The sequence below is a fragment of the Impatiens glandulifera genome, chromosome 1 (genome assembly GCF_907164915.1).
Source record: "Impatiens glandulifera chromosome 1, dImpGla2.1, whole genome shotgun sequence".
NCBI classification, from domain to species: domain Eukaryota; kingdom Viridiplantae; phylum Streptophyta; class Magnoliopsida; order Ericales; family Balsaminaceae; genus Impatiens; species Impatiens glandulifera.
This window is the reverse complement of record NC_061862.1, coordinates 15,876,070-15,948,158: the sequence shown is the minus strand read 5'-3', so window position 1 is coordinate 15,948,158 and position 72,089 is coordinate 15,876,070. Positions and strand designations below refer to the sequence as shown.

Sequence of the window (72,089 nt, the reverse complement as noted above, 5' to 3'; positions counted from 1 at the left end):
CTTTCAGTGACGGTAAAAGATATTGAATGCGTACAAGAGTATGCTTATGAACAGGGAGCCCCCATCTCCGGCCACTTCATTGTTGGTGGAACATATTGGACTGGTGAACATCACAGTATAGATTTCATTGTAAGTCTTTTTTATTTATAATTATCTATTTGGATCTCTTCCTTTCGAACAAAATGTTGGTATAACTTATAAGTTACATTCATAATTGGGAGATCAAAGCTCGATTTCGCAAATGAATGTAATTATCCTCCAAATTTGTGAGAAACAACATAATTTAACATTTATGGACTATTATTATTTATCTTGATGTTCGTCATTTTCATCTTGACAAGCTACTTGAATGTCATCATCTCTTCTAACCTAGAAGCAATAAGTGGTGAATATCCCTAAGCCTCCATGAGATTCTGGTTCAAGATTGATTATTATTTCATCTCTAAACTTTCGTAGAAATGACTGAATTCAATCAAATACAATCATCTATCTGTTTATCGAGACTATTCTAAAATTGGATTTTTGATATAGGTTATACTCACAATCTCTCATTACAATATCATCACATTTATAATTGAAGAATTTATTTGGTTCATTTGGTATAAGTTCTTTTATTTCTTTTTTCTTTTATCATAATCTAGATTGTATATAGTATTAGTTTTTATTTTATATTCTTTGAAAAATAATTTGTTGGATTATGATTAATGTCATATCTATTGAATTTTCTCTTACACTATGTCCCTTAATCGAATTTAAAATGTCACAAATGCTAATATGATAATCATTTACAGGTTACTTCTCCTTCAGGCAACGTCGTTCACTCAATCAAGGATTCTTTTGGAGAGAAGTTCGAGTTAGTGGCATCGACATCTGGAATGTACAAATTTTGTTTTAAGAATACTTATCACAAACATGAAACCGTTGCATTCTCAATAGATATTGGTCACATTCTCATTACCAAAGAACACAACAAGACTACAAATGGTTTGTTTATTTGTACCTACTTTTCTTTTCTTTTTTTATGATGTCCTAACATCTCTTCTTTAATTTTATATAGAACACATGGGTCCTATTTTTGGCAAAATTTATGACCTTGAGAAAGCACTAGATTCTGTTAAAGGAGATCATAAGTTTCTAAGAGATCGTGAAAATTCTCATAGATGGAGTAAGCACTTTTATTTTATTTTGAATTGATCATATAAAATTATGAGGTATTAATTTTATGATTCATCATATTCCACAGCTAATGAGATCACTCGAGAGCTTATTATAGGATATACAGTGGTAGCATACGTCTTATTGGTTATTATAAGTGCGGCCCAAGTATTTTACATACGACATTTGTTCAAAAATAAGTGAGTTCTTCGCTGTAACAAATAACAACAAAGAGAAGAGAAAAAAGGTTGTGTTGTTTTATTATTTTTCTAATGGACTTGTTTCTTAACTTATAGACATTTTGAATTTTGAACTTATAAATAGCATCAAAGTTTTGTATTTTGTAATATCATTGGGCTTCTTTATCTTTATTTGTTTATTTATTTTAGGAAATTAGTTAATATATCTTTATTTATTTGTTTATTTATTTATTTTAGGAAAGTTAATATGAGCTATAATTATTGTCATTTTTTTCATTTATGACGTAATGAGTGAGAATAGAAATAATTTTTTTGACATTTTAAATAAGATTTATTTATTTGAACTATTGGTAATATTATGTATTTTAAATAAATTTTAGTTTATCTAAAAACAATATTTAGTAGCGTTGATTTTGATAAGTATTTTTTTATAAAGAATTTAAAGTGTATTAATATATATAATAATAAAATGTATATTTTTAAACGAATGAAGTAATTAGTGAGAGATTCAAATTATATTGATTATCAAACTACACTATAAGAATATGGTATATGATAATAGGTAACACAAATTCAATATTATAATTTCAAAATAAAATTGTTGGAATCAGTGATTAAAATCAGTGATTAAAAAGATAAAAAAAAAATACAAGTTCATTTCATTTCATGTATAACGTAATTAAATTTAAAATATTTTATTTACAATATTAAAACATATCATAAAATTAATATTGGATCCAAATAAATCAATATTGTTGTTTGTATTAAGTAAATGCAATATGTGGAAAAAAACAATGTGTATCCCGAAAATAATTTGAAATCATTTTCCAACTTCTTGGGATTATTTGAAAATGGATTGGGGTTCTAAAATTATAAAATTAATTTTGGATTTTGAAAAGTAGAACTAAACATGACTTAGGACCGGAGTCCTAAGTATTGGTTTTGTTTTTATCGGTTAGGGACCGGAGAGACTCGGTCTAGACCGATGGAGCTCTTTATCAGGGCTTGGGATACTCGGTCCTCAAAGTTCCTAGGTTAGGGTGCCAAGGACTCTCGGTCATTGGCTGAAATTACTGGTCTAGGTGTAAAAGTCTATCGTTCCTAGACTAGCCTAGGGCTAGGTTTCTCGGTCGAGGTGTAGAAATATCTCGGTCCGGGGCTAGCTTTGGGCCGAGATCCTCGGTCTTAAGACCTAAGAGTCTCGGTCCCAAGTCAGATTTCTCGGTCCTAGATAAAAACCCTCAGTCGGATTTCTCGGTCTTAGCTCAAAAACACTAGTCCTAAGACTCGGTCCTAACTCAAGAATATCGGTCCTTGATCTCGGTCCTATGTTGATTTTCTCGGTCCTTGGTCTCGGTTAAGATCAAGGATTCTCGGTCCTCGATCCTACAAGACTCGGTCCAAAAATACTGAATTTGGTATGAAAATTGCAAGTTTGCAATTTTTGATACATCGGTTGGATGTAGGGTCACATCCCATAATCCTAAAACCAATCAATCGACCCTTAAGACTATCGATTTCCTAATATGACTTCTAGGGTAAAATTTGGAAACTTTTGAATTAGGCCATCTCATTGCCTAATTATTGTTCTAACAGCTTCTAAATGATGTTTATAATCAAGTATGACCAAAACAAGAACATCAATCAAGCTCTATAACAGATTTTAAAACTGAAATTCAAAGTTTTATTTTGAAAATTTTCAGTTCGATGAAACATGATCGGGATGTATGTTTTATGATTGGAAATTCATCATAACATGTTTACAAACATGTTAGGCAACTATTTGAATCCAAGCTAAAAAGCTCAAGAACACGAAATTCAAAATTTCCAGATTTTCAAATCAAATTTGGGTTTTTTTGATTGGGGTTGAATTGATAAAATCTCTTTCGATAGAAGCTTGGAAATCATCTTAGAATCGATTTCAACTATAGAAAGTACAAAATTGAACCATAAACATGTTCAACCCGATCGAAACTGAAAAAAATTAATTTAGAATCTCAATATGAAATACAAATGGTCTAGAAGCTTACTTGTGATTGGAAAACACTCCTATGATCTTAAGGAAGCTTTCTAAAGCTCTAGATCGAAGCTTGGAACTCCATAACAATTCCTTCAAAAATAGTTGTCATAGCTCCTTTGAAGATCTTCGAATAGGCTGTCATAGTTGGATTTTGTTCAATGAATTGAAAGAAGAACACCTATGGAGTATTTATACCCAATAGGTCGGTTTCGAAGTCGAATTCGTATTCAATTTTGCTTATGAATTTCATCTTCTTCGTTTATGTTTTGTCTCCGCACGCCTAGTTCTAGAGTAGGTTTTGAATTCAAATCTTAGGGAAATGATGGCGACGTAGAGATGTGCACATGAGCTAAATCTAGAAGGATAAGGACAAAGAACGACAAAAATAGGATTTCTAGAAGATCGTTGGCGTCGAGCGTGACTCTCGACGTTCGCCCTGTCTCAACGGAAAAGACAATCAAAATAATGTCATTTCATTAAAATGAAATGCGCAGTTGTGATCCACTAGCGGTCCGTCAGGCGTTCGGGCTAACGGAGTTGACGTCCCATTAGTTGATCATGTGTGGACTCGGGTGCGCGTTGCTCTAGTTACAACTGGCTACGCTGAGTATTCCTGGGCGTTAAATGAAAATCCAACGCTGATTCAATGGATGAAATCCTACTGCAATCGATTTCTTTAATTTCGGCCATTGGATCATCAGTTTTTATTTTTAATAAAAGTGTTATTTGAAATCGAAATTTTAACCATTTTTTTCATTTTTCTTGAACAAATTAATACACGGAAATATTTTTGACAACATAATAAAAGTTATGTTCATTTATTTTATTTTTGGGTATTTTGGGGTATTTATTTAATTATTTAGGCTATAAATTCATATAATTTAGGTCTAAATTTATAATTAAATTATTTTAACCCCTTTTGGTTTAATTTGGGTAAAATAAATACAATATTTTAATTTCAAATTATTTTTGGCTTTTAATTAATTTTCCTAATTATGGTTTAATCATCACAATAATTAATTATATTATTTTATATTAACCTCTCAATTTGATTATTTTGAACTAAAAATTTCAAAATATTATTATAAATTATTAGTATCATTATAAATTGGAGTATGTCAATTTTTCATGTTTACAATCTTTAGAATATACGTCATCTTCATTGCCTTCAATATGGACATCAATGATGTTCCTTCATCTTCTTCTTCGGTATTTAGTTCATCCAAAAAACGGAGAGAGAGTAACTAAGAGAGTGATAAGTGAAAAAGAAAATAAATAATTTTTTTTTAAAATAGAATAAACTCGTTGGGTTAACTTAGGTTCCGGGTTAAACTAGATTAAATGCATTTCCAATTTTTTCATCAATAACCGGGCTTGTCAGTCCACAGCCGGAGTTTCAAAACTATGTATATAATATGCTCAAATAATAATTTGGATGAGTTTCTCATTGTTGTATGTAGTTAATAATGACGATTATTATTCTTGTCCACACTATTTTGTAGACATTGCTTGATTGTTTTTGTTCTGACTTATGGGTTGTTGTTTTAATTTTATAAAAAATTAGTTTGTATTATATATTTAATATTTTATGTAATTCCTTATTCAAATAAGTAAATGATAATTAATTTTGTACGTAGAAAATAATATATATATATATATATATATATATATATATATATATATATATTAAAGATGTGAAAACAAATATTTAATAAAAAATAATTGAAATTATATTTAAAAATAAAAATATTTGAATAATTCGTTATTAATAAATTAAATAAAAATTATAATGGAATTATAATATTATTTATAAGATACAAGGTCAATTCATTGATAAAGTAATAATATTTCCAATTTCCAATTTTTTTTTATTTACAGTATTACAACAACATAGCATAAAATTAAAATTGGATTCATTTCTAATACAATCAATTAAAAACATTCAAAATATAACCTTAACAACCAAAAATAAACCAATATAAAAATAAAAAATAGAGTTCGATTGAAAAAATAAACAGTTTTGGACTAACATTGATTAATTGCTTAAATATTTCAGCAAAAAAAGAGAAAAAAAAAATAATTGTTTAAACAATAGAATCTATCAACAGATTTGGTGAACTTACTTTTTTCTCTCAAAGTTTATATTATGATAATCCATAGAAGATTACATATACTTTTTACTGGATAGCTATCGTTTGTTTTCCTTTTTCTTTAAAAATTTGTATGGATTTTCAATTAAAGTAGTATATTTGAGACAATTTTATCAAATAAAGTTGATAATTTTCAATAAAATATAGTATTAAAATAGTGTGAAGATAATAATAATAATAATGATCCTCCTGAGTTGGTAAATATATTAACAAAATATAGAAACATTTAATTTTATTTTCATATAATTCATTGGGAGTGTTTTTTTTACATTTTATTAATCAGCAACTGCCTCAAGAACAAATTTCTTAATTAAAGAGTTTGTTCATATTTAGTTCATCGAATCGAGAAGAAAAATGCAATCGCAAGTGATTTTGTTTGTAGGATTAATCCTGAGTTTGATCGGTGAGATATCATCGCTTACGGTGACGGTGATAGATGTTGAATGCGTACAAGAGTATGCTTATGAACCGGGAGCCCCGATCTTCGGCCACTTCTATGTTGGTGGAAGATACTGGGATAGCGAACATCACGGCATAGATTTCATTGTAAGTCTTTGTTATTTGTAATTATCTATTTGGATCTTCTTCTTTTCGAACAAGAAGATGTTATATCTTATAAGTTATCTTCGTAATTGGGAGATCAAAGCTTGGTTTCCTAAATGAATGTATTAGATTTGAATGTCTTAATGTTTTTTCTTTAGATTTGTGACAATTTCTCAATAATTCTATCACATTTGTGTGATTAAAATTCATTTCTGAATTTGAGTGGTATTGTTAAGAAATATATTCAAAATTGATTATCATTTCGTCTTTAAACTTATGTAGAAACGAGTGAACTTAATCAAATACAATCATCAATCTGTTTATCGAGAGTATTCCAAAATTGGATTTTTGATATAGCTTATAGTTAGGATCTCATTACAAGATCATCACAGTTAAAGTTGAAGAATTAATTTTTGTTTATTTGGTATAAGTTCTTTTCTTTCTTATATTGCATTATCTCTTTTCTTTTGTCATATTCTAGACTGTAAATAATATTACTTTTTATTTTATATTCTCTGGAAAATAATTTAAATTATTTGTTGAATTTTGAATTGAATAAATATTAGTTTTTGGATTATGAATAATGTTATTTATAAATTAACGATTATCAACTTTATACCACATCTATTGAATTTTCTCATACACTATGTCTCATTAATCGAATTAAAAATATCACAGATGTTAACATAATCATTATTTACAGGTTACTTCTCCTTCTGGCTACGTCGTCCACTCAATCAAGGATTCGATTGGAGAGAAGTTCGAGTTAGTGGCATCGACAACTGGAATGTACAAATTTTGTTTTAAGAATACTTATCACAAACATGAGACCGTTGCATTCTCAATAGATATTGGACACATTCTCATTACCGAAGAACACAACAAGACTAAAGATGGTTTGTTTATTTGTACATACTTTTCTTTCACTTTTTTATGATGTTCTAACGTCTCTTCTTTAATTTTATATAGAACACATGGGTCCTATTTTTGGCAAAATTTATGACCTTGAGAAGGCACTAGATTCTGTTAAAGGAGATCATAAGTTTCTAAGAGATCGTGAAAATTCTCATAGATGGAGTAAGCACTTTTATTTTATTTTGAATTGATCATATAAAATTATGAGGTATTAATTTTATGATTCGTCATATTCCACAGCTAATGAGATCACTCGAGAGCTTATTATAGGATATACAGTGGTAGCATACATCTTGTTGGTTGTTATAAGTGCGGCCCAAGTATTTTACATTCGACATTTATTCAAAAATAAGTGAGTTCTTTACTGCAACAAATACCAATAAAGAGAATGAGAAAAAAGTTCGAGTTGTTTTATTATTTTTCTAATGGACATTTTTCTTAACTTATAGATATTTTGAATTTTGAACTTATAAATAGCAACTAAGTTTATATTTTGTAATATCATTTGGCTTCTTTATCTTTATTTATTTATTTAAGAAAATTAATATGAGTTATAATTATTGTCATTTTTTCAATTTATGACGTTGTAAGAATGGAAGATAATAATTTTGACATTTTATATAATATTTTTATTTATTTATTTGAACTATCGGTAATAGTATGTATTTTAAATAATTTTTAATTTATTTAAAAAATGTTTAGTGGTGATGATTTTGATAGGTATTTTTTTTATAAATGATTTAAAATGTATTAATATATAAGTAATAAAATATATATTTTTATATAACATTTTAATTAATGAATGGAGTGATCAGATGATTAATGAAATTATATTTGATTACAAAGTACAACATAAGAATGTCTTGTATGATAATAGATAACACAAATTAATATTATAATTTCAAAATAAAATTGTTGGAATCAGTGATTAAAAAGATAAAAAAAAAACGTTAATTTCATGTATAACATAATTATAATTCAAACTTTTTGTTACAATATTAAAACATATCATAAATTAAAATTGGACCCAAATAAAACAATATTGTTGATTGTATTAAGTAAATGCAATATATGAAAGTAAAAAAACAGTTTTGGGAACTCATTTATATTTAATAAATCCAAATTAATCTACATGACATAACAATGTTGATCCAATATACTTTAGTGATATTTTTTATTTTCAAAAGTTAGATTATGATAATATATCAAGAATACATAAATCTCTTATTGAATTGTTACCTTCTATTTACTTATTTTTATTTTTCCAAATTTGTACTATTTCACAAATTAAACACTTAAATTCCAAATATGATTTAAAACGTATAACATAATTAATTACATATTATTCGACATATTACTATTATTTTGTATTAACATTAAAAAATATTTTTTTCCATTTAAAGTAATAGTAAAATAGTAATTTAATTAATAAGATAATAATGTAATAAATATAATAATAAATTAATAATGATAATCCTACTAAAGTTGGTAAATAGATTAATGAAAAGATTTATATGAGTAATTAAATGATATATATTATTATAAATGGATGGATGAGAGAGAATCATATAATCAAAAATCAATTTTCTATTTATTTACTTTCTCTTTAATTCGTTTAAAGTTAGTTTTTATTTTTTATTTTTTAGTTTTAAAATTTTACTTTACAGAGATTGATTTATCATAAGGATCTAATCGGAGAAGAAAGATGCAGTCGCCGGCGATTTTGTTTGCAAGACTAATCTTTCTGATCAGTTTGATCGGTGAGATAACGGCCCTCTCCGTTAGGGTTATTGACATTGAATGCATTTACGAGTATGCTTACGGAGAAGGAGCTCCCATCTCCGGCCACTTCGTCGTCGGCGGTGGTTATTGGCATCCAGATGAACCCGGTATGGATTTCACTGTAAGTTTTCTCTTTTCCAATCTGTTGCTTTGGTGGTCAAAACTTCGAGAATATATATTAACAAATTTAATAACGATATTTCGTAAAAATAAAACTTCATATGTTTAAATAGACATATCTCTCGATTATTTGGTGACAGGGGATCAGGACGGACCCAAGATTTCGAACTTGGGACTTGAAAAAAAATTAGAGTGGACTTAAAATATAACGAGAAATTTTTTAAAAAAACAAGTATAAAAAAAAGTAAAATTTTACCTTTTTTAATAATTAGATAAAAAAAATAATGAATTATATTAATTTTTTTAAGAAATTAAAGGTAATGTCATATTTTTACCGTAATGAAATTTTTTTTTATTCGGAGTGGGCTTCAACCCACCCGAGCCCCTACATAGATTCGTCCCTGAGGGTGGTCAACTAGAAAAAAAAATTAACAACTTAATTATTGATTACATATAATTTTATTTGTTTAGAGAAGTTGGAAATGAGAATATTTTAAATGAGAGATTATGATAATTGTGTAGTGTTAATCATATGTATTTTATAACAAATTGTAGGGGGAGATGAGAGGATCAAAACTTCATTTCAAACGATATTATTTTGCAATTTAATTTTGATATATAAAATTTTATTTAAATATATGAAAATTATTATTTTTTTCTTTCTAAATACAATTATGTATAACTTATGGTTATCCCAAATTTGTGAGATTCATTCATTTATATTTGTTACTTTATTATTGTGAAAATTCAAATTTTGGGTGTTTGTTTTTATTATTTTTTAAAATTATGTGATATAATATAATATTATATCTTAGATTTGTCATGTAATTGAAAATTATGATTATGTGCAGATTACGTCTCCATCTGGTAACGAAATTTATTCACTCAAGGCGTCGCATGGAGATAAGTTCGAGTTAAAAGCACCTAAAGATGGAATGTACACATTTTGTTTTAAGAATAATTATAAAAAACCAGAGATAGTTAACTTCTTAATACATATTGGTTACATGCGTATTACAAAGGAACATAACATTACTACAAATGGTTTGTTTGTTTTGTGCCTATTTTCTAATTCTTTCTTTTTATTTTCTTCTTTTATTTAAGATTTACTAATAATTATTATCTAAATGTAGAAAATCTTCTCCCAATTTTTGTCAAAATTTATGAGTTGAGGAAGGCATTGGAATCTTACGAAGGAGAGCAGAAGTATCTAAGAGATTGTGGATTTGTTCATCGACTAAGTAAGCATTGCTTTTCAATCTTTCGGATTTTGAATTGATACAAATTTACTAGGAATTGATTTTATGATCTATTGTATGCACAGCTAGCGAGAATATCAGGCTTCGTGTTTTAAGGTATACGATTGGAGAATATGTTTTGTTAACGATTATAAGTGCGGCCCAAATCATTTATATAAGGCATTTATTCAAGAATAAGTGAGTAAGAGTGTACAAACAATAGCAAAGAATGAGGAAGTGATCCAACTAATATTAAAATGAAATGATATATGTATCTTGTATGGATATTATATTGATTTTGTTGTTTTTTTAGATAAATTTAAATTTGGTTATAATTGAGATCTTACCGTGAGGCTTCGACCATATATTAGATATATTATATATTGAGTCGGTCTACTAATTTGTTTTGATACCAAACTTCATACGTCTAATAATTTATATTCAATATTTTATAAACAAAACCAAATAAAAGTATGTCCAAAAACACTAACACAATTTCAAACCAACGTTTTCATTAAACAAAAAACGGAAAAATCAAATTAATATTAAAATTATTTGAATAAATCAAATGTTATAAATTAATAGATCGATTTTTATTATATTAAAACTCTATCTTCGATCTTATATATATTCGATCTATCAAATATTTATTGGTTCAGATTGAATGAGTATAAGTTGTATAACAGTTCAAATGAATTTGAATGTTATTATGTGTTTCTATATAATTTAATTTGTTCTCATTTATAAAGATAGATAGCACAGTCAACAAAAATGAATGAATTCACAATTAAATTTAAGACATCCTTATTGTAAATACTTTGAGCACATACTTTTAATATAAATTAAAACATTACAAAAATATGTGTAGAAAAACAAACTTGTAGGAATTCATTTGTATTTAGCAAATACAAAATAATCTAGATGAGTAAACAAAAAAAAACTATTATTGGAATAGTTCAAATCTCGAAAATCATATAAAAATAAAATGATCTTAAATTCAATTATCATTATAAAATATTATGATTTAAATGAAGTAATAACGGTTAAATATCGTGCTAAACATATAAACATATAATTCAAAAAATAGTCATTATAATAATAGTAGTAGCACGGACTAATTCTAAATTATCGATTTAGTGAAATTTATTTTAAAGAAGATTACAGTATAAGATTCTTATTGGATTGTTACTCAAATGTTATTTTATTTTATTTTCAAAATTTTGATTAATTAAACACTTAATTTTTGAACATAGAAAAAAAATAAATACATAAATGATAAAACCATTGAAAAAATGTTTGAATTATTATTAAAGTTCTATTTTAGACATTTTTATTAATATAAAGTTTATAATTTTCAGTAAAATAGTAATAAGATAATATAAAAATTGTATAATAATTAAGATCATTATTTAATATGAAATATTAATGGTTATAATCCTAAGTTGGTAAATAAATATATATATATATATATATATATATATATAAATATATATATATATATATATATAAATATATATATATATATATATATATATATATATATATATATATATATATGGAAATTTGACTAAATGACCCTAAAAATAGGGGTGATGCGCTGGTGACTTGACGATTTTAACCCTTCGCGAGACGCAACCGAAACCTTATAAAATTTAATTTTTTTTCAATTTGTTTCTTTGCATTCTCTCTCTTCTCCGGCCCCCTTCTCTGTTCTAACCTAAGAGGCCTTTCTCTTCTCTTCATCGTCGCCTCTCTCTTCTCTTTCGCCTCCTCTTCGCGAAGAACACAACGGCGAAGACAAGTGCGAATGACGAACGACGAAAGATTAATTGATTTGTGTTTAATTGATGAATGTTTTTGTGTTTAATTGATTTGCCTTGATTGAATGCAGGTGTTGATGGGGTCTCATGTTGATTCGTCTTACGGGGCGATTGTTGATCGCTTGACAATTACGTATCGCAGTTGCGTATCGCGGTTACGTATCGTGGTTGCGTATCGCGGTTGCATCTCGCGAATGACGGTTGCGTCTCGCGGTCGGCACGTGCCCAATGGAAGACGAAGAGTTACACTATATTTAAAGGCGGGTTATAATTTATTTCATATTTCTTCATGTTCATCTCTCTCTAGCCTCTGCTCATCTCACTACTGCCTACCTCGACGACTCTTTCGGCTCGTCTTCTCGTTCATTCATCGTCTTCATTAATTAGGTTAGTGTTAGTTTTTGTTTTAGGATTTATGTTAGAGTTTAGCCAAACTTTGTTGCGTCTCGCGAATGGTTTATATTAGGGTTTAGGCAGACTTGGTTGCGTCTTGTGAATGATTTATGTTAGGGTTTATGTTATGTTAAGGTTTAGGCAAACTTGGTAATGTCTTGCAAATGGTTTATGTTAGGGTTTAGCTGGTTGCGTCTCGCGGTTGCTTCTCGCGATTGACAGTTGCTTTTAGAGATTAACGGTTGCTTCTCGTTTGTTTATATTTGTTGTAAAATGTTTTCACCATTGTTTCCCCTTTTATAGATGGAAGACTCCATCGTTCCTGATTTTCCTGGTATGATTTCTTGAAAATCTGTCCAAACCCTAAAAAGATAGTTGAGAAGTTTGAAAAGATGGATCTTATGGAGAGGGATCCTAATTGCCAATTTCAGTATTTATTCAATGGAGTCCCGGACTTGGTGTTCTCAGGAACAATAGTTCATCAGATGTTGCTTCGGAAGGTTAAGTCCAATTCGAAGAGGATAATTTTCAACGTGAATGGGGAGGAACTAACTTTTGGTATGAAAGAGTATGCCTTCTTGACTTCGACAGATTGCCTAAATTCAAAGATGAATGCCGATGTTGTCCACCCTTACTGATAAAATATTTTAAAAGGAATATGATAATTCAAATCAACGAGATGGAAGTTTGTTTTATGACATGCACTGATAAGGAAGATGAATGGAAGATGGGGTTGTTATGCTTGATTGGTCAGTACCTTTTTCATTTCACCCAAGGCGGATCCTAAATGTCAAAATCCTCCACATGGTGGAAGACGTTGAAGCTTTCCTCCGATTTCTATGGGGAAATCTATCCTTTAGAGTCACCATGAAGGGTCTTAACCAGGACATGAAATACCACAGTTCCATATATATGTCCAAGAAGGGGAGTGAAGTTAGTAATAATTTGGCTTATAACGTTTATGGGTTTGCACTAGCACTACAAGTGTCGACTTATAAGGTTATCCAAACTTTTGTCCCTAGATTCGCCATAAGGAAGGAGGTTGATGGACCTTTACGCCCAAGGATACTAGTATATCAATCCAACTGGAAGAACACCATTCAGGAGCTATAGTCTGCCCTTCATAACACGGTGTTGTTGACTACGATGGAAGAGTCATCCACGGAGAAGAGCTTGTACAGTGGGGAGGACTTTGAACAAATTGACAATTCATTTGATGATTTGTTTGAGGGAGTTAATGAAGGGGGGAGAAAGTGAAAGACTGAAGAGGAAGATGAAAAACCTACTACTATCTAACCTCCCAAGAGGAAGAGAAAGCTTGAATATGATGTAGCTCCCCCAAAGCAGTCGACATGAGTAGGAAACATCCCCTAGTCCCATTAGTCCCTCCACCCCAACTTCAGCACCTGCATCACCACTTACATCTCATGTTGTATGTAAATGTCATGAGCTGGAGAAGGATGTCGAAGAGATGAAAAAGGATGTCGAAGAGATGAAGAGAGACATAAGAGATATCAAAGAGAATCAACAAAATAACTTTATTCTATTTAAAAGATGGTTCTCAGTATAAGCAACTATGTGACCAACCAGACGACCATAGTAACAACCAAACTAGATAAGAAGACCTATCAGGTAAGTCGTGCAATGCATCTTCAATGTTATATGAAAAATTTTATGGTTGCGTCTCGCGATTGACTGTTGTGTCTCGCGATTGCGTCTCGCGAATGACAGTTGTGTCTCGCGACTGACCTAAATATTTTTCCATTTTATAGGAGAAGGAGAAGGAGAATGATAAGGATGATGATAAGGTATGTTATGAGGTTGATGAGATAAATTTAAATATTGGAGCTATTTTGCAGGACATTGCTGTAGAGAATGAAGAAGAGGAGAAGAAGGAGCCGATGAAGAAGAATGAAGAAGAGGAGAAGAAGAAGTCGATGTAGAAGAATCAAGAAGATGTGAAGAAGGAGCCGATGGAGAAGAATGAAAAGGAGGAGAAGAAGGAGGAAAGTAATAATGTGCTCATGAAATTCTTGAAGAAGAAGAAGGAGGAAAAGAAGGAGTATAAGATGAAGAAGGTAGTGAAGAAAAAACAGGTAAAGAAGGAGGAAAAGAATGAGGAGAAGGTGAAGAAGGTAGTGAAGAAAAAGGAGGAAAAGAAGGAGGACGATGATCTGAAAGAATTCAATACTCCTCCTAAAATCATATTTGTGTGAAGGACAAGGAAGCCGAAGAAGGATGTCTGGTTCACCAACCCAGACAGAAAATTACCCAAGTTAAATGATCATTTAACAGTCAATCCCCTTCTCAAATGTGATGATCAAATGCTCACTCAATTGAAAACATGGCTGAAAGATCCAACTACCGACGAAGCGAAAATTGATCTCATTAGTTCGGAAGCTGAAAAGACATTATTTCACATAATGCTGAAAAGGTTTGCCTGGCTGCAAGATGAGGTAAGTCATGCAATGCATCTTGAATGTTGTATGAAAAATGTTATGGTTGCGTCTCGCAAATGACGACTGCGTTTTGTAATTGCGTCTCGCGAATGACGAATGCGTTACGTGATTGCTTCTCGCGACCTTAATTGCGATTGTATTTTGAATGTTTTTCTATCACGCAGGAAATCGATGCATGTTGTTTACTTTTAAGAAGAAGATTTTCCTTATATCCAAAGACATATCGGAATAATTTCGCAACTGTAGATTGTTGGTTCGGCGTTAAGTTAACTTCTGAGTACAAAAATTTTCTTCCAAATAGGCGGTAATCCTTTGATCTTTAACCCTGATCTCAAAAAACTGATGAAAGTTGAGGACTGTGTGCGCACGAGAATCAAATCAAACTCACAGCTATCAGTTTTAAATTTGACCATAATATTTATTTTTATGTGATATGTGCACGCACCGTGGTCTGCTTCTAGAAAAATAGCACACAAGACATTGGTGATGCTTGGGTGTCTATCAGATACGAAGACGAGATCATCAACTAATCCAATTGCATCTCTTAGTTTTTGCATGAAATAAGTCTAGAAGTTATTATTCTCTAAATCAACAACGTCGAATGCAACAGGATATAGTTGTTCATTCGCATCCAATGCTATAGCCACCAATAGTTGACCTCTCACCTTGTGCTTAAGAAAATTGGCATCAATGCATAATACAGGAAGGCAAGAGGCTTTGAAACCCCTAATTGAGAGGCCTAGGGACATGAGTATATACCTGAAGTGACTAAGCTCGTCTGTCAAGATGTCAGTTATGGTACCCGAATTATTCTTCTCCAACATGTAATGGTATGATGGCAATTTCCATAGGAATCCTCTACCGTTTCTCGCACCGCCATTAAAGATTTTTCCCTTGACCTCCAAGCCTTATTATAACTCAAATGTATTACATAAGTTGTCTGCATATGTTCAATTATTTTATTAGGCAAGTGGTTATGGTGATGGTCCATGTACTTACTCTTCATTCACTCCCCAATAACACATGCTGGTGTTTGCATTATTTTCTCTGGCCTCGACAAAACTGAGCATGAGTGTTGGTGGTCGAATTTCCGAATCTCAAACATCTTAGATAATTTACCTTTCACAGAACGCAATCTCCACTTGCATGTCTCATCAAAACATTTCACATACCAAAGATGTTTTTTTACTTCTCCACTTTGAATTCAAAATGATTAGTCATCGCATATTTATATAACCTCAGTTGAAGTTCTTTTTTATTGTCAAACAACGCACTGACTTTCAATACGATTTCACTACTTAATGCCATCCCAAATGATTCTTGTGGTGTAGGTATTGATGATAGGTTTGTCGATGGAAATGATGATAAATAAGGTGGTGTAGGTATTGATGGTCGGTGAGGCGTGTGTGCAATTTCTGACGCGACACTAGTAGTAGCTTGTAAGTCACTAACCCGCTCATAATTAACCCGTTCATAATGAGGCACGATTTCTTCTCCTCCTCATTCATTTTCACTTTCATAGACAACCTGCTGAAACATTTTAGGAACAACTCCAAGTATAGTTTTTTTAATAAGTAGTGGTAGTACACTATCTTGACTTGGGTATGTAAGTTGTGACTTCTTTACTATAGAGACACACAATGGTGACGAAGTGCGACCCGAAATCAACCGTGATAAATAGGTGCCCAAATCGTCATCTTCATCAATAACAACTGGGGGAAGATTTGGCGGAACATCATACATGACTTCAATCACTAAATCATACGTAGACTTTTGCACGTTAATCTTCTAGTAGATGATATCAACTAATTCGTCAAATGTAGTATTTTGGGATATATCCAAAGTTTTGCATGATTTTGCACAGAAAGACCTAGCACCATCAGCTGCAATTTTTCACTCTCCATTATACACAACAAATACTTCAGCTGCAATTGAAAAGAATAATACTATCAGTCGCGAGACGCAACCGTACCATTGAAATGCAATTACTCATTATAAATGATCTAGTCGTGAGACGCAACCGACATTCGCACCGCATTCGCGATACGCAACCGCATTCGCGAGACGCAACCGCAGTTCACCGCAACAGAGACATTTATACTAGTATACCAATCAATCCCTAAACCATAAACCTAATTATGCGTTCAAAGAAAAAATAAACAACAAGAGAAGGAGAAGGAAGTATACCAGTACCGGACATCATGGTTTCTTGCCTTCGCTGGGATTTCGTCGTCGGGGTTCCGTCTTCGGTTGTTTATGTTTTTAGAGAGAATGAGGAGAAGACCGTGAAGAGAGAGAGAGAACAGGGAAGAAAGAAAAGAAAAGAAAATGGGAGAAAGAGAAAAAATATATTAAATAGGAAGGGCATTGTGAACTTTTCACAATGTATCCGATTGCGTCTCGTAACGGGGACAATTTTGTCAAAAAAAATTAAGTTGTCACCAGTACATTTAATTTTATGCGCTGGTCATCATGTCTTTTAAGGCCATCTTTAAGGTCATTTCGTCAAATTTCCATATATATATATATATATTAATTTATAAAATATTCTTTAACATTTTTTTTTAAAATTAAAGAGTGATTGTTCAAATTATATGAATAGTTATAGAATAAGAAACTGCAGCTGATTTGTTTGGAAACATTCAATTTGGAGTTAAATTTAGGTTTGAAAAAAATACTTTAAATATCTTATTCAAATAATAATTTTAAAAAAATAATATTATAAAATATATTTTAATTATATATATATATATATATATTAACGAATTAAATATCATTTTTCTTTTTCATCTAAATTTTACTATCAACTAGACATTGCTACCCTTGCAAAGGAATAATTAATGTTGTTTAAAAATTTAGAAAAACTATGTAAAGGGAAGAGAAAATGCTTATAATTTTTGTAGAAACATTTTTTTATATACAGTGATAGAATAGTCTTGTTGGTTGTTATAAATACGGTCCAAGTATTTTACCTACTCTACCGTCTAAACAAATAATAACAAAGAGAATAGAAAAAAGTTTGGGTTGTTTTATTATTTTTTTTAATGGACTTGTTTCTTAACTTACAAATATTTTGAGTTTTGAATTTATAAATAGCAACTAAGTTTGTATTTTGTAATATCATTGGACTTTTATTTATTATTTATTTTAGAAAAGATAACATAAGATATAATTATTGTCATTTTTTTAACTTATCGTTATTATCGTTATTAGTGAGAATCGAAAATAATACTTTTAATAATTTTGATAAGAATTTTTTTTTAACTACCGGTAATAGCAGATACTTTAAATAAATTTTAATTTATCTAAAAAAATGTTTAGTGGTAGTGATTTTGATAGATAGTTTTTTTATACAAAGATTTAAAGTGTATTAATATATATAATAATAAAATGTATATTTTTAAGTTTTATATAATATTTTAAATAATGAATTGAGTGATTAAAAATTAAACTAAATTATGTTTATGAAAATTTAACTCATTCTTATATAATAACACGTAATACACAAATTGAGATTATAATTTCATAATAAAATTGTTGGAATCAATGATTAAAAAGATAAAAAAAAAATACAAGTTCTTTCATGTATAAGGTAATTATAATTCCAACTTTTTAATTACAATATTAAAACATATCATAAAATTAAAATTGGACCCAAATAAAACATAATGTTGATTGTATTAAGTAAATATAATATGTAGAAAAAATCACAGTTTTGGGAACTCGTTTATATTTAATAAATCCAAATTAATCTATATGACATAACAATGTTGACCAATATTTTTTCTTTTCAAAAGTTAGATTATGATAATATATGAAGATTACATAAATCTCTTATTGGATTGTTACCTTTTATTTAATTATTTATATTTTTCTAAATTTGTACTATTTCACAAATTAAACACTTAAATACCAAAAATGATTTAAAACGTATAATAGAAATTAATTACATATTCTTCTACATGATACTATTATTTTGTATTATCATTAAAAAAAAAATTAGTTTTCCATAAAATTAATATATATAGAAGTTTTAACATTTAAAGTAATAGTAAAATTAATAAATAAAATAATAATGATAATCTCCTGAGTTGGTAAATAGAATAATGGCAAAGATTCTATGAGTAATTAAATGGGATATATTATTATAAATGGATGGAGGAGGAGAGTCATATAATCAAAAGTCATTTATTTTTTTACTTTCTCTTTAATTCATTGACAGTTAGTTTTTACTTTATTTTATTTTTAATTTTTACTTTAAAGTAACAATTTTCTGAATTAAAGAGATTGATTTATCATAAGGATCAAATAGGAGAAGAAATATGCAGTCCCAGGCGATTTTGTTTGCAAAACTGATATTTCTGATCAGTTTGATCGGTGAGATAAGGGCGCTCTCCGTTAAGGTGATTGACGTTGAATGCATTCACGAGTATGCTTACGAAGACGGAGCTCCCATCTCCGGCCACTTCGTAGTTGGCGGTAATTATTGGTATGATGATAATCCCGGCATGGATTTCACTGTAAGTTTTATTTTTTCCATTCAAAATACTTCCGGTGAAAATAGAATCGTGACATTTTAGTCTCTTAGATAGACTCTTTCTACTTAGCACAATTTCTACTTAGCACAATTGTTTTGAGTATATATTAACAAATTTAATAACATTTTTCTGTTAACACATATGTCTAACCCAACCATTAAAAAAATTAACAGTTTAACGATTACATATGTTTTATTTGTTTAAAGAGGTTGGGGATTGATAATATTTTAAATGAGAGATTTTGATCAATTTTGTAGTGTTAAATATGTATTTTTATAACAGATTGTAGTTGGGGATATGAAATGATTAAAGCTTCATTTCACATAATTAAATTATGTATAACTTTATGGTTATCTCAAAATTGTGAGATTCTTGTATATTTTGTTACTTTATTATTGTGAAAAAATAATTTAAATTTTGGGTGTTTTTATTATTATTTTACTATGTGATATAGATATTATATTTTAGATTTGTCGTGTAAAAGAAAATATGATTATGAACAGATCACATCTCCATCGGGTAGCGTCGTTTACTCACTCAAAGCATCGTATGGAGATAGGTTCGAGTTAAAGGCACCTACACATGGAATGTACAAATTTTGTTTTAAGAATGGTCATCGCAAAGTAGAGACAATTAACTTCTTAATACATATCGGTCACACACTCATGACAAAGGAACACAACATGACTAAAAATGGTTTGTTTGTTTGTGTCTATTCTTATTCTTTTATTTATTTATTTAAGACTTACTAATAATTCTTCTCGTTATAGAACATCTTGCCCCAATTTTTCGCAAAATTTATGAGCTGAAGAAGGCATTGGAAACTTACGATGGAGAGCGGAAATATCTAAGAGATAGTGAAATTGTTCATCGACTAAGTAAGCATTCTTTTTAATCTTTCGAATTTTGTGAATTGATATGAATTTAGTTACAATTAATTAATTTTATGATCTATTATTGTATACACAGCTAACGAGAATATCCGGGGGCGTGTTTTAAAGTATACTATTGGAGAATATGTTTTGTTAATTGTTATAAGTGCAATCCAAATCATTTATATACGACATTTGTTCAAGGACAAATAAGTAATTGTGTACAAACAATAGTAGAGAAATAAGGAAGTGATCCAACTAATATTGAAATGAAATGTTATATGCATATTGAATTTTGTTGTTTTCTTAGATAAATCTTTCTACTTAGATAAATATTTAACTCTATTGAGATTTTACCTTCAACCATATATTAGATGGATTTGATATATCTTATTTTGAGCTGGTTTAATAATTTGTTTTAATATCAAACTTCATACATCTAAAATTTATATTTTATATTTTATAAAAATAAATCCAAAAAAAAAGTAAGTCCAAAAACACTAACATAATTTCAAACCAATTATCTTTATTAAACAAGACACAAAAATCAAATCTATAAAAGTAAATATCCATCTTACATTAGTATATTTCGAATGCTAATTTGATTTTTTTAAATTATTTGAATAACCATATGTTATCTCTTAATAAATCGGTTTTTATTATATTAAAACCCTATCATCGGTCTTATATTAGACAAATCAAATATTATTCGATTCGAATTGAGTGAGTATAAGATTCAAATGTGTTTCTATATAATTTAATTTGGTCTCATTTAAAAGGTTAACTTAATTGACAAAATTAATGAATTCACATTTTCAACTTAAGACATACTTATTAAGAAGGCTTAAAAAACATACTTAAATATAAATTAAAACATTACAAAAGTACTGAAATATGTGTAGCAAAACAAACATTTAGGAATTAGTTTATATTTAGTAAATACAAATTAATCTAAGGTTAGTACAAATCTCAAAAATCTTTTATAAGAGATCAAATTCAATTATCACTGCAAATATTATTATTTAAATGAACTAATAACAATGAAATATTAAACGTATAACTCAACAAATAATAATTATAATAATAATATAATGAACAGATTTGGTGAATTTTATTTTTCAAAGTTAGATTATGATAATCCAAAGAAGATTCAGTATAAAATTATGTAATATAAAATATTAATGGTTATAATCCTGAGTTGGTAAATATAAATATATATATATATATATATATATATATATATATATATATATATTCTTTAACATTTTTTTAAATTAAAGAGAGTGATTGTTCAAATCATATTAATCGAATAAAAAACGTACAGTCGCATGATATTTTCTGCCAAACTGATTTGTTTGGAAATATTAAATTTGGAGTTAAATTTGAATTTGACAAAAATATTTTAAATTATTTATTTTAATTAATATTTTAATTATATATATATATATTAACAAATTAAATAACATTTCTTTCTTTCATTTAAAATGTAGTATAACTACTGTACACTGCATATTCTCGAAGAGTAATAATGTTTTTTAAAAATTTAGAAAAACTATATAAAGGAAGAGAAAATGTTTTATTTTTTACAAACATTTTTTATTAATATTTTATTACAATGTTTAATTAAATGAAATAATATTTTTAAAATATACTTTAATCAAATATGTATTCATAAATTTGTTTATATTTTTATCATTTATACTTAAGTCTATTTATAAAAAAAAAATAGAATTATCACAAGTTAATATTTTATTCTTAAAAACAAATATACACTGAAAATATATACCAAATAAATTTGTGATAAAAATAAACTTTAATTAATAAATAATTAAAATGTATTAATATATAATGATAAAATAAAAAATAATAATTTAAAATAGAAAATATTTTAGTATTTTAATTAATAAATTAAATAATAATAAATAATAATAAATAATAAAAATATAAAATTATATTTTTTTTAGTTTTTATTATTGAAATAACCACAAACCCCACTTAAATTTGTATGTCAATTATACCAAATCTAACATTTTTATAGAGAAACTAAATCGCTCGAAATTTTATTATACATTATTAAATATATATATATATATTTATATTTGTGCTCTAATTTGAGTTCATTTTAAATTTTGGACTTTTTTTTTTAAATCTCATATTTAAAAAAAAAATATATTGTTAAAGTTATAAAAACAAGATTTTATTTCAATAATTTCAAACTTATTATCTAAGTTACATTTATAAAAAATAAATAAATACACAAATTTAAAGAAATTAAATATTCTGACTACTGAATTTTCGAAAATAGTAGTTTAATTTTTTTGATAGTTAAAATAGTGATATAAATATTTTATTTATTTATTTATTTATTTATTTATTTATTTATAAATATCACGCACATAATAAAGTTAAAGGTATTTGAAATCGTTAAAGATAAAATTTCGTTCTTGATAACTTTAACAATACAAAATTTGTCAAAATTGGAACATCGTTTACGAGAAAGTCATTCCACCACTGATTTCATGGTACTTTAATTGTCAATTGTCATTTGCCATTATTTTTTTCCTCATTGTTGTCTTTCATTCAGTTGTTTATTTCTGATTTCTCTTGAACTCATGTATCTCTTTTGCCCTTTTGTGATTTTATTTAGTTGACATTACGTCGTTTTTGTAAAAAAAAAAAAACAATACAAAATTTCAAAATATATGTAAAAAAAAAATCTAAAATCTCTATCTATTTGTCCCCAACAAATAAACTATTTTTAATAATCTAAATTTGCTTAAATAGTAATAAAATAAATAAATATATAATATCATCAATATATTAATTGATTCTATCATTTTTTTTTTTTTTTTTATCTACTACCCATATATCTATATTAATCTTGAATTACCTTACTACATAATATTGTCCATCAAATTGTGTTGATAAATCATATATGTACCAAATAATAAAATATGATGTTTAATTAATTAATTTAATAAAAATAAGCCTTAAAGATATTAGTGCCACGTATGTGTTTGTTCTCTTCAATCATTATTTATTGACAAAAAGAGAAAGAAAATAAGATTCGTCCATTTACTCATAAAACAAACTATTTCAAAAAATCGATCAGTATATATATAGATAGCCTCTCTTATCTCAATATATGATCTCATTTCATTTCTCTCTCTAGATCCCCCGTCGTCGTCTTCTTCTTCCATTCCTGCCATTCTTAATCTCCAATCGAGAAATCGAAAAATGCTTGCAGTGTTCGATGAATCGGTGGCCAAGTGCCCCGAAGCCCTAGCCATCCCCGATTCTTCCGAGTCTTCTTGTGCCTTGAAAGATGGCTTCCTTGCACAACATTTCTCTTCCGTACACCCTGATTCCGTCACCATCAACCTCGGTTCTTCTGGTTTCCTTGCATTCAACAATGTTAAACAGAATCCTCTCCTCCCAAGGTTTGATGTCGATCTTCGTAATTTCTCTCACGATTGTTCTGATTTTGATTCACGTCTTCTGGATTTTCGATATTGATTTATCATACATACGTATATTGTCATGTATTGATTTCTAGGTCATCTATTGAATTCGATTGTAGATCATACCAGATCTTGCAATTCTTTTACGACGTTTATTTCTGATTTATTAATCTTCGGTTACAAGTTTCTTCCGCTTTCTGATTATGTATTATTATTCTTCATAGAATGAATTTCTTGAATATTTGTTAATAAGAGAGAAATCATATGATTCGATGGCCATCGATCCACTATTTGATAATGATTGATGATAATAATTTGACTATTGTTTCAATGTTGTAATTGGCGTTTCACATTTTCTGATGGAGAAGACTCTTTATTCTTTTAGATTGTTTGCTGTTGTGGATGATATGTTCTGCCTATTCGAAGGCCATATAGAGAATCTTGGCCATCTGAAACAGCAATATGGTCTAAGCAAGTGTGTGAATGAAGTGACTATTTCCATAGAAGCTTACAGAACCTTAAGAGATAGAGGCCCTTACCCAGCAGATCAAGTGGTTAGAGATTTTGATGGGAAGTTTGCGTTTATTCTCTATGACAGTTCATCCAAGTCGACATTCATAGCTACTGTGAGAATCTATCTATCATTGAAAGTTTAAACTGTTTTGCGAATCCAATCCAATAATCTTAACTATTGTAATGCAGGATGCTGATGGGAGTGTCCCATTCTTCTGGGGAACTGATGCAAATGGACATCTAGTTCTGTCTGATGATTCGGATATGGTGAAGAAGGCCTGTGGAAAATCGTTTGCACCATTCCCAAAAGGTATTTGAAAACCACTAGTTACATAAAGAAGATACAATTCCAATTGATTTGAATTGAATTGAAATGTATATCCTTAGGGTGTTATTTCACAACCTCTGGAGGATTGAGAAGTGCTGAGCATCCGTTAAATGATCTGAAGGCAGTGCCAAGAGTAGACAGCTCGGGCGAAGTGTGTGGTGCTCTATTCAAAGTGGATTCAGAATCGAGGAAGGAATCTCCGGGCATGCCTAGAGTTGGAAGTGCAGCAAACTGGTCGCAGAACTATTGAACTCTAACAATCATCATGATCATCCCCATTTTTAAGTTATGATCATCTCTATTTTGTCTGTCTGTCTGTCTGTGTATTTTGATCATCCACATAAACATGAATTTTAGAACAATTGGAGGAGGACTGCCATTTATATTGGTGCCTACCTTGGGATATTTCTTATTATATTGTATTAATTAGTAAAGTATTCAATAAATCAAGTTTTTTTTTTAAATCTTATTATTCATGTTGTAATTTTCATGCTCATTCATTATGATTAGTTACACATGTTGCATGCAAACTTGATTTCAAATAAAAAATGTGTTTTCAAAGCTTATTGTTTCAATAAGCCTTATAGTTGTTGTTTTTGATTTTTTATAAATAAAAAAACGGTTTAGTCACTATTTCATTTAAAAGCCCAACATCAATCTATTTTCTTAAATATCTTATTAGGGATATTAATTTAATGAAATAATGTTTCATATATAATAATAAATAATATATAATAATAAATTTAATAATATTTATTAGTTTAAATTCAGTTTCAACCTATCTTTTTAAATGTTTCTATATATTATATCTTTAGTAAAAATTGTTCATGCATTATAGGTTGTGATTAAACTTTATATCTAAAAATTTGTTTGTGATTTATATTTTTAGTTGAAGCGTTTAACTTGTTAGCTATTAAATTTCAGAATTTTGTTAATTTTTTGTCTGTTTTTTTTTATAGAATTGTCAAAATTTTCTTTCTTAAAGGGGTTTACTTGGACAGTACAAAACAAACATTTTTAAGATAGTTAAGCCATCGGTGAGAAAGTGCATTTTAAATAATTATATATAATTTTTGTTTTGCAAAATAAATTATTAATATGATAGAGAACATGGAGAATTGGAAGGTTTTGAGCGCGGATCAGGATTAGGAAGGCCTACTTGAGCCATTGGATTACGGATTTCCGTGGAGCGGAGATATAATTCACTACGGAGAAATGGTTGAGGTGACTTATGCAGGGTCGGCCCTAAGGTAAGGCAACCAATGCAATTGCATAGGACCCTCCATTTTTATAGGGCCCCATTTTTTTATATTTAATAATATTATATTATTAATATTATTTTTTCTTCTTTTTTCTCCTTTAATATTAAATATATATTATAAAAATAACTTTTTTATCTCCTTTTTAGTCTTTTATTATAATATATTAATTATTTATATTTTATTTTATTAATTAAAATTAGTTTTTTTTTACTATTTTAGGAACTCAAAATTTAAATTTGTATAGGGCCCCAAAATCTCAGGGCTTTTCAGGACCGGCCCTGGACTTATGACACGTTCAATAACAAAGTCATCAAAATATGCGGCGGGATTCAGTCTAATAAATATAAAAGATATATAAAAGATAAAATATATATATAAAAGATCAACTAATTTAGGGGTATCAATATATTAAATTGATTATTTTAGGTGTTGAGTTATATAAGCCATAAATATTATGTTTTATTTCTGGATGATTTTTCGTCATTTTTGTGGACTTTCCCTTTGCTCATAAATTCCAAGTGTTTAGTATTTTCTTGCAACATTGTGGGATATGATATTGTGGGGAATGTTTTAAAAGTGGATATCGAAAAATCTCCTTGCTTGAAAATATAGGCAACCGGGGATCATGTCTTTCCTAACGTAGGCTCACAACTTGGAGGTGTATATGCATATGGTGGTCGGAACTCAAGGAAGTAAGGCATCGGAGTTCAAGTTGGTGATCGATAGAGATATTGCTCTAGTGAACAAAGGGTTGGATGGGCTTAAGGAAGAGTATATTGTGCCAACTTCATGGTGGTGCAAGCTAACCAGGGCATGGTTCAACTTCCTAATGGCTCATGTGAGTTAATGGATGTTGGGTATTAACATATTTTTTACAATTTTTTTTATATTTGTTTATTAATTATTCATGAAAATCTTGTTATGCATTTCGATATTTTATTTTATTATATTCTTTGTTCTTATATATAGAGCGGTCAGACGGGCCAACTCATGGCGGGGCAGGCCTACCCACCAAAACTCGTCGTTTGACGGATCAACGGCGAGCCGGCCCACCATCCCGGTGGGCTGAAAATTCCCAACCCAACCCAAGGTGGGTTGCGGGTTAGGCGGGCCAGTCCGCGGGTTGTAGACTTCATCTTTCCATCTTGATCAAAAATCATTTGTCTTACGTCGTGAAATTTCAATTTGTTACAAGTTTTAACCTGACGCCACAATGTAGAAGTCCCATAATGTTTACCCCCACATTTGTACTGTTTTTTGCATCCATTACATTCAGCTTTTTCTATATTATCAGTATCGTTCATTTTTTTTAAAATTTATTCAAATATCAGAATATTCCTTAGACTTTGTAGATGTCATACTTAGCACTTTCAAATTTATCAACATCTAAATTAATACCTTGATTTTGTGAGGAGTCTATTTCGAAAATGAATCTATTATTTAATAAAATATTAAGTTTCAGACTTTCGGTGTGAAACTTCTGGAACTAGAACCAAGTTTGAATCCACGAACCCTTAAAGGCGAGAACGAAGAGAAGAAATGCGGAACAAATAAGTAGTCATCGGCTAATGGGCGAAGTATTGAGTATTGATTGCTGCAGTCTGGAACCAAGTTTGAATTCACGAACTCTTGAAGGCGAGAACGAAGAGAAGAAATGCAGAACAAATAAGTAGTCGGCGACTGATGGCCGAAGTATTGAGTATTTACTATTGCAGTGCTGCCAGTGAGAGAAAAAAAACTAGGGCTATGCGACATATGCCTAAAAGGCTAAAAATCAGATTAATTTTTTTTCCAACCCAAGTCCGACATGCCTAGGCCCGCGACCCGAGCGGGTTGCCCATGTAGACCCACTTCCAAATGGGTTGCTAAAATTTCAACCCAACCCGTCTAAATTGTTTGGCGGGGCAGGCCAACCTAACGGGTCAAACCAAATTGATGTCTATAGTTATATGAGAAATGATTAGGTGAGGGAATTTGGTGAGGGAATAACTTGACATAATCTTATTCGCTGAAAAAATCAAATAATTTCTCTCTTTTCTCTCTTTCCCCCCACTTTTACATTTTACAACCAATGAAGGTGATGCCAAGTCATTCTCTCACCAAATTCCCTCTCTCTATCACTCCTCATAGTTATATAGGGGAAGTATATATTTTATTAATAATTATGTATGGAAACTTGTTATAAAAAATTTTTTATTAATATTTTTTTTTCGTTTATATGATTGTAACTAGTATATGTATCCTAGCACCACACCATTGATCACCACACCATTGATGTTCTTGTTTCCAACTTCACCATTTTTAAGGTTGTACTAAATATGAATACTGATTTACAATACATGAAAGATAAAAAAAAAACACTGCAAACAAAAAAAACAGATACAAAATTAAGCTAACAATTGAAGTATATTTTCTTCAGAAAAAAGAAAATTAAAGCATAAAGATGCAATCATGTGAGGGTTTATACAATAATATTTGTTATGGTCAGTGACTCAGTAATGGGAATTGGGAAAGAGGATGGAAAGGAAACAAAAGTCTCAGTTCCAAGTATAAGGACATTTTGCATGACACACTATACTACAACTTGTTATTTAATTTTATTTTAACTAATAATTGAGTCTCAAGGCACAAGTCGTTGTAGTATAGTGGTGAGTATTCCCACCTGCCACACGGGTAACCCGGGTTCGATCCCCGGCAACGGTGTAATTTTTGATCTATGTTCTTTTAGTTGCAGGGTTAGATGTGAATGTGATGATATATATGTGGAAAATATAATGCTTACTTGTACACCAATATTTTCTTTTTTCAAAACACTATAATTATATGTGTTTTTAGTATCTAATTATGCATGGAAACTTGTTATATAACATTATAATTGGACAACAGTAGAAACCATTAAAATTATTTAAATTGTTCCTTATAGAATATATATGTTGCATAAGGTTGTAATTGGATGAACCCCCATTTGGGATTCGAAGAGCACCATTCCTTAGATTCCACAATATTGGATTAAATAACCACATCATCCATTAGAGCAGTTTCAAAGAACAACATTACTTTGATTTTATTGTCATTACACCTCTTAAGGCCTCTCTATATGGTGCATATAAAAAATATTAATGCACCAGCCGGGAATTGAACCCGGGTCTGTACCGTGGCAGGGTACTATTCTACCACTAGACCACTGGTGCTTTGCAATTAAATTTTATCTTATTTATTTGACTATTCCTGTTTTGGAAAAATCATTTCCCTAAAATGTGAAAAATAATTTTCTTGCCACATATATTCTAAATAATAGATTTTAAGTGTGAAGAATAGCCTATATATTTTCCTTTCTTTATTTATTTAGTTTTAGTTTTAAACAAAGTAGTAATTTCATTAAAATATCTAGATAAAATTTGTGTTTTGCATGGAAAATTTAATTAGCTTCCTAAGCTTGCCTTGTTGGTTTAATTTGAAGTTATTCAAAATAATTTAATTGTTTTAAAATAAACTTAATCAAATCAATTTTAAATACTTTAAAAATTAATTAAGGAATGAATGATTTATCATTCATAATTACTATTTAAGCCAAACATTATAAAAAGAATAAACTAGTTATAATAATTATAGTGACCGATATAATTTTTACCTCATTTCGGGTTTTAGAATGATTTTTACTCATTAGAGTTTATGATAACCTTTTACGTTATATAGGTTTTGAGCTAATTTTACTTATAGGTTTTTTTAAATATATATATTAACGTTGTTACGTTGATTATTTTATTTGTTTATTTTTTTAATTAATATTTTTCACGTTAATTATTTTATTTTATAATTAGTGATATTAACCTCAATTATATATTGACTGTTTTTTACAAGTCACGATTATTTATGAATTCTAACATGAAACCAAGTTAAAATTTTGGATCTTCAGATTGCTCGCTGGCTCTCTAGAATGCTTGCTGTTTTGTTGTTCGTGGTCTTATGGTTCTAGTTATCTCCCCGCTTCTACATCTGAATGGTTAGATCTACCCTAAATTTTTTGTTTGTTTTTAGATTGAATGTTGTTTTTTGCTTGCCTTGATCGTTTATTAGTTGGGATTTGAGATCGTTGCTTATTTTGGATTGTTCTGTTCAAATTGTTTACAATGACTGAAGGTGATGATTTGTTGCAATCTATAATGTATTGGTGTCTGTTTAGATGGAAAAAAATATTTGTATTGGAGTTATGTGATGACTAATTTTTTGAAGGGCAAAGAAATTTGGGAATACGTTTCTAGAATAGCCAAATATCCTATAATTGGTGTTGAAAATTTTGATGAATTATTTCGTACTTGGGAGATAAAAATTCAAAGATTATCACTTGGATCAACAACTCTGTTGAACAAAGAATTGATGTTCAATTGGAAAAATTTGAAACTCCAAAAAAAATTTGAGTTATTTGTCAAGACTATTTATGCAAAATTATTTTCTGTCAAGTATCAACTACAATCTGAAATTCGTCCATTAGTGCAAAATGATTTGAGTATTCCGTATTTTTTCTGTGCAATGACTACTCTCTAAGATCAATTAGCATTGACAGGATCTACTAAATTGCAAGCATGTGATGCTTATATTAAATGTAGAGACGAGGATCGTCTTGTTCAACTACTTATGAGTCTTCATCCATAATTTAAAAATTGTCGCTCAGGCCTTGTGCACCGTAAACCTTTACCATATGTTGAAGATGTAATAAATGAACTCATATCTGAAGAAACTTATTTGAAGACTCTAAAAGGGGTGCAAAATTTTCCAATTCAGTTTTGGCAGCCTCTCTGTCTACACCGATTATAGCAGCCCCTGCACACTAGTATAAAATATTTGTCATATGTAACTGTAATTATTGTAAGAAACCACGACAAGAATCGGGTAGGAAGTTTCCAAGGCACAGACAAGAGTCTCCACAACAATATCAAGCCGGGCAATAAAAATCATATTTTGGGGGACAATCTCATAATCCTTATCCATCTACTCATGCAGCTTTTGTGCCCTCCTTGAATCACTCAGCTTCAACTTTAGAGTCTCCCGTGAATATTGATACTAATTCTATTTCCGACCAATTTCAGAAGTTCCTCGCCTTCTAGCAATTTCAAAAGGACCCTCATAATTATGCTTTTTCTGCTCCTTCCAACTCATCTCCGTCTATTCGATCAGGCATCCCTTCATCTTCCTGGATTTTAGACTCTGGAGTTGGTAATCACATATCTCATTATTCTTCTCCTTTACATATATGTCTTTTAACCCTCCATCTATTTCTTTTATGACTACTTATGGTACAAATGTCATTGAAAAGAATTGGTTTTATCCAAACACCCTCCTTATCTTTACTTGATGTTTATTCCATTCCTAAATTACGTATGAACCTTTTTTTTGTTGGTCAATTATGTGACTCTGGGTATTTTGTTAGTTTTCTTCCAAATTCTTGTTATGTGTAAGATTTAAAATTCAAGGAAATGATTGGGACAGGGCATAGAAAGGGAAATGTCTTTATGTTTTGGATGAACTACATCTTCCCATTCACATATCAACTATGCCTGTTAATTTGTATTATTTTGATTTGACATATTTTCTTCAAAATTGTATTTGTTGCATTTTAGACTCGGTCATTTATCAGGTTTTCGATTACGTTTTATGTATACTTCTGATGTACTTGGTGATTTACCACCTGATGATATTTCTAATTGTATTGCATGTAAACTTGAAAATTTTTCTACTTTTCCCTTTAGTTTAAGTACTTTCACTTCTTCGGCATCTTTTGATTTAGTTCATTATGATGTTTGGGGATCATCACTTATTCCCACTAGGGTGGCTCTAGATATTACGTTTCATTTATTGATGATAACACTCGTTATTGTTGGATTTATTTAATGAAACGTCATTCTAATCTTATTCATATTTATGCGGAGTTTAAGGCCTACGTAAAAACTCAACATTCTGCCACTATCAAGTGTTTTCGAGCTAATTGAGGGGAAAATATATTAGTGGAGATCTTTCTAGTATTTTCAAAGTTGATGGTACAATACATCAATCATCTTGTACTGATATCCCACAATAAAATGGAGTAGCCAGGAGAAATCATAGGCATATTGTTGAGACCGTTGAGTCTATTCTTTTATCCGCTAGTGTCCTAATGAATTTTTGGGAGAAGATATCATTATATCTGTATATCTTATTAATAAGATCCCTACCGCTCATAATTCTGGAATTTCCCCCATATGCTAGATTATTTGGTCACACACCATTATATTCTCATTTAAGAGTTTTTTGCTCTACATGTTTTGGTCTTTGTCCACATGAAGAATGTTCTAAGTTATCATCTCGTGTGGCCATGTGTGTTTTTCTTGGATATGGGATTGTTCAGAAAGGTTATTGTTGTTATGATCCAACTTTTAGAAAATTTTATGTTTCTCATAATGTTTCCTTTATTAAACATATTCCTTTATCTTCACTATCCCATCCCACCTACCTCCCATGACATGTCAAAATCTGACCTTATTCAAGTTGATCATTTTACTACTAATTGTCCATCTGAAAATGTTAACCCTCATGAAACTATATTGGATGTTCTATTTCATCCTTGTAGAATAAATGATGTTGACACTTATCCTCTTTCTACGAGTGCTTCAGAACCTCCTATAATCGTGGATCCAAATTTATCGATATCCTACACGCACTCATCGATCTACTTAGGTATCTGATTTTGATTATTCTTGTTATACACTATCTTTAACTTCCCTTTTAGTTTCCATCAATTCTATTTGTGAGCCCACTTCTTACTTTGTGACATCTCCTGATTCTCTTTGGCAAGAGACTATGAATGAAGAATTGTCTACTTTGGACAAAACTGGTACTTGGGATTTGGTTTCTCCACCGGTTGGTAAAAAAATTATTGGTTCTTGATGGGTATATAAGATTAAAACCAAGTTTGATGGCTCTATCGAGCAATATAAAACTCGTTTAGTTGCAAAAGGCTATACTTAGGAGTATGGTGTGGATTATGAGGAGACTTTTGCATCTGTTACAAAATGTCATTTGTCTGGATTCTTATTTCAGTACCTTATGTTCGTCGTTGGTGTATTTCACAAATGGACGTTAAATTAATTTTTTGAATGGGGATCTTCAAAATAAAATCTACATGGTTCCTCCACCTGGTATTTCTCATCGGCTAAGACAAGTGTGCAGGCTTAAGAAAACCCTATATGGTCTTAAACAAGCCTTAAGAGCTTGGTTCGACAAGTTCTCCTCTGTAGTATTTTCACTTAGTTTCACTTCTAGATTTCATGATTCAACATTATTTGTTAAATCGTCTCTTGTAGGTCATATAATCGTCTCTTGTAGGTCATATTCTGCTCTTGTTGTATGTTGATGATATAATTATTACAAGAGATGATGCTGACAGTATCTAATATATCTAAAATCTACTTTGTCTCATCGTTTTGAGATGAAAAAATTAAGTGATTTACGTTATTTTTTAGGTATTGAGGTAGCTTATTCTGAAAAGGGATATCTTCTCTCTTAATCTAAGTACACTTCAAATATTCTTGAGCGGTCTCGTCTCACATATACTCGTATTGTTGACTCTCCTCTTGAGGTCAATCTTCGTTTCAACCCTACTGATGGGGATCCTCTTACTAATCCAAAATTATATCGATCAATCATGGGTAGTCTAGTGTACCTCACTATTACTCGGCCTGATATTGAATATGGCGTTCATATTATCAGTCAGTTCGTTTGCTCACCTAGATCTGTTCATCGGACTGCAATTATACATATTATGTGTTAACTTTGGGGAACGGTATATCAAAGTCTCTTGTTTCAATCGACCTCATCTTTGAAGCTTTGCGATTTTTTTATGCCGACTGGGCAACTAATCGAATTGATTGAAAATCGACTACTGATTATTGTGTATTTTTAGGTGATTCACTTATTTCATGAAAAAGTAAGAAATGAGATGTTTCTCGCTCTTCACTTGAGGCAGAGTATCGCGGTATGACTTCTACTACATGTGAGATTATATAGTTACACTAATTATTGACTAATATGATTATCTCTCTTATTGGTCCGACACCGATATACTACAATAATAAGAGTGCCATTTATACTGCGCACAACAAAGTCTATCATGAACGTACCAAGCATATTGAGATAAATTGTCACCTTACTCGGCACAATTTCGAGCGAGACACCATATCCTTACATTTTGTCTCATCTTTGATGCATCTTGTAGATTTTCTCACAAAGGCACATACTATCAAGCGTCACCTAGGGGTGAGCATATTTTGGGTTGACCCAAATCCCAACACTAACCGAAACCTAAAATATTAATTTGAGTTGGGTTAAATTCAGATTGGATCTAATTCAAGTTGGATTAAACTTACCCAAATTACCAAATTAAATTAATTTATTTTAATCGTATCATTATTCCTTCTTCTTTACATCCTTTCACTCCCATGTGCCCCTTTTCATTCGGAAGTAGGAGTGTAAATCTCACGGTAAGATCATTGATGAAGGGGCTAAGTAAGTAGAGGCAATATTGAATCCTTCGGAATGTAAACCCTCCATTATGAGTACGTTTCTATCTTTTATCTCTATTTCTTTAGGTGTAAAATGTGAGATTTGATAATCGCTCCTCTAACCCAAAACACAAATAGAGGAAAGAAATCACATAGTTTCATCGTCTTTGTTCCCCAGTATGCCCTCAAAGCTTATAGTAGTGTGTTATTGATTGCTAAATAGTAAATACTATTGCAAATTATTATATATTAATCTTATAATAATTTGGGCAAATGAAATTTATAGGTTTGACATTGATGGTCTAGTTTACTTGACGCATAGGGGTGACAAAAAAGGAGTAGAGAATGGAAGATAGATGGAACTGTTACTTTTGGCATTGTCCAGTATGTGAAATTCACCTGGAGGTAGTTGAGCCACAACTAAACAGACCAAAGCTCCAACTTAATATTATTTTCCAAACTGATGACCAGCCTTAATCTCTCAATTGTGAGTTGTTTTTTTATGTAGTGGTTAATATGGGGGAATTAGATTGTGGTATTTGAATATTGTGTACTTTTTTGTTCTATATTTTAATGATTAAAAAAATTATATTATATTTGGAAATAGTTTAAAAATTCAATTGAGAAAAATCACAGTTTTTCAATAATATATACCATATGTTCTGGTCTTTAAATTAACCTTGACATGTGATATAATTAGGTAGCCTAACAAGAACAAGTAGAGACATATCTTTCTCTTACACATGTTCTTGGATTCCATATATAATTATTATAAGAGATTTATAAGAGAAGTAGATACATGTGAGATTCTAGCAAAACTTAAAGGATGATATTGGTCCATAAAATGAGTTTTATGACATGTCTATTTAAATAAATTTGTTCCAACTTCCAATATAATTAGATAACTTACCTGAATTTTGAATTCCTCAAGTTATATTTCATAGAGAATTATTATTAGGAAATTCAAGTAATGACTCTTTAAACATGTAATTTTTTATGCTAATTTTTTTTTTTATGTTGTGTTAAGCTGAACATCTGTCACCAATAATCTGATTATGTGACTTCCTTAGCATCAATCATATATTTTTTTTAATACATCATTTGATAGAGACAACTTAAATTAAATAATTTTTATTAAATTTTATTTTTATTTATTGGGGGACAGGTTTTAGTTTTTGTTCCACCATTGATATACTGGGTGTTTGGAAGTTTAAAGCATCTTAGAATTGAAATAAAGCATGTTCAAATTCAGATTATGTAGTGAGCTATTATTTGAGATTTTACCACTCTGATAAATAATATATCACAAATAGAAGAGTTAGTTGATGTCATAAAGATGAGTAATAATGCATCTCATTCTACAAGTTCAAGGACGCAAAGAAAAAAAAATGAAACCAAGGTCAAATGTGTGGATGCATTTCGAAAGGTTTGAAAATAATAAGAGAAATTTGATGGCTACATGCATACATTGTAAGAAGGTGTATATTGCACCATCGAGATATGGAACAAACACCTTGAAACGATATTTAAATAGTTGTCAAGCAAATCATTCGAGAGAGAAAGGTTTAGACACAATAAAATAAGTTCTCATCCAACATGTAAATTCGACCAAGATAATGTTCCTAAAAGTTTGGCACGTATGCTCATAACATGTGAGCTTCTTTTTTCCTTTGTGGATGGTAAATGATTTAAGCATTTTATGTCATTTGCTTGTACTAAGTTTAGAATTTCATCTAGATGGACAATGACTAGGGATTGCTATGATTTATATATGAGTGAAAAATTGAAACTCATGACTTATTTTAAGAATAATGATCAAAGGGTTTATGTTACCACAAACACTTGGATTGGTCATTTTGTTGATAATGATTGGACATTGAATAAAATAATATTATACTTCTGTCCGATTTCAAGTCACCCAGGTGAATCAGTTAGAAAAAAGTGGAAAGATGTTGGATAGATTGTGGAATTGATAAGAAATTCGCTATTAGTGTTGATAATGCTAGTTCCAATGACATTGTAGTGGCCTATTTAAAGAAAACTTTTATGAATTGGGGAACTAGCATTTTGAAAGTAAAGTTGTTTCACATGCGATGCATTGCCCGTATTGTGAATTTAATAGTTACTGATGGTTTGAAAGAAGTTAATGATTCTATTAGTCGCATTAGACGAGTAGTTCGTTATGTGCGTCAATCCACATCAAGACTTGCAAAATTTAAGCAATTCGTTGAATTAGAAAAGGTGCAATCAAAGATGTGACTTTGTTTAGATGTCTCAACTCATTGGAATTCTACTTATTTAATGTTGGACACTACTCAAAAATTTGAAAGGGTGTTCGATATATATAAAAGGGAAGATGTTAATCTTTTGTTTGACCTTGATAACGGGGTTGGGATGTCAGAAGTTGATGATTGGGCTTACACCCGTGTGTTTTGTTTCATGTTTGTAAGCACTAAAAATTTACACATCTAATTTATAAAATTAAAATAATTATTTTGATTTATTTTGAATAAATAAAATCAAAATAATTAACCCCGATGCCAATACCTAATTAAAATAATTAATTAGATTAGTTATTGTGATAATTAAAACCTAATTAAATAAGGAAATGGTCAAAGCAAAAAAAAATAAAATTATTTGGAATAAATGGTGTACTCATTTTATACTAAAATAATTTTAGAAAAATCAAGGATTAAAATAAATAATTTTAGTACCTCATTTCATCCCCCAAAAAATATTTATTTAACTTTAAAATATACAAATAAATAAATAAATAAAATAAATTGACAAATTATTTGTCATATTTATTTTAATATTTTTATTTAAAAGATCAAAATTCAAGGTAAAAGGGTGAAAGAAAAATTAGTTTCAAACAAACTCTAAAGGTTTAAAAATAAAAATAAAATCAGTAATCGGGTGTAGCCGAAATTTGGAAATAAAGTTACAGCCACGACCGCGCCCATTGGATCAGCGCTGGATTTTCATCCAACGCTTCAGACACGCCTGCGTGGTCGGTTGTAACCGAAGAAGCGCGCGACCGAGAAACAAACGATCGATTAACGCTTGTTAGCCGAAACGCGATGAAACACCCGAAACGTAACAATGCTTAACGAACCGCTGAAGGAACGCCCCACGGTCGCCAAACGCACTCGAAATGGCGTCGTTTTGGCCATCATCGTCTTCTTTGTCGTGACGCCGAAGGGATAAGGATGAAGTCACATCCTTTGATTTTCCAGAAGTGGAACTTAGTCGTTAGTCCACCATTTCGGTTAATTCAAAAGCTAAAATGATCACCCTAACACGGTGATCATTTCTTTTACATCAATAGGGATGATTCATCCTTATTTTGGAAAGTTGGATGAAGAACAACCAAAATACCATAATTGGATTTTGGCTGATTCAATCCACTTGGTACAAAAATCCAAAGGCAAGAGATTCACTCTCAAGTTTTCAATCTGAAAAACACAGAAATCCGCCATTGAAGCTCAAAGCTTTTAGATTTTCAGAATTTTATCACAAGCCTTAAAGTTTAGATCAGAGTATCCAAAAAGCTTTCTTAGGATGTAAGGAGTGTTCTCTAACATTTAGTAAGCTTCCAATCATCCTTTAATTCATACTTCTAGTTTAAAATTGATATTTTTATATTTCAGTTTTAATAAGCTTGTATATTGTCTGATTCTTGAATTTGATGATTGGAAATCAATTTTATGATAATTTATGAGCTTTACATGAAAGCTAGAACCGATCAATCTGTCTTAAAAGAAAAACCAAAATTCGAATTTGAAAGATTCAAAAATTAGGTTTGTTGTTCTTGGGCTAATCCTCAAGAACAGTCTCTCAAAAATCATCCCAACATGTTTATAATGATGTTGGGCAACTGTTGGGATCATCTTCGATCAAAATCAAAATTTTTAAAAATAATTAAAAATGTTGAGTTATTGAATTGATCTAAATGAACAACAAATATTCTTGTTTTAGTACAAATCAAGTATATGGAGTATAAGGAAGTTATTGGCTAGCTCATTACCCTTCAAAACAACTTTAAAACCAAAAACCCAATTTTTGACAACAAACTATTTTGAACAAATTGATCATCACCCAAGTCGATTGATACCTTGGGGGTGATGTTCTAAATGTTCCTAAGAGTTTTGTGAAGCTATTCAGGCTCTTGAATCAAAAAATTCAAGCCTCCATAAATATTGCAAAAACTGCAACTTGATGTTTTTAAGGACCGAGAGGCCCGACCGAGAAACTTAACATAGGACCAAGAGGTCCGACCGAGGCTTTTTAGCCATGATCGAGATGTCCGACCAGTGTTCTTCATCGAGGACCGAGAGGTTCGACCGATGTTCTTCAGCTAGGACTAAGAATTTTTACATCTGATCGAGAGGTTAGACCTAAGACCGAGGATTCTCTCACCTTGCCGAGAACTTCTGAACCCAAGACCGATGACCTACACATAAGACCGAGAATTTTAACACCCGACTGAGAATTCTAGTCTAGGACCGAGAGTCTTTAGCACCTAAAACGAGGCATTTCAGCTAGGATAGAGAGGGTCCGACCGATGATCCCGAGCTCCGACCGAGGATCCCGAGCCCTGGCTGAGAGGCTCTAGACCTAGGATCGAGGATTTTTAGCCCTCGACCAATAAAACAAACCCAAGACTAGATTCTTAGTCCTAAAGCCGGTTTGTTTCCCATTTTCAAATTCCAAAATTATTCTAAATCGTTAATTTGTAATATTCCAATAATTATTTTCATAATTAAAAAATAATTGTTGTACTAATAATTTAAAAGAATTTGTAACTAGAGCTGTGCAAAAAAACCAGAAAACCGGTAACCCAATCAAACCGATAGTTAACCAGTTCCATTTTAACGGTTTATTGGTTAACCGGTTCTAGCGGTTCCAGTCAACCGGTTTTTTATCGGTTAAACAATTTCGTTTTCGATTTACCTATTTTTCTAACGATTTAACCGGTAAACCGGTAATAATTTAATTATATATTTTATAATTTGTATTAGTTATTTTATAAATAATATTTAATAATCTATAAAAAAAAATTAAATTTTAAATTATAGTTTTATAGAATTTTTTTTAAAGACATTATGATTTATATAAAAATTTACAAAAATAAATTATAAACAAACTGAATTAATTTATTCAGATAACCATTATTTTATTATAACTTACCGATTCAACTACCAGTTTTATCAGTTGAGAAGGAGATCCAATCATATTTGTCTATACTTAGTTGGTTAAAGATTAATCGACATAATAAATTTGATTTTTTTCAAGAAATATATAAAAAGTTAAAAATATATATATATAATATATTATATCATATATTATAACATATTATTAAATATATTAATATAATATATTATATTATAATAATAATAATATAATATATTATAATAGAGAAAGGAATGAAAATAGTATAACATGAAAATGTAAACAATCAAAAAATAAAATTATTTTATAAATTTATTATTTAATTAAAAAAAAAGTTATCAATTCATGGTTAAACCCAATTAACCGATTGAAACTGATCAAAACTGTTAAAACTAAAATCGTTAGAATCGATAACATTAATGACCGGTTTGTAAAATAATAGACAAAATCGGTCTTAATCGAAATTGTTTAACCGGTTAAGCGACCTGTTTGTAATAAGTAATAACTAATTTAATATCTTAGTTATTAGTGATTTCATGGACCCACATGACTAGATTTAGAGGGCCTACATGGCAACTTTGTTATGTCTGATCGCCACGTCAACTTTGCCCTATGGACGACAACTTCGAAGCTCACTTCGCTAACTCCGCCCCCTTCTTCTTCATCTTCATCTACTTGTCTCTCTCCTCTGTATATTGTGTATCTTCTCACAATCTCTCTGGATCTCTCTCCATTTTCATCACTCGATAGTTCTTACGGTAGATTCTTTCGAGCTACAAGCTCATTTACAGACGACGTCCGCTTCAACTCTCCAAGGTTACCATGTCACAATCGCTAAATCTCTTCATTTCTTCACCTAGTTTCCCTCTTACCAAGTACTCCTCTATAAAACCTACATTTCCTTCTCCATCTTGCCGATTTCCGCCGAGGTTTGTTCGGAAATCAGTAACTGCATCGTTATCATCGGGAACATCTTCGGATCTCGAGTTTCCGTTTCCTTCTTCATCTTCAGTCATCCACTCCGATAATGGATCCCGTCTATCGGCTTCGTTATTGTCGACGTGGTCGGCGGCTGATTCGAGCTCAATCGAAGTTGATGCTGTGACGGAGGCAGAGATGAAGGAGAATGGATTTCGTAGCACTCGACGGACTAAGCTTGTTTGTACGATCGGCCCTGCTACATGTGGATTTGAGCAGTTGGAGGCATTGGCTGTCGGTGGGATGAATGTGGCGCGTATAAACATGTGTCATAACTCTCTTGATTGGCATAGGAAGGTTATTGAGCATGTTAGAAGGTTAAACGAGGAGAAAGGATATGCTGTTGCAATAATGATGGATACTGAAGGTAGTGAGATTCATATGGGTGATCTTTGTGGTGATTCATCTGCAAAAGCTGAGGTATATTTCATACTTTACCATTTATAGATTCTGATAGTGATCTTTATAATTGAATATGTTGGATCTATATATCAATTATATTTTAGGGTTTGGTTTGGATAGGGACAGGATGTTTTGGCAGGGATATTGAGAAGAATATGCTTTCATTTTGTCTTGAAATTGCAATTCATGTTTATAGGGAAGATTATCTGGGCTGTTTGTTCTGGTTTGAAATTTACACATTGTGACCATTTTGAGTTATAATTTATAAATGTTCAATATGATATTATTACAGAACAAACCCAGAAGGAAATGATAGAGATCTTTAAATATACAGAGAAAATTTTGAGACTCTCCATCTCTATGTAAATCTTTTGTAACAATGGACTTAAGTCAGTAGCAAAAGATTAGGTTATATACTATGCATTGCCTAATGAGTTTTCAGGTTATATACAATATTACTTTTGGTAAAAAGTTTGGTATATTAAAAGAAATGATTCTACATGTTCAATTTCTTGAGTAGCAAAATATGTGTATTTTTTAAAATTTATTTATGAAATGTAGTTTTTAATTGAATATTGTTTTTAACTAACAAGATCTTCTCATCCAGGATGGTGAGATATGGACATTCAGTGTTAGGGCACTTGATTCACCTCGCCCAGAGCGCACAATCAATGTGAATTATGATGGATTCGCTGAAGGTCGTGCTTAATTTTTACTGTCATGATATATCATATGCATTTGTTTATCTTCTTGTAGTTTTTGACTTTGTGCCACAATCTTTAACAGATGTGAAAGTTGGTGATGAACTTCTGGTGGATGGTGGCATGGTGAGGTTTGAGGTTATTGAGAAGATTGGTCCTGATGTCAAGTGCGTGTGTACTGATCCAGGACTCTTGCTTCCACGAGCCAATCTAACATTTTGGCGGGATGGAAGCCTAGTTAGGGAACGTAATGCAATGCTTCCAACAATATCATCCAAGGTTTGGATATCTTTTCATCTTTAACAAAAAATTATTTGATATTTTCTTCTTCCTCCATTAAAATTTTTTGTCAGGATTCATCTTTGAAATGGTTTTAATTAGGTAATTGATGAAATTTGTTGCGAATGCTTCATTTTATAAGGTTGTTGGTCCCAATTATACTAAAATTTGATTCTGAGTTGACATATAACTAGAATATATCAATATTTATTTTCAACTTGTGGACATAAGACTGCCAACACCCAATGAAATTAATGATTAACGTCAGTACTTGGTCAACCATTTCAAAGTTGCATTGTATCCTCCACCCAATGATGTAGAAATGGTTCAACCATATCTCAGCAATGAATTCTTAAATAGATACCATTCAATGTTGTTGAAGTTGTCTTCTTTGACCATGAAGAAAAACCTCAATTATTGTACCCTAGATTGAAACTCGTAATTGATGTTGATCATTTTCAAAACTTGGTGTTTTTACATGTCTGTTTCTTTTAAGAAGTACTTTTGTTCTTTTTTGTAATTTCATATTCTACGCTGCCTAAGAAAGCCAAAATAGATGCAACACTATAGCAATAGTAGGCACTATTCATGTAGATAACACAAAAGAGGTAATTATGGATATTGATTTTAGTTATAGAGGTTTAATCACTTATTTATAATATGGGTCGAGGAAATAGTATCAACAATCTAAACTTAATCAAATTTGACCATCTCAAAATCATATCACTATATGCCCAGTAACAGTCTTGAAAATACATTGTCCAACTCTTTAGGGGCCTCTTTAATCTTTTTTCCTAGAACTCCAAGAAAGACTCTCACCCCTTGAATCATTTATAGCTTGGCCCTCTATTAAAATTACTACATGTTCCACACACTTTACTGGAAAGTTGAATGGATAGTAGAGTAGTTCAGTTGTGCATCCGGGATATATCCCTCTATGTATGGTATTAATCATGTGATCTGCTGCATTACTTTGTAATATTGAGTAGGTTTATTTGCTATTCTCATGCATTTGCTTTCACAGGATTGGTTAGATATCGATTTCGGCATAGCTGAAGGTGTTGATTTTATTGCCGTCTCTTTTGTCAAGTCTGCTGAAGTGATCAACCATCTGAAGAGCTATATCAAGGCTCGGTCGCGCGACAGGTATGCCTGTTAATATTTTTTCCCCCAAATTCTCTTGTAAAAAAGGTTCAATTATGATCCAAATTATAGTGTGGTTTTTGTTGCTTCATTTAATATACAAATTAGCTTATGATCATAATCCAAATTATAATGTAATTCTCTTTTGGGATCAGGATCAGATTGTTTTTTTATCATTACGACGTTACACAAACAAGCCAATGAGTTATGAGGATCCATTTGTAGTATGTGTTTTTTTTATAACAATATGGTTTGAAGTGTATTTTTTGTTGTTATTCCAATACAGTGACATTGCTGTAATTTCAAAAATAGAGAGTATTGACTCACTGAAGAATTTGGAGGAGATTGTTCAAGCATCGGATGGAGTCATGGTGGCAAGAGGAGACCTGGGTGCTCAAATCCCATTAGAGCAAGTCCCATCGGCCCAACAAAAGATTGTTCAGATATGCAGATATTTAAACAAACCAGTTATTGTGGCTTCTCAGCTTCTGGAATCCATGATCGAATACCCTACACCCACAAGAGCTGAGGTTGCTGATGTTTCCGAAGCTGTCAGACAACGATCAGATGCCCTGATGCTATCTGGGGAGTCAGCCATGGGTCAATTCCCCGACAAGGCATTGGCTGTATTAAGAAGCGTGAGTGTTCGAATTGAGAAGTGGTGGAGAGATGAGAAGCGTTATGAAGCCATGGAACTCCCAGAAATAGCTTCCTCCTATACCGACAGCATCTCTGAAGAAATCTGTAATTCTGCTGCAAAGATGGGTAAGAACTATAAGAAGAAGTTTTAGGTTTTGTTTAAACATGGGTTAATAATATAAACTAATTACAAACACGGTCGTGGTTTCCGGTTTTGCAGCGAATAATTTGGAGGCGGATGCATTGTTTGTGTACACAAAGACTGGTCACATGGCTTCTCTGCTGTCGAGATGCAGACCTGACTGCCCGATATTTGCATTCACGGAAACGACATCTGTAAGGAGACGCCTGAATCTACAATGGGGATTGATCCCTTTCAGGGTGAGCTTCTCTGAGGATATGGAAAGCAACCTTAATAAAACATTCTCTCTTCTCAAGGCAAGAGGAATGATCAAATCAGGTGACCTTGTTATCGCTGTCTCAGATATGCTTCAATCCATTCAAGTTATGAATGTGCCATAATTTATTAATAATCCCTATGCATGCATATTAGTATGGCAGCATTCTGTATTTTCAATTTATTGATGTTTTTGTAGAACTGTAAGTCGAGCAAAAGATAATGTGTGAGGTGTTTTAACTTATGTAAAAACTAATGCTGCTGAGTTGTAGACATGAGAAGTGTCATCCTTGTATTTTTCTACTTGATTATGCATTGAATTTCCTGCCATATCAGTTCTTCATAGTTGTAGTTTTTTTATTCGATTTCTAATAAGAACACTAGAGAATAGAATTGGATGGCAATAATAGGGCTGGCTAATAAAAGGTTGAATATAATAAGCATAAGTGATTCATTCTCTCTGTTTATCTTTACAACATTATTATTTGCTTTCTACATACTAATTAAGCAGATATATATGTATGGCTGTTTTAGTGTGTAAAAAAGGGGATGGATTACAACATAAAAGCCAAAACCTAGAATCTCCATAAACCAAATCCATCATCACCAACCCGATGATCGGGCTGTTGTTGTTGTTGTTGTTATGAAATCAAATGACACAACCCAAGCCCTTGATCTCTGATCCTTTCATGATTCTCATTCTCTTGCATGTTGACATGAACATTCTGTATGATAAAAAAGGAAGAACATAAGAAAGGGTAGTATTGAGGAGAGGGAATAATAGGGGTAGAGAAGAGAAGAGAGCTTACTCCCATGGAACATCTCCCAGAAGCATCCAATCACCATCTTTGTCTTCATAAGTAGGAGCATATTCAGATCCTTTGTAACCTTCTCTTTCAGAGTAATCACCTATGGTCATCTTGAACATAGTTTCTAGAGCCTTTATGAGATCTGGGTAGCCATTATAGACCTTGATATCAATCTTCCTTAGATAAGGAGCTCCATCCATGCTTACTTTAACATAGATCATCATCCCACCACCACCACCACCACCTTCTTCTTTCTTTCCTAATTGTTGGAAGCTAATATTCTTCCTATATGATCTCACCGGTGGCCATCCAACCACTTGAGCCCTAATTCATTATTATTATTACCCATTTCATCAACATCAACAAAAACCCTAATTTTTTAAAGAAGAAAACTCACTTGGGAGCCGGAGGGGCAATAGAACGGTCTTCTTCTTCTTCCTCTGCTTTTTCATCTTTGATTTCTGAACTGGTCTTGGATCCTGTGTCGTCGGCAGTCACCGGCGACGATCTCTTGTTGTTGTTTCTCTCAGTAGACAACAATTTGATTATATCCTTGTTCTCGTCCAAGTCTCTACCCGGTAGGCCAAGTCTGAGTTCAGTGGCCTTGAGATTCAGACCTCCATCGTCCTCGTATCCAACCATTTTGTTGATTCTTTCTTTCTTACTTTACCAACAGAGTTGAGCTGAGCTAATAAGATCTTTGTAGAGAGAGAAGATAAGAGAGAGAGAGATGAGGTGTTGAAGATTGACTGGTGAAATGATTGAAGAAGAAGAATGAGAAGAAAGAGGATGGGAGGGGGGAGGGGACATGAATGAATGGAATTAGGAATTAGGGACAAAGGAAAGACAAGACGGTCGGTAGAAGTAGAGGCAGCATCATCGATTGAAATGGCCCAGCCCCAGCTTTTAGGGAACAATGGTGGGGACATTCACCCATTGTCAAAGATGCTCTCTCTTCAATGCCGTGTTTCCTTTTCTTTTTTTATTGCCCAACTCCAACCCCTCCTTTTTTCTCACCTTATTTTCACTTTTCATTTTCCTTAAATCTCTAAATCATTTCAAATAACAAAAACCCTTTTCTTTCTTTTTTTAATTTAGAATGAACCTTACAAATACCTCCACTTCGAACCCATGTTACAACTCTTGTCACACTTGAGTTAAAGTTAGTGTGTTAAATATTATCTAATTCAAATAATCTCATATCTTTTATCATGACACTATTTTAATCTAAATAATTATTTTTTATCAACAATTTGTTGCTGTTGTTGTTGTTAAATAACCTACATCAAACAAGCTCTAGATTTTCTATAATTTATATAAACAGTAGTTATTTGGAGGGAAAATAGGTTAACTATAAAAGTATCGCATGCATCTTGAGTAAGCTTTGGACAATGCAATGCATTTAGTCATTTAGTCTCTTTTTATTTTTTTTAGGTTTTCAAATGTTAAAGGTTGTATTAACACACTACTTGCTGCGAGACTCTTATTCAAATCTTCATTAAATTAAGTATAATATAAAATAATTTAAGATATATTATCAATTTGACAAATTTAATTTAAATCATAAAGTAATAACATTTTATTTATTTTTCAAACTAAATAAATAATTAAAATAATAAATATTACATTTCTTTTTATCAAATTACTTAATTCATTAATTAAATTACTAAATTAATATATATTTTAAATTTATTATTATATATTAATATTATTTTAATATTTTTATAAAAAAAATATTCATTATTTATTCAAGTAATCCAGTCCAAGAATTAAATGGATACGATATTGACAAGTGACATGGACTCTAATGATTGTAAACCTGGAGATAATCTTAAATTTTGGGCCACCATAACCGAGATTGGACTATGTTCATTTCCCCACCCACATCAAATTTTCTTACAATTATTTTCTTCTTAATAGGACTATTTAATAAAAAAAAAAAAGATAAATTTAAATATCTATTGGAATGATTTTTAAATATATAAAATATAATAAAATAACTCATCAATATCATTTGATTTTGAGCTTTTTAGATTTGTTAAAAAAAAAAATTATTCGATAAAAAGAAATTATATATAGGTTATTTAAGATAAAATGTTTTTTATTTAAAAAAATTTAATTTAAAAAAAATAGGTAGGAATATTTTGATAATTTTATTAAAAAATGGAAGTGATGGATCAAGGTTAATATCTTATGATTTTAAGATTATAATGAGTATATTGATTTGGATAATTAGATAAATTTTTACGATTTTAAATTTATGTTAGTGGAAGTTTTACGATTTTACGAGTTTATAAATTATTTAAATTTTACGATTTTATATAATAAATTGAATTTATATTTACATATTTATAAAATTATAACTTATTTAAATAAATAAAACTTATATAATTGATTTTATAATTATAATTTTTATTAGTAGGCGTAGACACTCATTTTTAACTTCTAATTTTATAATTTATATATTTAAATAAACTCTAACTTATTGTTCTTTAAAATTTATATACGAGCTTATTGCATGAATTTTAAAATAAATAAGTATTTTTTGAGACATTGTCGTATCGATCGAGATTAATATGTATTTTGGAAAAATTAAAATAAAAATAAAAAGTCGTCGAAAGTTAGCTGGAAAGTCACTGATCGATGAGGCATGACAGTTGACAGATCACCGACAGACCATATCGGGTGAGGTCAACGACCAGGCGGGAGGGTCAACGCAGCCTATCGACCAAGGTAGTGCATATCAATAACAATACTCCAACTTTCTCATATATCCCATACATCGCACTATATAGATATCATATTTATAGAATACGATTCACTTTCAAGATGTCTTGGTGGTGAAATGATAGACACACAAGACTCAAAATCTCGTGCTAAAGAGCGTGGAGGTTCGACGCGGCCCAGCGATCAAGGCCTGTGCATGGACACGAGTCACGACCGAACAATCCAGAACCGTTTGGACGTGCCCCGTTGATCCTAGGCAGTCTCCTTTCGGGTCTTAATGTTCTTTAGGTGTTCTTCGTGGAAGTCAAATATTCACACGATTTCCTTCCATTTTGTAGAATGACATATCTTCCTCACTTCTTGACCAAATTGAGATATGAAAAAAGCCATGTCACTACACGGATGTAAGGAATCCTTGGATTAAGGAGATCCATAGATCCATACAGTCTCCAATTAATTTGATAGAACTAGTGGTTATCTACAGCTATTAACGTGCTAGAATTAGAATTAGCTGATGAATTTCTTACACTAATTTATAAATATCCTAGACTAGCTACTAGGGGTGGGGTGGGTAGGGGTGTAAACGAGTCGAGTCAAGCCGAGTACCATACTACTCGAACTCGATCGAGTACCATAATGTATACTCGAACTCGACTCGATTACAATTCGAGCTACTCGACTCGAACTCGAAAATTAAAATTTTTAATTAAAATTATATTTTATAACTAAATAATATTTCAAACCTAATATAATATATATTTAATAAACTACACATATATAATCACAATATTATTTAAAAACAAAAAATATAAATCTCATCATATAATTTAAAGATAACCATTTAATCACAAACACCTAATTTAAAAATTACAAATGAAATGTTCATCAAAAATATTAAAAATTTGGCAATATGATGTATTAGTCATATAGATCTTTAAATTTTACAAGATTCGAAATATGAAATAGTGAATAGTTGAAGATAATGAAAAAAATTGTTCGGTTAATATTAGAATCCAAAAAATAGATGTTTCAAAGTTTTTTGATAAAGAAATAATATGAAGGATGAAGAAAAGATAAGAGATAGAGAAGTTTGACCGTTTGAAGAAAAGATAAGAGATAGAGAAGTTTGACCGTTTGAAAATGAAAAGAGAAAAAATAAAGAGATTTGACGGTTTGAGAATGGGAGGAGAAGAGAAAGAGGAGTTTGATTGTTCGGAATGGAAGGAATGAGAAAACGAGAATAGAAGGAGAAAAGAAAAAGATGAGTTTGATTGTTTAAGAATGGAAGGAGGAGAGACAGAGAATTTGAGAATAAAAAATTTAGAAAATATAAATAAATTAATTATTTTTATATATAGATATAATATTATATATATATATATATGGAAATAGATATAATATATATAATATAATATATAACGAGTTACTCGCGAGTTACTCGAATAACAAATGTAAAGCTCGAGCTCGATTTTATAATCGAGCTACTCGAACTCGACTCGAGCTCAGTCAAACTGAGTTCGAGTCGAGTTTTGATCGAACTACTCATGAGCTACTTACAAGCAGCTTGACTAGTTTACACCCCTAGGGTGTGTAAGCAAAACCGGAAAAAAAACGAAAAATCGAACTGAACCGTAAAATAAACTGAACGAAATAATTATAAACCGACCGAACCGAGTTTTGATCATTTTTAATTTCATGTACCGACCAAGACCGATTCGATTCGCATTTTAGATAATAATAAACCGACGGATAAACCGACCGACCATATATATGTTTTTAGATATTTTTAAGTATATATGCTTATTGCCTAGTGGTAAAGGTAAAGATTTCCTTATTTTTTTGTTATTCGCATACACAACTTTATTATTTTATATATTTAATATTTTTTATTTATTTTTTAAATTCATTTTAGTTTAATTAATATTTTAATATATTTTGTTTAAGTTAAACAAATGATTTGTTACTTAATTTATTAAACTTGTATTTATAAGATTTTTTTTAAATCAGTTTTTTATTTTTTTTTAGCTTATTATATTATAAATTTATTTTTTATTTATTTTTTACTTTAATATATTATATATATTTATATATTTATTATTTTTTTAACGATTAAACTGATAAATCGACCGAACTGATTTTATAAGCGACCAAAATGAATCGATATTTAACCGCCAACCGACGGATGAAAATTTTATAAAACCGATACCAACATTTAGAATGAATTTTTCGGTGAAAAAACCGACCGAATCGAATCGTTTACACCCTTACTTACTACCGTATAAGGACCCCTTCCTAGATTTATTAGAGCCCTAATATTAGGTATGGAAAAAAGTCGGCTTTCGGGGACCTCGGAACCAAACCGGACCCAATTTCCCCCAAATAAAAGGGTCCATGATTGATCTGAATCTGACCGGTTCTGACCCGATGGGTACCCACCTGGACTCGACTTTAGATTTAAAAATTCAATTTTTTTTAGTTTTTTTTAATCGAATTAATTTTTTTTATCTAATTTATAATTTAATATTTATTTAACTTTTAAAATATTACTTTTAACTTTTTTAAGATAAAAAAAATAATTTTAAAAATCCTGTACACAAATAAAGAGAAAGTTAATATATATATAGACATGTTAAAATGTCGGGATACCGACCCAAACCAGACTCAATATTACTCCGAAAAAGCGGAAAAGCAGATATATGAGTGACCCAAATTTAATAGGTACCCGACCCGATCTGGACCCGTTTTATTCTAAGTTCAAAATTATTATTTTTTAAATTATTTTATAATTTTTTTTATTCAATTAATAATTTAATATTTAAGTTTATCTTTTAAAATATACGTTTTATTCTTTTTAAAATTCATTTAAATATATCTTTTTCATATTTAAAATAAGTAAACTTTTAAAATTATATAACTTAGAATAAATTCTTGATAAAATAGATATCCTAATTATTTTTAAAATATTTAAAATATAGAGAGTTATGAGTAAAATATTAAAATTATATTATTTTTAAAAAGTAATAAAAATGAATTATTAGAATTATAAATAATATTGAAAAAGATAAAATAAAAATAAAATATGATTTCAATTTATTATAAAATATAAAAATTAGAGTATATTTTAATCATTATATTTAAATTATTATAATGCAATAAACTTATAAAAAAAATAAAATCAAACCAGTCCTAATTTAAAATTAATTAATTAGTTTATTTTTCTCTCTCTTAAACCCAAATTCATTGATAACACATTCGTCATGGATAGAAATTGGCCATTGACAAAGCACATGATCTGATTTCTCCAGAAACTTTAAAATCTCAGATATCTGATCTCTCTCAATTTTGAAATCTCAGATTGGGTTTGGTTCTTCGATCGGTTACCAGCAACCGGCCAAAATAATCCGGAACCGAAATACAAAATAAATACACGAATTGGTCGTTCGTTCATTAGGTACTCGAACTGTCAGTTCCATTCTGCCATACCCACCTAATATTTAATTTTTTAAAAAATCACCAAGTTTATCTTCTTGGTCTAAGTATTTTTCTTTGAAAATTTGTAGAGCTACCCTTCAAGAGATTCATAAACATTAAAAGGACTCATTTTCATTTCATTCATTATCTTGTAAGCCCAATTTAATAAATAACATATTGATATTTTTGAATTTTTACATGCGTATGATGTTGAAATTGAATTGATACATTGCATATTTGAGTGGTTCTAAAACTTTATATATTCTCAAAATTTTCTAATTCAATTGCAATTAAAAACGCTTAAATTTGAAAAAGTTATTTTTATTTTAAATTGCCATGTTCTTGGACTTTTTTAGGATAAGGGTTAAAGAACATGTGTATTATGATACTTGAATGTGGCATTTGTTACCTTAAAAACATAGTTTATAATCAATGTTTTAAAATACAAACCTTTAAAAACATAGTTTATAATCAATGTTTTAAAATACGTGTTCGGATCGTGAAATAATTGAATTAACATTCTGAATTCTGGTTTCAATTAAAATCCAATCTGATCAGACGATTCGAGACCAGAAAATTTTCGGTTAAAAAAGTTAACCCACTAAATATTTTTTTACATTTATCTCTCATGGTGCCCAACCAAAATTTTAATCTGATTCTTCTTAAGAGTGTCCATTTTATTCTTACAAGTTTAGTTCTATGAGATTTTTTTGTGTCCATGATGAGGATTGACGACATCAGCGACCTCTTGCCAATCCTTCTACTTGAGATTCTCCCTATTGAGCTTTATGAAGCGACCCCATGTATCGACAATATTCGATGTAGTTTCATCTCTCTAGAAATCTTCCCATAATGACATAGTGCGCGGAGACAGTACCAACATGGCAAGGATGGGATTGTTAGCCATGGAAGAGTGACCGAACGATAGGTAGGGGTTGTGGTGAATGATCGAGATGGATGATGGATGTATAGACTAGAGTTGGGTATCGTATATAAACATTCGTATTCGACTCGGGCAAATCGTGTTAGACTCTCAATCGTGTCGTGTTATGTCGTGTCTAAATCTTATGCGTGTTGTATCGTGTCTTGACCCACTCAAAACATTGTGATTCACAGACTCTTTCGTGTCGTGTTATTCGTGTCCACGAGTTTATTCGTGTTGTACTAACTCGTGTTTAAATTCGTGTTTCGTGTTATTCCGATTAGATTTTGTTATCGTGTCAACACAATCCAATCTTGACACTAATGTTAATTATTTATTTATTTATTTATATATATTAAATTATATTGTTAGTAAAATTTATAAAATATTATTATATTATTAAAGTTAAATTATTATCATATATTTTGTTTGAATGTTTTAATAATAATTAAAATTTTAAAATAATATAAAATTTTAAAAATAATATGTAAATTAATTAAAGTAATATGTGAGATAATTAGTATGAGACTCAAATTTCTATTCATATAATTTATTTAATATTTATATTTTAATATTTTAGTATATTTAATTTTAATTATATATATTATATTTATAAAATTAAATAATTTATAAATTTATTGAAAATGTAAATATATTTAGAGAGACGTGTTCATTGATAATGTTAATGTAAAAGTGGGTAGTTTGAGAAAGAAAATTGGAGAGAAAGTGGGAAAGGTTGATAAAGTTTATAAATATATATTATTATATTATTAAATTTAAAATTAAAATTATTATCATATATTTATTATTTAATGTATTAATAATAATTGAAATTATAAATAATTAAAAAATTAAGTAATTAATAAAATAATATCGAAAAGAATTATTAATAAACTCACATTTTTATTCATATAATTTATTTTTTAATTTATATTATTTAAGTTAATATTTTATTTTAATATTATATTTAGTGTGTTTAATTTTAATTATAAATATTACATTTATGAAATTAAATAATTTATTAATTGAATAAAAATGTAATAGGTTTAGAGAATGTTATTGTGGGTAGCTTAGGTCATTTGACTAATTGTGTTTATGTTGTTTCGTATGTATAATTGTGCTCGTATTGTGTCTATACTCGTGTTGTGTCCGTGTCGACTCGTAACCGTGTTTCGATCGTATAAACTCATAATCATGTCGTGACTGTGTCGTCTCGTGCTTGTATCGTGTCAACCCAAGACCCGAGTGAGATAATATCGTATCGTGTCATTCCGTACAAATATCGTGTTGGATCGTGTCGGTTAGTATTTAGCTAACTCGTTGTCCAGCTCTAATCTAATGTTTATTTATATATCATGGATTAAAATAGCTACATTTATTTCAAAATCATTATTATTATTATTATATTAATTTCTTAATATTTAACTAATTTAATGGTTAATATACTATATACAATTTAAAATACTATTATAACAATTATAACATGATGCTATTTTTTTTTTGTATTATCATATTATTAAAAGATAAGAATATTTACAAATAATTAAAGATAAAAGTATCATTCTCATTGAATAATTTATAAAATGAGCAACTTTGACTTCAACATTGTTTTATACTTAATAATATTAATATTGATATTATACTCAGATCGATCAGATGGAAAGTATATATATATATAAAAAAAAACTGAAATGAGGTCTTCTGATCTCATACATATATAGATAATTATCAGCTTGCTTGATCGATAAATTGATTAATGATGTTACGGAGACATCAATATTATGTATAATCACGTCGTCGTCTGTTGATATCAGGACTCTAAATTAACTAATTCCTTGATCGATCGAAGACCTGCAGTACCACCGTAGCAGTAGCAGCCAGCCAGCCAGAGGTTGAGTTAATTAATTAGGTACACGACTCCGTAAGAATCTCCAATTTTATAGATTGTTTTCTTAATTAATTAGTAGGTTCAGATTCCAAATGCTGTTTAATTAATTTACATCATGAATACTATTAATATTGTTATACTTTCGTCATGTAATCTCTAATCTCTCTAGCTAAGGTTAAATTCCATGTAATCTGCTAGGTAGCTAGCTATTGTTTGTTGTGCATGATTAGTGACATATATAGCTTTTAATGGACATTTTGACCTTGCCATCTGTATGGTAAAGCTGTTGATGGTACATTGGTACCTCACAATGGGGTGTGCTGCCCAAGCTCCGCTAATTACAGGTCCGAATATACTGCGCCAGACCGAACACCCAAAAAAGAAGTTCTTTCTCCTGAAAACAGAAATGGACGATCAGTCTGCTAGTTTCTTTGATCCCACTCGGTCTTCCAGATAAATTGTCGGCCTACGCCGGGGATAACAGGCTGATGACTCCCAAGAGCTCTAGCTAGAGAGTGTGGTAGACGTAATATCTGAATTTAAAACTATCCATATATATGTAATATTGTCCTATATTGTTTCCCTTAAAACTAGGTCGGTCGGTTCGGGGTAGAGCTGGACAATGGGTTAGCTAAATACGAACCAGCACGATCTACCACGATATTGGTACGGAACGACACAATACGATATTATCTCACTCGGGTCTTGGTTTGACACGATACAAGCACGAGACGACACGATCACGACACAATTATGAGTTTATACGATCGAAACACGGTTACGAGTCGACACAAACACGACACGAGTATAGACACGAGTATAGACACGACACAAGTATAAACACGACACGAGCACGAGTATACACACAAAACGACATAAACACAATTAATCAAATGACCTAAGTTACGGTACCCACATTAACTTTCTCTAAACCTATTATATTTTTATTCAATTAATAAATTATTTAATTTCATAAATGTAATATTTATAATTAAAATTAAACACATTAACATATAATATTAAAATAAAATATTAACTTAAATAATATAAATTAAAATAAATAATAAAAAATAAATTAAAATAAAATATAAATAAAAAATAAATTATATGAATAAAAATGTGAGTCTCTTCCATATTATTTTATTAATTACTTATTACTTTTTTAATTATTTATAATTTTAATTATTATTAATACATTAAATAATAAATATATGATTATAATTTTAATTTTAATAATATAATAATATATATTTATAAATTTTACCCACATTTCCCACTTTCTCTCCTATTTTCTTTATCAAACTACCAACTTTTACATTAACATTATCAAATGATCATGTCTCTCTAAATATATTTACATTTTCATTAAATTTATAAATTATTTAATTTTATAAATATAATATATATAATTAAAATTAAATATACTAAAATATTAAAATAAAATATAAATATTAAATAAATTATATGAATAAAAATTTAAGTCTCATAATAATTATCTCACATATTAATTTTATTAATTTATATATTATTTTTACAATTTTAATTATTATTAAAACATTCAAACAAAATATATGATAATAATTTAACTTTGATAATATAATAATATTTTATAAGTTTTACTAACAATATAATTTAATATATATAAATAAATAAATAATTAACATGAGTGTCAAGACACAATTGTGTTGACACGATAATAAAATTTAGTCGGAATAACACGAAACATGAATTTAAACACAAGTTAGTACGACACAAATAAATTCGTGGACACGAATAACACGACACAAAAGAGAATAACACGACACAAAAGAGTCTGTGAATCATAATATTTTGAGTGGGTCAAGACACGATATGACACGCATAAGATTTAGACACGACACAACACGACGCGATTGAGAGTCTAACACGACTTACTCGAGTCGAATACGAACGTTTATGTACGATGTCCAGCTCTAGTTCGGAGTTCGGTCGGAATACATTAATTAATTAATTACTTAATTAATTTGAAAAGAAACATCTAATTCATATTTTACTTGTATTAATGTGACATTAATTAATAAACCCTTACACTAGCTAGCTTAATTAACTTAATACAATAATCGTTTAATTAATGCATGTGCAGGTATCATCATCATATCGGATCCTACTTATACTACTATTATGGAGCATCATGATTAAGAGATTAGGTCATAGCATGAGGAGGATGCAGATTTACATTCTCTTAGTGTCGACAGTACTCATGAAATCAATTCTATAACAATTCATCGGGAGGAGCTAGAGATAACAATTCATCAGGAGGAGCTAGAGAAGAAGCCTCAAGGATGGAAAGCCATCATCTTCATCCTTGATATATATATTTATATATATATATATATCTTCTTCTTTTCTTTGTCTAATATATATATATATATATATATATATATATATATATTGTTATATCAGTCTAGCTATTTAAATGTTTATTTTCAACTAATATTATTGACTTTTTTTAAACTTAATTGTAGGTACAGAAATATGCGAGAAAATTAACAGTATTTTGGTCGGATTAACTTGGGAGCCTTCCTGGTCGATAAATGTAATAAGATAATTTTCATTATTTCTTGTTAAAATAAAATAAAATTAATCATATATAACTAGACATCGTACATAAACGTTCGTATTTGACTCAGATAAATCGTGTTAGACTCTCAATCGTGTTTGTGTCGTGTCTCAATCTTATGTGTGTCGTATCGTGTCTTGACCCACTTAAAATATTATGATCCACGGACTCTTTCGTGTTGTGTTATTCGTGTTTACGAGTTTATTTGTGTTGTACTAACTCGTGTTTAAATTTGTGTTTCGTGTTATTCTGACTAGATTTTTTAATCGTGTCAAATACAATCGTGTCTTGATACACATATGTTAATTATTTATTTATTTATTTATATATATTAAATTATATTGTTAATAAAAATTATAAAATATAATTATTAGTTTATTTTAATTAAAAAAATTAAATTAATTTAATAAGTTAAATGTATTTAATTTATTTAAAAAGTTATTTAATATGTAAAATGTGTAGATATAAATTTAACATATAGTTTTAAAAATAATAATTTAAATATAAAATATATAAAATGTGTTTTAAAACATATAAATAATTATTCAAATAAAATTAGTTAAATTTATTATTTTAAAGTTATTAATTTATTTTTTAAAAATTAATATATTAAGTTAGTTAAATTATTATCATATTTTTTATTTAATATATTAATAATAAACAAACATGATAAAATAATTAAAATTTTAAAAATAAATATGTAAGTAGTGAGATAATTATTATGAAGACTCAAATTTCTATTAATATAATTTATTTATTTAATATTTATAATTTATTTTAACATATTTAATTTTAATTATATATATTACATTTATAAAATTAAATAAAAATGTAAATATATTTAGAGACGTGATAATTTGATAATGTTAGTGTAAATGTGGGTAGTTTGAGTAGGAAAATGGGAAAGAAAGTGGGAAAGTTAGGTATAAATTATAAATGTATATTATTATATTATTAAAGTTAAAATTATTAATATATTTTTAAGATATTAATAATAATTAAAATTATAAATAATTTAAAATTTAAAAACTAATTAATAAAATAATATAAAAAAAGAATTATTAATAGATTCAAATTTTTATTAATATAATTTATTTATTTTTAATTTTAATTTATATTATTTAAGTTAATATTTTATTTTAATATTATATTTTAGTATGTTAATTTTAATTATAAATATTACATTTATGAAATTAAATAATTTATTAATTAAATAAAAATATAATATGTTCAGAGAATGTTAATGTAAATGTAAGTAAATTAGGTCACGTGATTAATTGTGTTTATGTTGTTTCATGTGTATACTCGTGTCGTGTTTATACTCGTGTTGTGTCCGTGTCGACTCGTAACCGTGTTACAATCGTATAAATTCATAATTGTGTCATGATTGTGTCGTCTCGTGCTTGTATCGTGTCAACCCAAGATCCGAGTGAGATAATATCGTATTGTATTGTTACGTACAAATATCGTGTTGGATCGTATCGGTTCGTATTTCTCCAACCCATTGCTCAGCTCTAGTATAGACCGTAGAGGAAAGTGAAAGAGCGGTTATGATACACTAGTTGTCGACATATGCGTGAGAGGTATGATACTAGTAAAGTACCCTAAAACCCGGTTCGGTTTGACCAGTGGTTCAACTAGTCAGACCTATCCAATCGAAATTTTTAAAAAACGGATTGATGACCATAACCGTTTTCAAAACCTTGTTTAGAATGACTTTAAATTTTTCATAATTTTATTCAAAGTTTAATCTTAGATTTTTCAATTTTTTTGTGTGATTGATGATTTGATGCTGGATTAATTTTTAAAAACTATGGATTAACGTGTCTAATTAAATTTTGTTTTAGATCAATTTTTTAGGTACCATGTGTTCTTGGACAAAAAAACTTGACCGTGAAAAGGGACTATGATTAAAAGTTTTAGCCATAGCCTGGTTTTCGACCGAAAAATTAGTCATTCCATAGTTTCTGGCCGTGGAAAAGAGTAGTGACCGAAAAAAATGGCCATGACCTAATTTTCGACCAAAAAAACTAATAATGTCTTGTTTTCTGACTGTGTTTTGCCTGTCTAAGTTTTCGACAGAGAAAACTAGTCAGACTTGACATCCGTGTTTTCATGTCATGGTATGGTTTTTGACCGAAAAATGATCCATGATGATTTTCGGCCAATTTTTTCACCCCAGCCAACCAACAAATCTATGACAGTCGGTTCACGCCCAATTTGACCCGCGCTCGCGCCCCTATCTAACTCCCATTGACTCTATACCCTATTTGTTTGTTGTCTTTTATTGATTTTGTTTATTTTATTAATTTTAATGTTTTAATTAATTATTAAAAATAAAAAATGCATGAAGATACGAAAAATCATTTTTTAGTAAAGGCCTATTTTATATTTTCAGAACATGCATGAGCCATAACCCTTTGTCCAAAAAATATGAAGTCTATTTATTTGCCCTCACAAAATTATTTTCAATCATAAAATCGACTCCATATATTTTTTCAATTATTTCGACAATTCTCTCTATTTTATGACATGTCTCAAAATGGCTATGCTCACATAAACTATATTTTATTTTTAAATCTTTTTCCATGATTAAATTTGTTATTCATGATCTCTATATTTTTTTTATCATCCAACCCTTGTGTATTATATTTTTATTATTCTTAGACATTTTTCATGTATTTATATATATATTTTTTGTTTCTCACAAAAGTCACACGATGAAATCTCTTTGTTTTTGTAGTAAAGAATTGTCCATCAACAAATGGTCGATCGTCAATGTGAAAATTACCTTAAAATTAGAATTAACACGGTAGGACAAAAATTAAAATTGAATAGAAGGTAAAGTGATCGTATATTTTCTAAAAAACCAAAATCATAGGTAATAGAGATCGTTTAACTAAACGGGCGTGCGGACGCGTTGATGATATTTTTTACACGTAACCAAACACCAAATTCACATTATATAAAATATTTGATTCTTAATGTCTTTACACCAAATACATATATTTTCTTAATTTTGTGGGAAAAAATATATATCAAATTATTTGACGTAAAATTATTCTTAAATCGAAAAAACTAAATAAAGATTTAACCATTTTATTCTCAATCTCGACTGAGATTCTAGATAGAAGGTATGTTATTTACTTTAAACGTCTAAATTGTTATTTGATGTCACTTTCGATTTTGATTAATTTTTTAAAAGAATAATTCTCTAATCGATCCAATCTAAAAAAAATATTGATAAAATAAATAAATTCAAACATTAAGCATTAAACATTTATTTTTCTTTCTTATGTCTTTGGCGCAAGTTAGTGAAACCAGGCATTCCTTGATATAGTGTGCACTCTCAGTTCAGAAGAAGAGATTGCGCGGATTATCATCTATACTGGTCGAGCTTCAAAGACTGTCTCTTCTTCTTCATCAGTAGCTAGTTTGAATTTGCTTACTGAGGATTTCTATGTTGTAGACTAGGGGCGGAGCTGATACTCGATGAATCTTGTCCCAAGCGGCCGCCAATTCTATCCGGCAACAACTTTCTTAGACTCATTCCACACCACAACCTTCAAGCACCAATTTACAGTTCGCTTTCTATTCTTGAGGTACGGTTCTTCCTTTTCTTCTCCTCCTCCGTTAAAGAATCTAATCGTTTGCTCAAGGCGTTATGAGGCTAGCCCGAATTCTGTCCCCGACAGACGCTCACCAGGAAAAAACAATTTCAATAGGAATAGGAACTTCAGTGTTTCACCTGAAGAAGAATCATCATCATTTTCGCAAGATACTCGTGGAAAGAATTGGTTAGATAAATGGAGTACAGACAAATCTAATCGGCCTAGACCTCCTCGAGAAACGCTGAATTATCGTAGTCGTAACAATGGAAATGTTAATGTTGGTGAAGGTGGTACTACAATGGAGAGGATTGTTGAGAAATTAAGGAAATTTGGGTATATAGATGATGTGAGGAAAGGGGAGGAGGAAAGAAGAGTGATAGAGAAAGGGTCTATTGAGGATATATTTTATGTTGAGGATGGTATGTTGCCTAATTCTCGAGGTGGTTTTTCGGAGGACTCGCCTTTGGGGATGGAACCGGGGTTTGGAATTGAAAGTGTTAAGGAGGGTGTCATGTTTCCATGGGAGAAGCCAATGAATAAGGAAGATGAAAACGCCAATTCGATTAGGCAAAAGAGTAGAACACATTTAGCTGAATTGACTCTTCCTGAGTCTGAATTGAGGAGGCTGAAGAATTTGACATTGCGAATAAAGAATAAGATGAGAATCACAGGCGCAGGCGTCACTCAAGAAGTTGTAGACAAGATCAAGGATAAATGGAAGTCTGAGGAGATCGTGAGATTGAAAATCGAAGGTCCATCCGCTCTTAACATGAAGCGAATGCACGAGATATTAGAGGTTTTAGCTGAATTTTGACTACTATATTTATTTTAATCGTTTAATATTTCGTTCTTACTGCCAATATTATTAAGCTTACAGCTTCTTTACCTTCTTGAAGAGGCTCCCTTTTTACTCAAAGATATGCTTCTTTTGCTTCTCTACAACTTTTACTACTGTACTGACATATGGTTCTTCATGATCTCATTTATTAATTTTTATTTGTTTTAATCAAATACAATATTATTGAGATATGTCATTACAAACCTTTAGAGGTTTGTTTTGCAACAAAATGAGCAGCTTGATTGGCTGATCTAAAAGTTAACAAATAGTCTGGAATTTGGTGTAGAATCTTGTTAATTGATGTGCATAGTTGAATTAGTCAGAAATTCTTTCATCTCATTTATTATTACTCAATTGATTCAGAGGAAAACTGGGGGCTTGGTAATTTGGAGATCTGGCGCCTCTGTAGCTTTGTATAGAGGTGTGAGTTATCAATCACCTTCACCACGACAATCCAAGTGGGAAAATGACTCACCTTCACCGCGACAATCCAAATGGGAAAACGATGTAAAGGAGATATCAAGAGTTTCACATAATGTGAGTGATGTTTCTATAGAGCCGAAATCTGTCGTCAATTCACATGTTGATCGAGTTGAAGAGAAAGATAACTTGGAATTGCCACAAAAGGTAGAATATGAAAATGAAATAGACGAACTGTTGGAGAGTTTAGGTCCTAGATATACGGATTGGCCAGGGGATGGGCCTTTACCAGTTGATGCAGATTTGCTTCCTGGTATTGTTCCTAGCTATAGACCTCCTTTTAGGGTTCTTCCTTATGGGATGAGGTCTACTCTATCAGTTAAGGAAGCAACAGCTTTAAGAAGGCTTGCCAGAGTTCTCCCTCCTCATTTCGCGTTAGGTATGTATGTTGATTTCGTGTTTGATGCGATTCTCTGTCTATATACTCTGTTTGGTGTACTGAGAGTTTTTTCATGTCCAGGCAGAAGCAGACAGCATCAGGGTCTTGCTCTTGCTATGATCAAGTTATGGGAAAATAGTTCAATTGCAAAGGTTGCACTGAAACGTGGTGTTCAGTTAACTGTTAGCGAGAGAATGGCTGAAGATATCAAGGTAACTGATATGATACTTTATTGGATGTAATAAAAGAAGACAAAATTTGTTCCTTTTTCTTTTTGTTTCGGATCCCTAGTTTTAGGGGAAAAAAAATTGGGAAAAAGGAACCCTAGTTTTATTTTAGACTTTGCTGGCTTGATAATTTAATTGCTACAGGATTTGGGCTAGCTATGTCAATAACTCAATCCTTCTTATTTTCCCAACCTATATAAAAGTGTAATAATCTTACTTAAAAGCAAAATTCCACCCTTAAGCCCAAAGAGAAGAAGGCTCATAGACAAATGGCTTCCATTAGACAACAAAAAAATTATCCAAAGATGAGTGAAATCAAAATATAGGCGATATCTATGTCAACTTCAAGAGAGAATGACTCCTAGGAAAGAGGACTCTTTTGGACACATTATGGCTTAGCGGTATAAGAAAGGAGTAATCGTGAATTAATAGATTGCCACTACGGTTTGGTTTGAGTGTCTTTGTTTATGTTCTTACTCTTTATATGATGAATCTATCAAATATACTGAGATCTTTTTTTCTCATGTGATGAATCTTGTTTTGAACAAAAAAAATAAGTTTTTGGTGAATCACTACTCATAGGTCAAATCTATCTAAAAAAAGCATTCATCCTTGAGAGCATTAACGCGCTTCTCTTTGCTAAGTCATTTCTATCCGAGAAACAATAATGGAATGATGGAATTCTTTCAGACATGAGTTTGTTGGTATGGATTTTCACAAACTGGTTAGAGTGGAAACCACTAAAATAATAGTAGTACCACTTCAATCAATTTAATTTTCTTTTTACTCCCCATATGGAAACAATTCTTGTTTTTGTTTCCAAATACAGAAACAAAAATAATTTTTTGAATATGTTTATGATTAAATATAGTTTCCATGTTTTGATACCTGGAAACAGATACAGAAACAATAAGTGTTCATAGTCTTGGATGAAAGTCTATGCTTTGCACTCACTCCCCGGATTTCATTTGTACACAACTTGACTATTCTATTGGGGTTGGATCATGCACCTGTTATGACAACATGTAGTAATGCATTCAGCCTATTTGAAAACAGGGTTTTCTTTGTTACCATATGGGATAATTGTGTGATTAATAGATTTTTCTTGTTTTTATTTATATTATGTTTAAAATTATTTGTCTTCACTTGATGCAGAGATTGACAGGGAGTATGCTTCTCTCCAGAAACAAAGATTTCTTGGTGTTCTACAGGGGAAAGGACTTTTTATCACCAGAGGTAGCAGAAGTATTACTTGAAAAAGAAAGACTGGCGATATCCCTGCAAGACGAAGAGGAACAAGCACGGTTGAGAGCTTCTGCCTCAATTACACACATTGCTGACAAAAAGACCGATATTGGAACTACTGGAACACTTTCTGAATCGGTGAATGCCAATGCCCGATGGGGAAAAAAGCTTGATGAAAATTACGAGGTAAAGGTGATGCAGGAAGCTGAAGTTTCAAGACATACCAACCTCGTAAGGAAGTTGGAATACAAGCTTTCCTTTGTAAGTTTCCAATCTCAAAACTTATATAAGTAATTTCATTTTCTATTTTTAGTTCTTAGATACTGAAATGTAGATTTTATTCCATCCATAAATCTCTTTGGAATCAATCCTCCGAGATGGGATTCTCACTTTCCTAGTCTATATCTTTCTCTTAATTTTCATTAGGCTGAACGCAAGGTTCAAAAAGCTGAAAAGGCCTTAACCAAGGTAGAGCTGTCTCTATTGCCATCAGAACGGAAGGCAGATCCAAATAGCATAACCGACGAAGAGAGGTTCATGTTCCGCAAGCTTGGTTTAAGGATGAAGGCCTTCTTGCTTCTAGGTAAGCAAAGAATCCCAGCTTAAAGAAAAACATTTTCACATAGTTTAAGGAAGGCAATAACTGTGTCTTTTTTAAATACAAAAGTATAAAATCTAGCCTAATCCGTTAACTACAAGTATCATGATAACATCTGAGCATGATCCAATCTTAATTTGTGTTATATTACTTATGTTTTTTGGGGCCAAAGGAATACAGTTAAAATGATTTTTGTTTTCTCAGGTAGGCGTGGAGTTTTTGACGGTACAGTGGAGAACATGCACTTGCACTGGAAGTACCGTGAATTGGTAAAGATAATTGTAAAAGCTAAGAACTTTGAACAAGCGAAAAACATTTCCCTCTCTCTGGAAGCAGAAAGCGGTGGTGTTTTAGTATCTGTTGACAAAATCTCCAAAGGATATGGCATTATTGTTTTCCGAGGAAAGAATTATGAACGGCCTTCATTATTAAGGCCGAAGAATCTATTAACTAAGCGAAAGGCTCTGGCACGTTCAATTGAGCTTCAAAGACGCGAGGTATTGAAAATATATGGTATTTCTTATTTGTATTATAATTATATTAAAAAAAAGGTATGGTTTATAAAGTTGCTAACTTTTGTATTATTAACTGACAGGCTCTCCTACATCATATCTCAACCCTACAAGCAAGAGCTAACAAGATTCGATCAGAAATTGTATATCTCTACTTCTCTGTTTAGGGTTTCATTAAGTTGTTTTTTTCAGTTAAAAAAGTTTGTGTATTTTGTTGATTCAGGGAGAAATGGCTAAGGTGAGGGAGTTTGATGATGAAGAACTTTATGACAAACTTGATTCTGCTTATCCTACTGATGATGAGGAGGACAGTGAGGTTGGCGGTTTTCTGATATTTTATTTTTTTCGCTCAGTTGTTGGATTTTATAGTCTATATATTCCACAAGCTTATTACTCCCTTTATGTCTCGTGATTTAGGTGGAAGGAGACGATGAAGATCATCTTCAAACCTACGAAACTGAGGATGATGATGATGATGAAACCAGTGCCTCGAGCCCCGTCAATGATATTCAATCTGAGGATGATGATGATGAAGATGAAACCAGTGCCTCGAGCCCCGTCAATGATATTCAATCTGAGGATGATAGCATTCAGTTCCAAACAAGTTTCCCGTATAGATTCAACATTCGCGAATCTGGAACAGAGCCAGAAGAATACTTTAGCGATGATGATGATGATGATAACCAGCACATCCATGAAAAGCAAATTGAAGAAAGGATCTTTTAGAGTCAAGAACCACACTAGAATGCTGAAAGGTTTTCATTTTAGTCATGGATGAAAACTGTATTGTGGTGGTTGGGCTATAAAGCTTTAATATATGTATTGGCAGATCTTTTGATTTTTTTTTATATAGTTTTAAATAGAAGGTAATTATTCTGAGAATTGATAATTTATCATATATATTATTATGTTAGTTCTTCTTTACTCAAGCTCTAGCCTTGCAGCTAAATTCATCTAAATATTAGAAAATTAAAGATAAAACTGGAAAGTTAGAATGGGCCTCAAACAAAAACAAATATCAAACCATTATTTTACAATGTTAAAACCCTTAAAAAGTCACAAAAACACAAAAATATTCAGTTAATACCATTTTACTTTGTTTTCTTTTACTCTTTTTTGGGTATACCACGGATCGAGCAAGAAGCTTGCGTAGTTGAGACTTTTTGGTTCATCATGCTATTGCTCTAGGTAGTTAGAAATCGGCGTCTTGAAGTTAACATGGATCAAGCAAGAAGTGCCACGCGAGCGGAGTTGAGACTTTTTGGTTCATCATGCTATTGCTCGAGGTAGTTAGAAATCGGCGTCTTGAAGTTAACATGGATCCGCTCAAGGACCTATAAATATCTAATTCGTGCTCCATTGTCTCTGCCTCTGGTCTAAAGAGTCTATACTTAAATGGTATATTCTTTACTACCAATATTGTCTATCACAAGGCAAACCATTATTATTAAGTAAATTGTTTTTGACCAACCAATCCAATAATAGAAAAATTCAAACTACCTTGGAATAACCTAGTAAATACTTCATCTGATGTTGATTCTTTTTTGTGAATAAGATTTAAAATATCTAAATAGCATACATAGTAAAGCAAGACAAGATACCCAGGAATTGTTAAATAATCCAAATTCATTAATATAGGTGATAGGTAATAGGTAATTAATTTGATTATATAAAACCTTCAAGATAATCAGTAATAAAAGGGAAAAAATGCAGAGCCATACTTCAAAATTCAAGAACCAAATTTACTGAAACCATAATAAACCAACAAATAATTCTTACACATAATGAAAGGGTATTCAAAGTAAGCATATGATAAATCAATTTCTCAAAACTAGGCATAAATGTCTCCAAAATTAGAAGAAAAAAGCAACATTATATTCTCTAGCCACCTAAAATGTAAAAAATGTCTTGCAAAATGGTCAGGAAGGCTGGAGAGTAATAAGTAGCTGCTGCCTCACTTAAGAGGAATAAACCTTGAAGAGTGGGTAGCACCGATACCGGGCCTCCCATGCTTGACTGGCTTGTACGAGATCGAGAACTCAGCAAGGTAATGACCAATCATTTCTGGCTTGATCTCAATCTGGTTGAAAGTCTTTCCATTGTAAACACCAATGACGCTACCTATCATCTCGGGGACAATGATCATGTTTCTAAGATGGGTTTTCACAAGATCGGGCTTCTCACCAGATGGAGCCTCACGTTTCTAAAAATCCAAATTCAAGAACAAACAAATTATTAAGATAACAGTTTTTTCATCAAAATCCACCACAACATCATATCCAAACAAACACCAACTTGCATAAAACCATTGAATATAAACATGTTAAAGTAGCTCATGTGAAATGTTTATGTTTAGTTGATCTATACTCATATAAGATCAAGACATTGAATCTAGTGCATAGTAATAGTTTCTACAAGAATTATAGCAACAGTTGTATCTGGGATTTATAATAAGTACAGATGATCAAACAAACAAGTGAAACTTTAAAAATATACCAATTTCTAGAATCAATTAAGACAATGAATCAAGAAAAAGGCAGGGATTATTCAAGATTGATAATCAAAAGAATACATTAGCATGTTCAATTATCCATTTTACACTGCATCAAGATACCAAATGATTGTTAAGTTCTAAATGTAAACTAATCAGGCAACAATTCAAAGTTCAATACTTTAGATACCACAATAAGAATACTAAGAAATCTAAACAAATCTATATAAAACCATACCGCTTTGCGAAGTTTCTTAATCAAAGCCATTGGCTTCCTCTTCAAACCTCTCTGGAACCTAGATTTACACGAAAAAAACAAACAAAAATCAAAACCTAATATCAAATCTAAAACTTCCAATCAATAGATCAGAAACAACTCGTAATTACATATACCTTCTTCGTTGTCGAGCATTGAAGTGCTTGACGAGCTCATCAGTTGACATATCAAGAAGCGCATCCAAATCAACACCTCTGTAACTGAACTTCTTGAACGTCCTTTTCTTAGGCTGTCCAGCAGCGATCTCGGGATCAATGTCCGCCTATCAATAACCGAACGAACAAAACATCAGTAAAACATGTATGTAGATACGGATAAAGAACAAGGACATACATGGACGTTTCAGAACAACAACGTAGGAAGATGATGCAGTGTACAACAAAGAACTTACCATGGTTGCGAATCGGAGAAATGTGGATCGCTGAGAGCTAAGACGACGGTCAGTTCAGCTGGCTGCTGCGGCTAGGGTTGGAGAGGAATGCACTTGACCTATATTCTGTAACTTGTTTTTATAAAGGGAAAAGGAAATAATCTTGTTTGTGTCCTTAACTTTTAACGTTTTAACGTTTTTAACCACTATTTTTATATATTTTCATGTTTTATTATATTACACCTTATATATTATATTATTTTATATATTACCATTATATTATCATTAATTATATATATATATATTCTTTTTTATGTATTTTAAAAGTAAAAATTATAATAAATTATATTATTTAATGTATGACTTCTATTGATATAAAATATTTATATATATATATATATATATATTAAATTATTAAATTTTAGTTGAATTATCAATAATAATTTGAGGCAAATTTAAATCTAAAATATTTTGTTGAACATTTTTCATGTTTTATTATATTACATGCTATATATTATATTATTTTATATATATATATATATATATATATATATATATATATCACACTTTAAATCGTTTAACCTTATTTTGGGTCGGCCCGAAATAAGCCCAGCCAACATTGAACTGCTCGACTAACTCGTCAGTTGACATATCAAGAATCGCATCTAAATCAACACCTTTGTAGCTGAACTTCTTGAATATCTTTTTCTTAAGCTGTCCAACAGCAATTTCAGGATTTTAAATAGTATTTTTTATTTATTAAAAGATTTATTTTATTTTAATGGTCTATGATGAAAACATAAGTTTATTATTTAGTCAGGGTTATATTCTCACTCAAACTTATATCTTTTATTTATTTTTTTAGCGGTTAAAATTCACGTTTTTTTTTAAGTTGGGACAGCCCAAAACTCGGGACTAGCTCTGTCAATTATGATAGCTCCATGTCGTGCTCAGTAGTTAAAGTATCCACGTCGTACTCAGTGATAGTGAAGGAAAAAATTCACATCGTGGTAGAGTACTTTGATAGTTGAAGAAGCTCTATAGTTGAAGGATTCACGTGTACATTTAACACAACGATATATCTATTGAATTTTCAAAATAAACCCACAAGCAAACTAAAACATTTTTATTAATAAATTGACAACAATTTTGTCAATAATTTTTTATTACCCTATTTAAGTTTATTTATTTATTAAGAATTATTTTTAATTTAATTTTTCTAAAATAGTACAAAATTCTAATTTTGTTATACAATCTCACTCCCACTAGACCAAAACAAAAAATTAAATGTATGACTAAAAATTATAATAAATTATATTATTTAATGTATGACTTCTATTGACATAAAACGTTTATTTATATATATATATATATATATATATATATATATATATATTAAATTATTGAATTTTAGTTGAATTATCAATAATAATTTGAGGCAAACTTGAATTCAAAATATTTTGTTGAACATTTTTCATGTTTTATTATATTACATGTTATATATTATATTATTATATATATATATCACACTTTAAATTGTTTAACCTTATTCTGGGTCGGCCCGGAATAAGCCCAGCCAGCATTGAAGTGCTCGATTAACTCGTCAGTTGACATATCAAGAATCGCATCTAAATCAACACCTCTGTAGCTGAACTTCTTGAACATCCTCTTCTTAGGCTGTCCAACAACAATTTCAGGGTTTTAAATAATATTTTTTATTTATTAAAAGATTTATTTTATTTTAATGGTCTATGATGAAAACATAAGTTTATTATTTAGTCAGGGTTATATTCTCACTCAAACTTATATCTTTTAATATTTTTTTAGCGGTTAAAATTCACGTTTTTTTTTAAGTTGGGACAGCCAAAACTCGTAACTGGCTCTGTCAATTATGATAGCTCCATGTCGTGCTCAATAGTTAAAGTATCCACGTCGTACTCAATGTTAGTAAAGAAAAGATTCACGCCGTGGTAGAGCACTTTGATAGTTGAAGAAGCTCTATAGTTGAAGGATTCACGTGGACATTTAACACAATAATATATCTATTGAATTTTCAAAATAAACCCACAAGCAAACTAAAACATTTTTATTAATAAATTGGCAACAATTTTGTCAATAACTTTTTATTACCCTATAAAGTTTATTTATTTATTAAGAATTGTTTTTAATTTAATTTTTCTAAAATAGTACAAAATTATAATTTTGTTATACAATCTCACGACTAGACCAAAACAAAAAATTAAATGTATGACTAAAAATTATAATAAATTATATTATTTAATGTATGACTTCTATTGATATAAAATGTTTATATATATATATATATATATATATATATATATATATATATATTAAATTATTAAATTTTAGTTGAATTATCAATAATAATTTGAGGCAAACTTGAATCCAAAATATTTTGTTACATTTTTCATGTTTTATTATATTACATGGTATATATTATATTATTTTATATATATATATATCACACCTTAAATCGTTTAACCTTATTCTGGGTCGGCTCGGAATAAGCCCAGTCAGCATCGAAGTGCTTGACTAACTCGTTAGTTGACATATCAAGAATCGCATCTAAATCAACACCTCTATAACTGAACTTCTTGAACATTCTCTTCTTAGGTTGTCCAACAATAATTTCAGGATTTTAAATAGTATTTTTTTATTTATTAAAAGATTTATTTTATTTTAATGGCCTGTGATGAAAACATAAGTGTATTATTTAGTCAGGGTTATATTCTCACTCAAACTTATATCTTTTATTATTTTTTTAGCGGTTAAAATTCACGTTTTTTTTTTAAGTTGGGAAAACCCAAAACTCGGGGCTGACTCTGTCAATTATGATAGCTCCATGTCGTGCTCAATAGTTAAAGTCTCCACGTCGTACTTAGTGATAGCGAAGGAAAAGATTCACGCCGTGGTAGAGCACTTTGATAGTTGAAGGAGCTCTATAATTGAAGGATTCACGTGAATATTTAACACAATGATATATCTATTGAATTTTCATAATAAACCCACAAGCAAACTAAAACATTTTTATTAATAAATTGGCAACAATTTTGTCAAAAACTTTTTATTACCTTATAAAGTTTATTTATTTATCAAGAATTTTTTTTAATTTAATTTTTCTAAAATAGTACAAAATTATAATTTTGTTATACAATCTCACTCCCACTAGAACAAAAAAAAATAATTAAATGTATGACTAAAAATTATAATAAATTATATTATTTAATGTATGACTTCTATTGATATAAAATGTTTATATATATATATATATATTAAATTATTAAATTTTAGTTGAATTATCAATAATAGTTTTGAGGCAAACTTGAATTCAAAATATTTTGTTCAACATTTTTCATGTTTTATTATATTACATGCTATATATTATATTATTTTATATATATATATAACACTTTAAATTGTTTAACCTTATTTTGGGTCGGCCCGGAATAAGCCCAGCCAGCATTGAAGTGTTCGACTAATTAACTCGTCAGTTGACATATCAAGAATCGCATCTAAATCAACACCTCTGTAGCTGAACTTCTTGAACATCCTTTTCTTAGGCTGTCCAGCAGCAATTTCAGGATTTTAAATAGTATTTTTTATTTATTAAAAGATTTATTTTATTTTAATGGTTTAGGATGAAAACATAAGTTTATTATTTAGTCAGAGTTATATTCTCACTCAAACTTATATCTTTTATTATTTTTTAGCGGTTAAAATTCACGCTTTTTTTAAGTTGGGATAGCCAAAACTCGGAACTGACTCTTGTCAATTATGATAGCTCAATGTCGTGCTCAATCGTTAAAGTATCCAAGTCGTACTCAATGATAGTGAAGGAAAAGATTCACGCAGTGTTAGAGCACTTTGATAGTTGAAGAAGCTCTATAGTTGAAGGATTCACGTGGACATTTAACACAATGATATATCTTTTGAATTTTCAAAATAAACCCACAAGCAAACTAAAACATTTTAATTAATAAATTGGCAACAATTTTGTCAATAACTTTTTATTACCCTATAAAGTTTATTTATTTATCAAGAATTGTTTTTAATTTAATTTTTCCAAAATAGTACAAAATTATAATTTTGTTCTACAATCTCACTCCCACTGGACCAAAACAAAAAATTAAATGTATGATTAAAAATTATAATAAAGTATATTATTTAATGTATGACTTCTATTGATATAAAATGTTTATATATATATATATATATATATATATATTAAATTATTAAATTATTAAATTTTAGTTGAATTATCAATAATAATTTGAGGCAAACTTGAATCCAAAATATTTTGTTGAACATTTTTCATGTTTTATTATATTACATGCTATATATTATATTATTTTATATATATATATATCACACTTTAAAATGTTTAACCTTATTCTGGGTCGGCCCAGAATAAGCCCAGCCAGCATTGGGTGCTCAACTAACTCGTTAGTTGACATATCAAGAATCGCATCTAAATCAACACCTATCTCTATAGCTGAACTTCTTGAACATCCTACAACAATTTTAAGGTTTTAAATAGTATTTTTTATTTATTAAAAAATTTATTTTATTTTAATGGTCTATGATGAAAACATAAGTTTATTATTTAGTCA

General features: G+C 30.1%; 5 protein-coding genes and 1 non-coding gene across 6 annotated transcripts; 3 read left to right on the top strand and 3 right to left on the bottom strand.

The window, feature by feature from the left end:
* The first annotated feature begins 23,348 nt into the window (after positions 1-23,348).
* LOC124921209 (stem-specific protein TSJT1-like) lies at positions 23,349-24,966 on the top strand. Its single transcript, XM_047461838.1, has 4 exons — positions 23,349-23,645; positions 24,052-24,292; positions 24,369-24,489; positions 24,567-24,966. The coding sequence occupies exons 1-4, from the start codon at positions 23,443-23,445 to the stop codon at positions 24,755-24,757; spliced, it is 756 nt and encodes a 251-aa protein (XP_047317794.1). The 5' UTR covers positions 23,349-23,442; the 3' UTR covers positions 24,758-24,966.
* Positions 24,967-28,889: 3,923 nt separating this feature from the next.
* Positions 28,890-28,960, bottom strand: TRNAG-GCC. The gene has a single exon. It is a non-coding gene; the product is annotated as a tRNA-Gly (tRNA).
* Positions 28,961-40,101: 11,141 nt separating this feature from the next.
* Positions 40,102-44,344, top strand: LOC124919494 (pyruvate kinase isozyme A, chloroplastic-like). Its single transcript, XM_047459739.1, has 6 exons — positions 40,102-40,873; positions 41,463-41,553; positions 41,642-41,835; positions 42,860-42,981; positions 43,265-43,743; positions 43,838-44,344. The coding sequence occupies exons 1-6, from the start codon at positions 40,298-40,300 to the stop codon at positions 44,137-44,139; spliced, it is 1,764 nt and encodes a 587-aa protein (XP_047315695.1). The 5' UTR covers positions 40,102-40,297; the 3' UTR covers positions 44,140-44,344.
* Positions 44,345-44,428: 84 nt separating this feature from the next.
* LOC124919495 (auxin-induced protein IAA4-like) lies at positions 44,429-45,762 on the bottom strand. The gene is made up of 3 exons (XM_047459740.1): positions 45,221-45,762; positions 44,824-45,147; positions 44,429-44,739 (listed from the first exon to the last, which is right to left on the bottom strand). The coding sequence occupies exons 1-3, from the start codon at positions 45,463-45,465 to the stop codon at positions 44,664-44,666; spliced, it is 645 nt and encodes a 214-aa protein (XP_047315696.1). The 5' UTR covers positions 45,466-45,762; the 3' UTR covers positions 44,429-44,663.
* Positions 45,763-59,793: 14,031 nt separating this feature from the next.
* Positions 59,794-65,195, top strand: LOC124919491 (CRM-domain containing factor CFM3A, chloroplastic/mitochondrial-like). The gene is made up of 9 exons (XM_047459735.1): positions 59,794-60,837; positions 61,243-61,738; positions 61,820-61,950; positions 63,121-63,471; positions 63,637-63,793; positions 64,013-64,305; positions 64,404-64,463; positions 64,544-64,636; positions 64,738-65,195. The coding sequence occupies exons 1-9, from the start codon at positions 59,923-59,925 to the stop codon at positions 65,044-65,046; spliced, it is 2,805 nt and encodes a 934-aa protein (XP_047315691.1). The 5' UTR covers positions 59,794-59,922; the 3' UTR covers positions 65,047-65,195.
* An 850-nt stretch (positions 65,196-66,045) lies between these two features.
* Positions 66,046-67,617, bottom strand: LOC124920143 (40S ribosomal protein S15). The gene is made up of 4 exons (XM_047460561.1): positions 67,480-67,617; positions 67,205-67,350; positions 67,050-67,107; positions 66,046-66,523 (listed from the first exon to the last, which is right to left on the bottom strand). The coding sequence occupies exons 1-4, from the start codon at positions 67,480-67,482 to the stop codon at positions 66,275-66,277; spliced, it is 456 nt and encodes a 151-aa protein (XP_047316517.1). The 5' UTR covers positions 67,483-67,617; the 3' UTR covers positions 66,046-66,274.
* Between the last annotated feature and the right edge of the window lie 4,472 nt (positions 67,618-72,089).

Excerpts from the sequence above, each read along its gene's own strand:
- LOC124921209 (XM_047461838.1), top strand. The coding sequence starts at position 23,443 with ATGCTTGCAGTGTTCGATGAATCGGTGGCCAAGTGCCCCGAAGCCCTA. Across the intron at positions 23,646-24,051 it reads CAGAATCCTCTCCTCCCAAG|ATTGTTTGCTGTTGTGGATG; the intron begins GTTTGATGTCGA and ends TTATTCTTTTAG. Across the intron at positions 24,293-24,368 it reads AGTCGACATTCATAGCTACT|GATGCTGATGGGAGTGTCCC; the intron begins GTGAGAATCTAT and ends ATTGTAATGCAG.
- LOC124919494 (XM_047459739.1), top strand. The coding sequence starts at position 40,298 with ATGTCACAATCGCTAAATCTCTTCATTTCTTCACCTAGTTTCCCTCTT. Across the intron at positions 41,554-41,641 it reads TTATGATGGATTCGCTGAAG|ATGTGAAAGTTGGTGATGAA; the intron begins GTCGTGCTTAAT and ends AATCTTTAACAG. Across the intron at positions 43,744-43,837 it reads TAATTCTGCTGCAAAGATGG|CGAATAATTTGGAGGCGGAT; the intron begins GTAAGAACTATA and ends CCGGTTTTGCAG.
- LOC124919495 (XM_047459740.1), bottom strand. The coding sequence starts at position 45,465 with ATGGTTGGATACGAGGACGATGGAGGTCTGAATCTCAAGGCCACTGAA. Across the intron at positions 45,148-45,220 it reads ATTGCCCCTCCGGCTCCCAA|GGCTCAAGTGGTTGGATGGC; the intron begins GTGAGTTTTCTT and ends ATAATGAATTAG. Across the intron at positions 44,740-44,823 it reads CTGGGAGATGTTCCATGGGA|AATGTTCATGTCAACATGCA; the intron begins GTAAGCTCTCTT and ends TTTATCATACAG.
- LOC124919491 (XM_047459735.1), top strand. The coding sequence starts at position 59,923 with ATGAATCTTGTCCCAAGCGGCCGCCAATTCTATCCGGCAACAACTTTC. Across the intron at positions 63,472-63,636 it reads TGGAATACAAGCTTTCCTTT|GCTGAACGCAAGGTTCAAAA; the intron begins GTAAGTTTCCAA and ends AATTTTCATTAG. Across the intron at positions 64,637-64,737 it reads ATGATGAGGAGGACAGTGAG|GTGGAAGGAGACGATGAAGA; the intron begins GTTGGCGGTTTT and ends CTCGTGATTTAG.
- LOC124920143 (XM_047460561.1), bottom strand. Across the intron at positions 67,108-67,204 it reads AATGCTCGACAACGAAGAAG|GTTCCAGAGAGGTTTGAAGA; the intron begins GTATATGTAATT and ends GTGTAAATCTAG. Across the intron at positions 66,524-67,049 it reads TTAAGAAACTTCGCAAAGCG|AAACGTGAGGCTCCATCTGG; the intron begins GTATGGTTTTAT and ends TTGGATTTTTAG.